Here is a 72,089-nt window from a genome sequence, read left to right as displayed (position 1 = left end):
TCCAGCCTCAGGGTATCACAAGCCCAGAACTCTGCACATGGTCTAAGTTTACCTATTCTCTTCACCTCAATTTCCAGAGGTGCTGTGATACACAAAAACTGGCTTCAGTGGAATTTCGGGTGGCCAATATAACAAGCACTGTTAAAATATGGATCTTCAGGAGCTGTATTAACTTTGAACATCCAGAACTCTCAGGGTTTAGAAGATTTGTTAACTGATGAACGTAGCACTCAACAGAAAACATAATTTTTTCTTGTCTTTCCCTTCATTCCTCTCCTTCCTCAACAGAGATACTAAATTAAGTTCACACACAAAGATACTGATTTTAACAGTTCTTTGGGAAAGGAGGAAGGGTTCCCCTTTGTTTTCATTAAAACTATAATATTATAATTTAGAAAAAAAAGCATGACAGCTTACACGATGGATGCATAAGGCAATGGCAATAACTTTTAGGAATTACTAATGACCAGATCCTCTCACCCTGCAAGAGCTGGGCATATATGAATTGCTTGTTTGTTTAAAATAGTACCATCTCAGCCATATTCTGTCCTATGATTGCCTCACCCAACAAGATGTTCCTGTCATCCTCAACATGAGACTAGCCAAACCTTAGCGCCATGGGTAGGAAGGAACCTGAACCAATTCGTTTACCAAGAAGTGGAAGGCCATCTTATTGCCCTTACCCCACTGGACGTGGAAACAGAGAGAAGGGAGCTGCCTGCCTGTAGTGGTAATTAAACACACACACACCCAAAATCCATTCTCAAATGCTGCTTTATGCTAACTCCCCAAAATACACAAAATTTCATCAGAACTTCAGATGGAAAATGCAGTTGCCAGTAAGCAACATAACTCACTGTTACTTCACTCTCTTCCTTTCCCTGAATCCCAAAGCCAGGTAAAACATGAGCTTTTGGCAGATTTCTACCCTTTCAGCTTTTTTCTTTTGTCACTGCCTTAACATTGCCTCCACATAACTACTGTATTTGGGGCTTTGTTTGCTTATAAAAGATGTTTGGCAAAGCCCAATATGGTTCACAATATACCAAAACCATAAATATTAAAAACAAAAAACTAAATTATATGCAATTTTCTATACTCTCAGCAAGCCTCTTTCTTCTTGCTATGTAGCCTTTTATTAAAATCTAATACTAACAACAGATTAATGTGACAGCCATGAGTATACAAACCAAGTTACAAAGGAAATAAGCTTTTATTACTTTTCCAAAGATACAGCTAGCTTAAAAGTGACAGAGAGATGACGAAAATCACTAAGGCGGGGGGGGGGGGGGGGGGCGGAATAAGTGTTTCTGGAAAGAAATATTGAAATTGTTAAACAGTTAACTGGATTGCAGGGCTTACAGTTAATACAGCTAATACAGCAATGCTCCTTACACAAAGTCTTTACTTCAGCTGCGTATTTCCCCACATACAAACCAAGTACTAGAGAACTTCAAGTTTTACTTTTCTTTAGCATTTGAGAAGTTTCAGTTCATATGATGGGAGTTATGCACTAGCACACAGTAACAACACAGACAATAACCAGGAACAAGAAGAAGTAGTAAACTGGATTAGTCAGGTGCCAAAGATATGCATAACAAACTGCCACAAAATAGGTTCTGGCCCATTGGAATTCTCCAGGGCATTAAGACTTCAAATGCAACAGTTGCAGAGCTCCAGCTGGAAAAGTCCTTCTCAAAAAGTCATTAGACATCAGAGAGTGAGTCATTCTTTAGTGAACATTAATGATAAAAAGTTTCAGTGCCATTAGTGAAGTCGAATGTTAAACTTCTTCTAAACCATTAAACAGATGTTCCAGCCTTTATGCTAGCATGACTTTTTTCCTAATTGCCTCAATTATGCCTGTTGAGTTCTGTGCAGAGTTGCAAGAACTTCAGCCAAAACTTCTCCCATCTCATTCCACCTTTGCAGTTCTTTTCTTGATTCCCTCATAGAGGGCAACGGCAACTAACACCTACGTTGCTAACGAAGCTGGGTCTCACAAAGAGATGAACAGAAAAGGCTACAGAAGTGATGGCAGCAGAGGAAGGAAGAACATGCTTTGCAGGTGGGTCTGAGCACCAGGAAAGCACAGTGGTGGACTGGGAGGAAGTGCACAGCAGAAAGGGGCCAGATACAACTCCAACTATCCTGTTTACATTTAGTCCCACAGTGAAAATTGCCCTGGGAAGAAACTACTTGTTGGCGTAGATTAATTGCCTGTTAATCACAGAATGAACTGTAGAATGAACTGTAATTAAGCCTTTTCTTTCCTTTACTCCCCCTTGCCCTTAAAGACCATTTACTGCACGCTTCTGCCCCTTAAGAGGCCCGTGAGGCTGGGAATGGAACCAATAGAGTTCTTTATTTTCAGAAGACATTGACTGCAAATAGCTTCCAGCTGAAATGTTAGAAATCTTTTCAAGTAAAACAACTTGATATGACTCATTTGCTAATGTTATAAGCCTGTGGCCCAAAACATCTTAAAAAAGATAGTTTTGTCTAACTGCTTATTAAATAGAGTCAATTTTTATATTACTGTGTTTTCATTTTCCTTCTACATCTCAAATAAAGCAATTTTGCAACAATTAGGCAGTTTGCTTTAATATACTCCTGCTGATTTAAACAGGAAACAATACAAGCAAAAGGGTATAATCTTTATTAGGTCAATGGTAGTTTCAGTGTGCTGCAGTAAATTAAAAATTTCATTATACACAATTAAGCAACTTTGTTAATATAATTGCCATTATCCTCACTTTTTTGGTTTAGTATATTTAGTATATGCAAATAATTATATTGAGATACACATGCATACATGCTCTTTCCGCTTACTATCCCCACATTACTTGGAGGTAGAAACCAGTAATGGGCATCTGAAAGCCAGTTAAGGAACTAGATCCAAAAGCCATCTTTCCACCAACAGAAGTTGTCCATCATGGGCAACAGTGTTAGAACTACTCTCGCAGCTGTGTGAGTTAAACGCATGGGAGCATTATATGTGCCATGCTGTCTCATTATTTATTCATTCTCTTAATAAAGCTGAGCTTATTTGTTTTCTAGTTACAAAGCCTGGGCAAGGGACATAACCTGGACTGAAATGCCACGCCATAGTACAACGCCGCTCCAACAGTTGACACAACATTCATGTTTGTAGAAACATGAAGTTTTACTTTGCAAAAGAGGGAGTTATGCTATGAAACTAGTAAAAAAAAAAAAGTCAAAAATGTTATGAGTGTCTACCTTGCAGAAGGGAAGCAATTTTAAGCCAAGTAATTGGTACATTTTTTAGTGCATTATGTTTCTCTAAACATGTTACTGTAGGTGGAGATTAGCATACCTTTTCTTCAAGAGGAAAATTACTTGTCTTCTATAGTGACTGGAGCTGTCATTCCAAGAGGTGACAAATGTTAACAATTTCTGGAGGTGTTCTTTACAAACATCTCAAAAATAAATAAGTATATTCAGATCAAGGATCCAATGACCAAAGAAAGGTTATAAGAAAAATGCCACAATTTGAATATTCATATGCATCATATATTCATCCATTCCAACATCAGAAAAACTATTTTAAAATAGCTTTATCACATTTACAACTAATACTGAACTTTGCCAGAAATATTATTTATTAACAAAACAAAGTTTGTTGTACCTTCCACTTTGCAGATTACATCAAAAAAACAAAACTAGACAACAGTTCCTTTCCAGCCATCAAATCTACTGTGCAGACAGATTAGCAAAACCCTTTCATCTGCATTTTGATAACTCTAAAGATCTTTCTTTACATTATATTTTTGTTGTTCTTCATCACATTCTTAGTACAGTTTCTTGAAAGCGCTTCCAATACTTGCAAGAGCACAACATGAAACTGAACTGCATTATCCCACATGATTACAGCAGGTCCACAAAGTCCAAACAAACCAATTTGGTTAAATTGATTTATTAAACCACAATAACTACTGTAATTTGTTTAAACTATGATGCCAACACCCCAAGATACTGTCTATATGAATAACACACTTAAACATTTAAGATTTCAACAATAAAACTCATCTTTGTTTACAAAAAAATTATAGCAATACACTAATACACAGAACATAAAAAGACATGCAAATACCTTTCATTTCTCTTTGCAAGAAATTGTCAATCACAAAACAGGGTGTCTTACTGGGATTTTGACCAAGAAACTGTCTTTTGCTTACCCTTTCCGTATTATACTTCAGAATAACAGCTATTAAAATCAGAACCAAGAAGTAAAGCTTCTTTTCCCAAGCTTAGACTTTAGGCAGGAGCCAACTACCAATGTGTCAGACAGCCTTAGCTAAAATTACAACTATGCATAGTGTAGGACCACCTTCAGAGAGCTATAATCTGAATTATAATCAAAATAATAGAAAAAATTAGCAGTCAATACAACTCACTAATGTAAAATCCAAGAAAAGGAGGAAAGGAGGAACAGGCTGGGAGACTTTCATTATACTTTCAAAACTTTTAATTTCTTGATCTCCCAATGTAAACCAAGGATATAATTTTAAAATTAGTACCCTATCAGATGAATAATAGAAATACAAATAAATCAACCTTCCAACCAGTTTAGCCCAGGACTATAGCTAGCTCATTCAAATGAACCAAGAAGCACACTGCAGAATTCTCAATGCATTTAAAATATCTCCTTCTTGGAAGAAATGGACCTTCTTTGTCCTGCTCAGGGTTAGAATTGAGGATTAACTTTCAGCACATGATCATGTGATGGACCCAACACATAACTCTCTATAAATCCACAGACTCTAAACAATGGGATTTAGTGATAGCTGGCTGAAAAAACAGGCCATCAGAAAGCGGGGATGGAAGACTTAAGATACAATGACTTGAACCTTACTACAAAGCTAGTATCCCAATGATAAAGGGGACCAAGTAATATGGATTGAGGGCATGCACACGGGCAATGTTTTCTAGGGTTGGACTATACCTGTTCTGTGTAGCTGAACAAGAAAATCACAGCTTCAAATCAAGAACTGCAAAATAACACACTGGATACAAAGCAGAAGTTCTTCTCTCCTTAGCCCTTCTTCACCTTCTCCATTAGGAGACCTGACTTCCCAACAGAGGCAGTGCCTCAGTTACTGTGGAGACAGATCCAGATTAGATCCCCTCATTCCATAGGTGAAAAGGACTCAAGACAACTCACTATGGATGAGCTACACCTGCCCCATCTAAGAAGCGTGTCTCATGTATCCTCCCACATTTAGCCAGTCATCTAAATCCTGCAAAGTTTAAGAAACAGAATTATTCAGCAGGATCACACTTCTACCAGAAAGGTAAATACATCAAATTTTTCTTCTGCTGATGAGATGAAAATGGGAGAACAGCATAGACCATTTAAGCCTCTGAAAGGCTTAAATGAAAGACAAATTATAATTTACTTCAGTTTGTTACATGAAAGTTCATAGAGTGAAGAAAGGAAAGAAGCTGTGATACCTTATTAATCAGTGAAAAGCCATTATCTTCAAAGTAATTCTTAAAAGGATGAAAATACATTGTAGAAAACAATTATGTTATTAATATTCAGTATTATATACAGAATACATTCTGACATTATACAGGTTAAGAACCTTAGAAATACTATTTCTCTTAAAGAGAGAATGTCATATCCATACAGTCAAAACTATTTGATTATTTTTGCTTTACTTTTTCTTCCTCTAAGCAGGACTGGGATTATTCATTAGCTGACTGAAGCCTGCACCACATTGCATGCACTGACTTTGTGCAATGCCTGTTATTAATGACTTTTTTTGATTATACAACTTCCTTGTTTGCAAATAGGAACAGCTTTTTGTCATTAGCCATGGTGAGATGCCAATTTAACTTATACTGCAACAAGGAAGATGTGAGAGTAAGCCAAAGTTAAAACTTTCTGCTATTAAACAGCAGGTTGCCTCATGTCTTCAGCACTAGCATTTAAGTTCACTGCAGCTCGACCCATTTTGTATCAGAGGAGATTTATATCAAGCAGTGGGAAGGCATGCCATCTTCTGGTTCTGTCTTACAGAATTAGCATCAAGAACACAGATTACAATAAGCAACAAATAAAAGCATAATTAGGGAAATATTTCAAGTGCTATCAAAACTCGTAAAGGTTACTCTGGTGCTAGAAGTATTTTCTGAACATCTCACTCTGAGGTACTTCTCAAAACGTTTTCTTTTCTAATTGAAGTATACAGTGTAGTGGAATTTTATATATGTGCAAGCTACTATCAAGCTACATAATTTGTTTTGTCTTATGCCATTCTGAAGTAAAATTTACTGTTCATTTGTCCTTTTGTTCTCACCTTAGGCTGAGACCCCAAAAGGTGTAAGACCATGCCAACCGCAAGCATTCACATGGGCGTTTTGATGATCTTCTGTTTAAGCTGAAGCTTGGTGTGTACTGTGTACTCATTTACATACATCTTAGAATGGTCTGGGTTGGAAGGGACCTTTAATGGTCATCTACTCTAATTCCCATACCATTAGCAGGGACATCTTTAGTATCATGAAGGCGGCACCATTTTTAATTCGCAATTCTTCCCCCTGAAAATAGGTTCTTCTGCTTTACAGAAATAAAAATTTCCATTTGAAAGACCAAGCTTGCTTCTTTCTTTTACAAGCAACACAACTATCCTACAACAAACTTTCCCCACTGCTGAATCGACTTCAGTTGGACCAGTAACAGTTCTGAGGACTTCCCACCAGAGGCTGTCAAATGCTAACTACAAGCAGTAAATTTAAGCTTAATTTTACAATAGGCAGTTCACGCCTTCACCCAAGAAACTTGTGCCTCATTTTAGATAACATTCTATTTCTACCTCACACACAGTCCTAGAAACTACAACTGCATTCCTACTCCCTATCAACGAATACAGCTTGGAATGAAGATGGCAGAAAACATGCTGCCATCTTCTTGATAACCTCTTATTGTATAACTTTTATGTGAGACAATCTGAGCACTAAGCACAGACACACAGTCATCTTGGACCAGACTTCCTTTTTAACTGCACATCACAAATAAAACCTTTTTTCTAAGGCATATAAAAAGTTTCTCAAAGATCTTAAGTATTTAAGTCACAGAAGCAGGAGATGAAAAACGACAACTCTCCAAACAACAAAATTTTTTTTTTCTTTTTTTTTTTTTTTTTTAAACAGCCAGATTTAAGAATGCCTACCTCATCAGCATGATAAAAATAAGGATTTCATCTTTAGAAAATGGCAAGTTCTTATATGGAATATCAATTTAAACAACAGTATATCAACACTGCAGCTCTGACAGCTTACATTAGTTTAGCAACACAGAAAATAATGAGGGTTTCTTCATTTAGCCAATTAAAAAAAAAAAAAAAAACAATGTAGGATCTAAAAGACCACAGGAGAGCGAGTTTGGAACAACTTACTTGTCGCATGTAAGACCTGCATAAACTTTCTTCAGGAACTACCACAGGTCCTAGTCTTGCTTTGCAATTTTTGCATTATGGTATTTACACATTCTCCCTTTTTTTCAAAAATTATTCCTGTTACGAGCATTTTCTGCTTTTGAAAATGACAGTATTAGACTATTCCAGTTGAGGAAAAAGCACCATGAGAGTGAAATCTGAGTAATTTAAATCCTGAAAAAGAAAATCACTGAGAAACAAGAACAACAAAATCCGTAAGTAAGTAAAGATACTTCCACTCAGAATATTACTTGATTAATAGCAACTCTTATGAAACACTGATTCACACACAAAAAATATTTTCAATAGCACTGAAATATTTAACTATGCAATATAGAAACATAAGGAAAAAAATCCCCAATTTTTCTCTCTTTCTTCAAAAATACAACATGAACATACTTTTTCAAACATAGCATGATTACTTAAAGGCAAGAAAATTCCATTGTGTTAAGATAGAACTTCTTTATTGGAAAATGTTTTACATCACCAAGTCAAAAAGAGCCGACATCCAAAAAATCCCTCTGTATTGTTCTACTGCATTCCATTCCTGTTACATCAACCCAATATTTGTGACAAATTAATTCTGCCCCGTAGGCCAGTGAATTTCTACTAACAACTTATTATGGAGCAAAGTAAAAACAGCACAGTCAAGAGCTCTACCCTTCAGACAAAGCAAGCTGTCATTCTGCTTAACTTCTACAACAAATGTACTCAGACCCACAGGAGAGAAAAGAAACACCATTTGGCATTCAAATTTGAGGTGCCAGGATGCATTAAAGCAGAAAACAAGCCTGGATTGATTACTCCAATTTTAAAAGGTCAAGAATTGCTAAGGTTTTTTTGTTTGTTTTAATGCATATTTAGTTGATTTACAAGGCTATTGTTTTAAATTGTAAATTATAACCCTGTATAATGGCTACAGCCTTAATTAGATTTTAACTATATGCTAATCTGAAAGTGAGTTTGTTTCATGCTTTCTCAAGGTCTGCTAATAAATACTGCATATCCCATAAAAATACTACATTTATAATTGAGTATATTCTTGCAATGTAAAATGCAGGGCCTTCTACAAACTATGACCATTTAGAAACATTTAAATTTCATTTGAAAATGCCATTTTTGCTTCCCTCATATGGCCAGTGATTTATACCAATCACTTTCCAAATGGACAGTGATGATTAAAAAAAAGATATAAAGCTTATCAGTATAATCAGTGGTAAAATAGCTGCAGTGCTATTTTCACTCATGATCATCTTATATTTGAAAACCAAACTTTTCCTAAAGCATTTGTCCTTAAAGAAAATAAACACTCTTCAGGAAACAATGTCAAAGTTAAGTCACTGGAAATAAAGAAGGAATAAGGCTAGCATGCCTGTTGAATATACAATCCATTAGACTCGAAGGTTAATAACATTCAAACCAGCCTCACCTTTACTTGTCTGGATTTGGGGTGGCAGATCCCAAAACCAGAGGAGCATTCACTCAGAAGGGAACAGAGGACAGTTGCACAGCTAACACAACATGTTGTTCTAGCACCCAGCCCCAGCGCAGGAATCCGCTGACGAGCAGCCACCACTGAAAAATTGCTTCAATTTGGTGGTTACCACCTGTCTCTCTAATGACTTGGTAACAGGATGAAAATATAAACATGTGTTTAAATATGCTGCTGACATCATATGAAAGTTAAAAGCTGATCTCGCTTCCTTCACATCAATTACTCCAATGGAAAATAGGGACAGAGGAGGTTCTGTGGAATCCGACCTTTGCAGCTGCATCGCTGTCTGCAACTGCTGACCAAAATTACTGCACACAGACTGTTCCTCCCCTTCCCATATCTCAGTTTTCCAGGTACAGCCATAAAATTTCATCTTTAGATTTTTGATTAACAGAAGTATTATCGCATAAAACAACCACAGACCAAAGATCTAAGGAGAAGCAGAAGTAATGCCCATACAGTTGTCCCCATTATGCATCGCTTCAGACATTCTCTTCTGGACCAAAGTGCATCTGAAGTTACTTGTAGAGGTTATATGCTTAGAAGTCCAGAAATGGATCCAGCAAAATGCTCAAATAACCACTATGTGTGCTAAAATCTGAGAAAAACTGCAGAGTAAGCCATACTCAGCAATGCAATGAGATATGGGAAGCAAATTAATCTTGATTTGCCAAAACTACCTACCTGGAGCTGTTAGTCACTTCTACATTTACACTGGCACTTCAAAGAGCACTGTAGTGAAAATACATGTTCCTCTTGAAGCTGCACACCTAACTTCCTTTCTAGCACAAAATTACCGAATTTTTGTCCTAAGCAGCATTCTAGACAGTATACTTACGACTTTTTATACTTACTGGCTTGGGTTTTGTTTTGTAGTTTGGGTTTTTTTTAACTTGAAGGAACTTTATTCCACTCTTACACAACCAAATTGCTCCTTTCCACGGTGCACTGTCAACAACAATCCTGCATAATAAAATGGTGCTAACATTTCACAATGAGGTTTTTCTATTGGTGCCCAGAAACACATCTGCAAGAAAGGGTTTATTCAGAACTAGGTTTGTACACTAAAATAATAATGTTTGCATCCCTTCTCCCTCACAGCTGCTGATGATTACAGGCTCGAGATAAAACATATGCAGAGAGGCTGGTTCTGAAAATACAGCCCTAAAACACTGACCTTTTTTTTGCTGTTTACCTTTTGATCTGACTCTTGACATCCACAGTTTATAATTGACAGACATTTTTAAAAGCTTGCACATTTTAACTATAGATACAGGCAGAAATAGTGCAACATGGGAGAAAAAGACCTTCAGACCCATCTTGGGGCTGGCTGTCTCCAAAACCCTGCCTGCCTATTTCACTCAGCAGACAGACAGAATGCTGTTGGAGGGGAATTTATAATGTCCTCAGGTGGTAATAACTAGAATTTCCCAAAGCTGAGGGAGTTAGACACACATCTGTACACAAAGTCGCCACATGCAATGCTGCCATGCTTTCTGCATGCTCTGGGTGCACATGTGAAGGGATTCATTCCAGCATGCTGGAGAGTCTGATTTCCCAAGCCCTTCCCTGGCAATAAAGCAAGCATACACTCAGCTTTTAAAAATGAATGGACCTCGGAGTTTACACACATCATCCAAATACATTTTGGAAGCAGGCATTTGTTTAATGTACATGATTGTCTTTAAACATAACTTTTGGATGCCAGTGTTAAAATTAGCAGTGACTACCATCAGTTCATTAACATGAGAGATAAACTGCTTATGCTTTGACAGGATAAAAGACTAAACATAACTGAAACAAACAATTACCAATTTCTTTCTGACTAATTTAACAAAATCATTGATGTTGGAGGACCCCCTGCTCAAAGCAGAGTCAACTACAGCAGGTTGCTCAGGGCTGTCAGGTCAGGTTTTTAACATCTCCAACAATGCAGATGCCACAAACTCTCTGGGCAGCTTAGTCCAGTGTTCAATCACGCTGAAAGAATATATTTTTATTGCATTCAAGCAGAATTTCCTGTATTTCAGTTAATATCCATTGCCTCTCATGCCCATTTCCTCCCATGCTGTCACTGGATACCACTGAGAAGAGCCTGGCTCTATCTTCTTTGCTCCCTCACCAGCAGGTGCCTACACACATGGGTAAGAACCTCTTGAGCTTCCCTTCCCTAGACTGAACACTCCCTCTCCTCATACATCAGATGCTCCAAGCCCTTTCATCATCTTCGTGGCCCTTTGGTGGCCTCACTCCAGTAAGTCCCTATCTTGTACCAGGAAACGTGACACTGGCCCACAGCACTTCAGCTGTGTTTCACCATGCCTGAGTAGAAGGGAGTAGAATGGGTAAGGGTATAATTCTAACTAGATTCAATTTTGAACACACCTTTCCCCCATGGCTGAGATGGAATAACCAATCTAAAAGCAAGAGTAATGCTTTCTCATACTTGTGAACGAGAGTTTGAATTTCTACTTCAAAATATTTTCATTTTACTAAGTTCACACTCCTGTGAAGGTAAAAACGCCTTTATCCTGATGTGTTAACAAAATCTTTGGGCTTGTTACCACATAATCCATAAACTACAATAGAGTCAAAATTGTCCTTCCACTCATCTGAGCCTATCATGCTAACACCAAAAGCAATATACCTGAACAGGTATACTTCTATGGTATCAGAGAATTTCAAAGGGAAATAAAATCAGAATTTATATAAAACTAGTATGACCTCCAGCCTTCAGAACTGCCAATACAATAACATTAGATTTACCCTTCAAGACTCATTTTAATAGCTAGCCTTGGCCATGTGAAATCTACAGGACCCATTTTTATATTTGTGTATGTATATAAATTACATATCCCCCCGCCACCAATCCTAAAAAAAAAGACACAGTTCATCTTAGATTGCAGATCTTGTAAAAACTTTTCAGCAAGCCCAGGAGTAAATATAGCTGAAGTTTAAAACTCTTCCTGCAATGATTCATTTGTTTTTGCCACATGTCCTGTGCAATGGGATCTATACATTAGGGCAATGAAACTGCCTTCCTCTGCGTGGGCAGTACCTAGCATGCTGTCAAGGCTACTGAAATATGAACAGATACAGTAAGACTAAAACCAGCTTTTGAACGCAAGGCAGTTAGGCGTACTTTAAAAAATAATCTCCTGCCTGTTTTGTGGAAGCTGAATTCCACCTCACTGGATCACACAGTTCACATCTTTGCACCAGAGTTTAAGACCCTGTACTACAAAACCAAGTGACATAAAGGGCATTTTCAAAGGAGCACTGGGGTAGTTATTAGAACAAACCACTTGCCCCTTAATGTGAATACTAGTTCAGGCTGACTTTTTCTTAAAAAAACAAAAAAACAACAAAAAAAAAAATCTGGTCTTCTAACTCCATATAACTTTTCATTACCTAATGCTTAATATTTGAGAACAGAAAGAATGCACAAAGGCATGAATGAATCCTATTTTTGTACTACAAGGAAAAATCCTCCTAAAGTAATGTGGTCCGATGATTCAAAATCTTTCCTAGGTCTCCTCTATAACTTCAGAACTGCCTGTAATACCATATGAATGGATATCTAGAATATACTTGACTTAGGAAATATTGGATTGTCATGCATTATCATTGCCAGTAGACAATCTGTAATCTAAATAAGCACCTGGTTAACTTCAAGTAGTTGCCCTTTTCAGCATTATAACTTTTTATTTGTCATCTGTCACTATATATATATGCATGTATATACATATACTTATCAGCAAAGGTTTACAACTACAGCAGTCGGTTAAGAGCAAGCTCACTCTGGCCATGCATTAGGAAGACATTTCTGAGTGGCTTACAATCAGATTGCACACAGCATTATGTACACCACAATCCCACAGCTTCTCCAGTTTATTTCTGGCTGCTATTGTGCATAGACTGTTTAGATACGTATTCTCACCTGTTTGATATTTTACTCACCTTTTTGCTTTCTTTAGGTTCTTCTACATCAAGTTATAAAATACTAGACAGCCAAAAATCCCTTTTTTTTTTTTTTTTTTTTGGCAGTTATTCATGAAGTTGGAATTTAAAGTACAAAAACCCCACACAAGCCTCTATGCTTTCAGGAGGTGGTAAAGAAGTCCCAGTGTTAAGTTCTTAGGATTCAGCATAAGGTTGTATCTATACCAGGAGAAATTATTTCAAGTTAAGGTGAAGATCTGCCAATGAAGTTCAGCCACGGCAGAAGACATTTTCAGGGCCAGTCCTACCAGCATTTTATCTTCCCTCCCCAGTTTCTGGTTCTCAGGTCAGTACCTGTACAGAACTGACAATTTAGTTCAGCGACAAACAGGAACCATTTTGAAAAGTGATTAATTCCTCCACAATTATTAGGTACTCCAAAGCATTCACTCGGTAGACTGTCACTAGCATAACTCTTCCTTTGTGTTATAGGATCTTTAGGTATGAATTTGAATTTGACTTCTCCCTGCTTTGCAGAAAGATGTAACGCAAATGATGTCAAATCTCTTTTTGTTCAGGTATAAAACTTGCTGCTAGAGACTAAACTAATTCATATGGTAAACACCAAAGTTAGAAGGCACAGCCTTATTAAATATTAATATTCTGCTAGATTTTTATATTCCATTTCAATATATTTGTGGCCAATAACCATCCATTTTCCCTGTTGCAGGAGCCGAGCAGGTGTGCAGGTAGCTGGTTACCAAGACAACATACTGGCAAGGGATTAGAGCAGACACTTGTATGTGTATAACTCTGAATAATGCAAACACTGTTAAGTGATACATTTTTCATTATCTGAACATCACATGATGTTTTATGCCATTTACTTTTTTTGCCTGTTGAACATGCTCCTGTTAAGAACCCAATTCAAACCTCACAAGCAGATGCAATTATAGTTTCATTATAACAATGAAAATACCACTTTACGCATTTCTTCTATGAGCTCAGTAAGTAGTTGGCCAAACACCTGTTCCATTTCCTACATCCTCACATTTAGAAGAATAAGCAGCAAGACACACACATTTATAAAAACAAAAGTAAGTTGAAGAAATGTATAACTTTATCAAATATATCCACAGCAATAAGGCTGGGTACTTTGAAGAAATACTTCTCTGCAGTAATTTTCACCTAGTTGCTCAAGAGACAGTTACCAGGCCTTTAGCAATATCTTAAATTTTGCTTTGTTACACTGTGGAAAGCACTGCAGAACATTTGACAGTGTTCTATCAATGAACTATGAATTAAAATGCTAAGCAATAACCTGTTAATTTAAAAAAAAAAAAAAAAAAATCAACACAGGTGAATAGAAGCCACAGATTAAAAGCTTTTCTGTTCTTAGTGACAATTTGGAATGTACCTATTCAAAACAAAATCTTTACATAGATTTGAATGTATACCACGCATGCTAACTTTAATGGTTCATTTTTATTTCACATATACTGCCAGAGGACAGAAAACCTATGGCTTTCTCCACACTTCTCATAGTACTAGCACACTTCAACTATACCAAATTACGTCATCTAGACAAGCATAAAATAATGAGAAATGGCTTTTTTTAGATTCACCACAAATCAGATCAACAAACTCATACAAGATCAAACAGCTATGTTCTCTAATTCAGCAAACCTCAATCTTCGCTCTTTGCAATCATCCATAATATGCAGAAGTTTCCTCATGTAGACGGCAAAAGTTAAATGTTACTGTCATTCTGTCTCCAGCAACATGAAGGAGAAAGAGGTACAAGGACATGGTCCTTGAAACAAGTATTTCTAATATTGAAACTAGGAGCAAAAGGTTTAAGTGCCACTACTTTAAATTCGTAGATTTCAAAATGAGGAAGATAAAACCTATGCTCTTCAAAGGCAAAGAAGAACTGAAAAGACTAAAAAGTTCATGTGCTTTTCATCCTTCTTCTATACCATAACTGCTTCCTGCTATGAGCAAACCACCTTCCCTTGCCCAGAACTGAAGCAGCACATCCTCTACCTCCACAAACATTTTCGGAGATGTTTCAAAGTCTCTATCAAAGTCAAATCTCCTCAAAATGCTAGAAGTTATGTGGGCTTAATCTCACTTCAAAATGTTCAGAGCTTAGAAGACACAGAGGCACCTGGTGGATATTAAATGCATTTTTAGTAATTGAAACTATCCTCCTTTCAAATACCTGGTGTCCTGGTGCCTCGGAAAGTCCCGCTAGAAACAAAAATACCTTTGAAAAACTTCCACATTCAGCAATTAAAGGTAGAACTTCAACAGCTGAGTATTTAAAAGCAGGCTTAGGCTACTGAAGTTAGCTGATGAAGCGTCTACATATTTCTCAGTACTGTGACATTAAGACTTTGACATACCTGAGCTTTGACATACCTGAGCTTGAAAAACCTTATGCTAGATCTTTACAGATTTAAGATGCAAACACTTCAAACACTTCAGACATGTGACTGACCACTGGAGGAATACTATTTAGTTCAATGAAGCAACCTGCATGGCCAAACTTACGCTTATAATTAACTATTTCCAGGATTAGGGTTTTAAATTTTGCTGCAGATTGCTCAGAAAAGATGAGAGACTCAACCTGTCAACTGCTTAATTAGAGAGAGTTGCAATTCTCTGACTAGCTTCCTCCAAAGAAACAGCCATCTGTTTCATGTTGCAAACATCCCTAAAGTTTCATCCTGCTTCACGCTTGAACTTAGGAGAAATATCTCTTAAAATCAAAGTCCAAATCATGCAAACAGATACTTGTGGAGCTAATGCCAGCCATAACCTCACTGAAGTCAGTGCAACTTTACAGCAGGAATTACTTTTTTTTTTAACTACTCTAAGTCTTTTGTCACAAACAGCCATGAAGTGTTAGGCTTTGTCAGGATCCCAAGAGCACCTCCAGCCCCACATGTCCCTGGCCAGTCCCCTGGAGCTCCTCCCAATCTGCCCAGGACTCAGAAACCCACTTCAGCTCCCAGGGCCATCAGTCCATGCCCCAGTGATTCTGCAGCAGTGTTGGTCTCCAGTTGCCCACAGCCCTGCCCTGCCTCGCCCTGCCACAGAACTGAATTCTCAACTACCCACAGTAATGAAGGAAGGTGAGAGATAATATAGATTAATCAAATTCTGGATAAAATAACATGTATTGAAATTAAAAATGGTACAAGACTATTTCATACTGTCATTTTTAAAGAACTCAATCAGATCTCTGCTGCTGTTGCCTTTCATAGAATAATTGTTCCTAACGTGCAACAAGTGCCATAATACACAGCTAAAACTTTTTGCCATAAGGCGGCAGACCACTATCTGCCTCTTCCTCCAGGACTTTATTCTTCTGGTGGGTTAACCCTGTCAAACAGCCAAATGCCCACACAGCCATTTGCTCACTCCTCCTCAGTGGGATGCAGGGAGAAAATACGAGAAAGATTGTGGATGGAGATACAGGCAGAAATATTGCTTACAATTACCTTCAGAGAAAGAAAGATTCAACATGGGGAAAATTTGTTCAACATAAACAAACATTAAAGCAACACCCTTCCTCCCAGACTCAACTTCATTCCTCCAGATACCTCCCTCCCTCCCTCCCTCCCCCAGCAGCGCAGGGGAAATAAGGGAACAGAGACATTACAGTCAGTACACAGCGGTTTCTCTCCACCACCCCTTCCCTATCTCTCTTTTCCCCTGCTCTGGTGGGGACTCCCCCAAAAGGCAGCTGTCATTCAGCAAAAATTTCATCTCCAGTATCTTCCTTCTCCTCCTTATTCTCCTCCTCTGGTCTCTATTTCCCTCTGCTATTTTGTCATGCTTTTTCCCTCCTCCTATCTCTGCCTGGCATTTTTTGCCCCCTTTTTAAATAGGTTTTTACAGAGGTGAACACCCATGGTTGATGGGCTCGGTTGTGAACTGTGGTGGGGCCACTGGAGCTGGCCATGGCCGCTTGTCACAGAGGCCACCACTGCGGCTCCCCACCATCAAAATCCTCCAGGGACACCGAACAACAGGAACGCCGAAGAACATCCAGGTGCACCACCATGAAGTTTCTGGAAAGAAACCGAGACCAAATAGTACATCCAGAGTCTCAAATCTCAAGAAGTTAAAAATCATGGCATCACCCATGAGGAATTACAGATTAGAGTGAGGCAAGAGGAAAACAACCCTTGTGACAGCAATGCAGAGCTCTGGGGATGTTGAAGAGCAGCAGAACAGAATCCGCTCTCTCAAACTAGGACCAGAAAGAGAACTACTTTGGTTTAGCTCTGAGAGATGGGGAGTAGTGTGGTTTACTAAACTTAAAACTGGTCACAAACCACATCAGAGCTTTTGGTTGCTGAGATTTTGTGATTCTTAACCTTTTTTTTTATTGTGCTCATGTTGTGATCAATTATATAGGTTTTAGGCTGGTGCATTTGCCTAAGAAATTGTCCTTTCAGTTTTCTCTGCTGTTGCCAAACTTTGGTCTCCAAACTTTCTTTGTTAAAAAAACGTGCTTTATCAATATACACTACATTTGCCTACAGCATCTGCCTTGCTGAAGGGGGCTCTCTTGAATGCTTTCAAAGAGGGGCTTTCAAACATGTAACATAAACATGCCCCTGTTCAATTTTAATTACAACAGAAAAATATTCCCTGTGGTCTCTGGCAATCCAAACGTTACAGAGCAGAGACTTCAACTAAGAGCTAATCAGGTTAAAAACAAATAACCAAACAAACAAAAACTTGTTTGCAAAACCAGTTTTACCTTAAAACATCCGTAAGATTCCAATGTGCTATAAAATACTGCAGTTTCTTGAGGTAATGTTTGTTATCTACTTAAGTGAGAATCTAATTCTACATTTTTACTAATAAAAGTAAAGCACTTAAACTAATAGCTTTAAGAGATTCAATATACATGTACCAGTGACAGCCATCCTATTAGTCATTATCACACACACATAGCTGCATGTACAAACTGTAATGGCCTCCGGTAAACAAAATTGCAAGAGAAATGAAAACATCATGCTAACATAAATACATCTCAGCAGCTTCTCATTCATAAATAATACTGTTTATGTATCAATTGTATTTTCAGACAAAGGAAATGATAAAATTATACAGTATCATCTTTCCATATGTTTTGGGTGGTTTTTTGTTTTGTTTTTTAAATCAACTGCATCCCACTGTTGATTGTTCTTTAATGCAAGAGGACAAACACTGCTGGTCATCCTCTCCAGCCTTTCAAATACCTTTTATGCAATCAAACTCATACTTCTATTGAATCCTGTAGAGTCAAACTGCACGATTTCTGACAAGGCTTTTATCAAATCCAGCGGCACTCCAGAAACTAAGCATTACTAGTGTTTACAAAACTGCTCCACCATTTCCTCCCACTAACAGGGGAAAAGGAAAAGGAATAGGAAAAGAAAAAGGAAAAAAGGAAAAGGAAAAAGGGGAAAAGGAAAAATAAATAAAAAAAAAAAAAGACCCACAGCTATACAGGTTATAAAATCTTGTAGTTGTCTTTCACACTTTAAGTCTGTAAAATTCACACAATTGCAGTTGCTTCACATGCCTCTCTTCACAGCAAGAGACAGTTACAGGCACCTGTAAAGGAAACATTTTCAGCTGAGAGCTCTTACAGGGAGAGTTCTTTCCTGTACATCCATTTGTGTCAATGCATACACAAAGATGATGTGTGCTGCAACACCCTCAGTGGCAATTTCTCATGGTTTCTCTAACACATCTGACCTAATAATCCAGAGGACAGCTAATTGCTTTTTATAGCTTTGGCTAAGCTGAATGGCTAAAATTAGTCTACATGAAGCTGAGACAATATGAACAGAACAGAAGAAAACAAATGTAAAAATTTAGCAAGGATTTCAACTCATGCTTAAAGGGGTATGCCTCCAGTGTGTATTACTTGCTGAGACTGTGTTTTGATATTCAAACAGAAAACAAGTAACTGCATTCTTTCTGCATCCACAATCATCTATTCTTCATGCTCACATTTACCACAGATGTAAAACTTCCCAACACCCTACAACAATCTCCAGTTGTAAAGCAGAACAATGGAATACACAAATAAGGTGTGAAACAGAAAAAAAAATCAGAGATTAAGGGGATTGTAAATGGGCATGGAGGACCTGCAATAGTAGGGAGCTAGTTAAATTTTTCTCAGATGATCCTGAATGTAGAAAATAAGTAGATTGCACCTATAGTGAAAAAAAGCAAAATCCTATTAGGTCCTGCTGGCTCTCAGTAAGCAAGCAGCAGAATGCTGGAAGCCTACCTAGCATCTGTGTAATATGATCATGGTACAGCATAATCACACATAATTGAAAATTTATTCCTTTCCTGAATACTAACTAAACAGATAGCTAAAAACATATACCTTAAAGCTCTTGCTATAGGTTCACCTCTACCTGTCAGAAGACTTATCCCATGAACATATTGAACGTCACCTAAAAAAACCTTACCATATATATGCACACACCAGTCTTGGTAAAACGAAACAACCACCTACTGCAGATGCAGCTCCAGCTAATCCAACTTGCCTTTGTTCTACAGTGTGTGCAGTTTTGTTCTGGGAACACTTTTCCCGGCCAGTTACTTTTGGAACTAATCTCTATCTTTAGAAGAAAAAAAAAAAAAAAAAAAAAAAAGGAGAAAAAGAGAGAGATTAGGGTACCTGAACCTGTATAGAAAGCAAGCTGTGGCTTTCTGAGCAAAACCACAATCCATGCAGAGTCAGCTCAGGGACTCGTCTCTTGCCCTGATTTAGTCCTAACAGTCCTGTACTGATGCCTGCAAAGACATTGTGGGTCTGCACTGAATCCTTCAGCACTCCAATTCTGGGAAGACTGGATAGCTCCACATTAGCATAGCATGAAAATCTGGACTCATTTCAGGCCCAGTGCTCCAACCTGACAAGCTCCCTAGAAACCCAAGCAGCATTTCGTGAACCTGACCTGGCCCTACCAGTGCTCACAAGGTCAGGCAATATCCAGGAATAGCAGTACTACTGAGATGACTTGGAAACAGCATGGTTCAGTCTAAATCTCACAGTAGTGGAGCTACCAAACCCTGGCAGAACCGAGCAAGTTCTTCAAAATGCCAGGTCTGCCATCATCTTTTGTAGCCTAAACACACACTGATAGCTGGAACCTGACTGTATCCCTGTGCTCGGACACAAGATGTGGACATCTTCATCCCACCGCTCAGCACTATCTCTTTATTCCTACTTTCTCAACCTCCTCTCACAATGAGCAGTAACTGCTGATCTCAACTTCTGTATCTTCCTCTGACCCTCTCCAGAGGTGGAGAAAGGACAACTGGTAGACACTGCATGATGCCAAAAACACCAAACCAGGCTGGAGAGCTGACTTATGATCATGCTAGTACTATAAAGCCCTCATCCTCTTCCTTAAACCACAAACTGCTTCAGCTTCCAGAGTGCTACAGTTTGTCAGGTGGGTGGTTCACATCTTGTACATGGCAGCAGACACGGATCTTTGAGTGAAGCTAGCAACTGCAACATCCCGCTTGCAATTGTTTCTGTGCCCTTTTAAGCAAGGTACCCTTTGTTAATTTCTATGTTTCCACAGAAACACCAGATGAAAACTGAAATCACCTCCCTGCTGCTTTGTGGGTTTAATTTGCTTGCAGAAGGTAACAAGTGTCCATGAACTGTCCACACAGAATTAGAGTGGTGCAGTTTAGGTTAATTCAGAACTCACTGTATAGCCAGGTCCTTGGCATGGAGCAATTAGAGCTGGCTGGAATTTCTGAAGAAGCATGCTGTTTCTGCACCCACTCCAAGATCAGACCATCCTCTGTGTATGAACTTTAGTCAGGAAGAAAAAGCTGACACTGAAAGTCTGCAAAGCCTCTAATTGCTAGACTTCTAAAAAAAAAAACACACCCAAACCACAGAAAGATAGGTCAATGCATTCAAATTCTTCCACAGAAATACTTCTAACATTGTGGGGTTATTTTGTGATCTGCTCCACCGGCAATGGAGCTGCTCTGGAGATTTCATAAGTATTGGGCCTCTTCCTCAGTAAATCACAAAAGGCCCAATGTTAAAAGAACTATCTAGCTTCAGATTAATGTAAAGATCTACCTGCAGTCCATACTACTTTTTACAGAGGTGCATGAACTTGTTCTCACTGTCTTCTTTTTTATTTGCAAGACAACCCACATCATCCTTCTGCTCCCCCACAATCATTTTCTTTACTGCCACAAAGTCGTTAAAATAGTGGAGACTCTCCTTGACATGTGCATAGTGAAGTTGAATTTCTTGAGGCAGCTACTAAATCAGTGTCTACCAAACGGAAGAAAGTCTTGTAAGAGAAGGGTCCAGCCCCAACTGGGTACTTACTTCAAATGAAGGAGAAACAGTAAAATACATCTTACACATGGAAGAGGGTAACTGCTGAATTCCTTCTGCTGTCCTAAAACTCACATGCACATCAGAGTTCATGAGATACAGAGATGATGGCAACATCGCTGAAAATTAACCAGACCGAATGTAAAGAGGACATAAGAGTACAAGACAGTCCTTCAGCCACAAAACCAAAAAACAGCCAGCACAAGAAAGAAAAACAAGTGTGAAGTTCTTACTAAAGTTCTTACCTGGAGTAGGGTAGACCTCATACAAAATATACACACAGATCCAAAATCAGATTACTATCTCCATTTTCAAAAAAAGCCCAAAACAAACCAATGCTGAACAGTGGACCAGACAAATGACAGCTAATAAGAATAAATTCTCAGAGACAGAAATTACTGAGATGGAAGCAAAATCCAAAAAGCTTACTGCTGTCAAGTCGCGGTGGCAGAACAATCTTAATCACAGAACATCGAAAGAACTGGTACATGAAATTGCAAGTCTGATAGCACGGATATTAAATAAATCCATCAAATGAGGGAGTAGCACATGACTGAAGAAAACCAAATATGGTGCCTATACTTGGGAGGAAAGAAAGAAGGGAAAAAAGTCATTTTGGTAGTACAGACACACCAGTCATCTACAGATAGCACATAAATCTTGAAGAAAGAATGGAAAACAAAAGGAGATCAAATGAATTACAGAAGACAGATCTTGTCATACTAGTCCAAAATCATTCTTTTTTATTTTATTCCCACAAAAAATGTTGTGAATATAACCTATCTGGATTTTAATACATCATTTGCCAAAGCACTACATAGGCGAAACTAGAAAAAGTGAAAAAAGTCAGCAAAAGTATAAGATGTATAAATCAGATAAACTACTTAAAGGATAAACAAGAGTTAAGTGGAAAGTACCAGGCAGAAAGCTCCTTTCCTAAGGAAGTTCCTTCAGATTAGTCTTCAAGGACACCGAGTTGAGCATCAGAAGGGAAGAAAAGCATGGCAGTGAACACAAGACAAGGTTTAACAGCGCAAGCAAGATGCAGCACCTGTAAGAATTGTGGGTCCAAGAGCAGGATGATTCCAAACTATCAGCATGATACCATTCATAAGACCAGGAAAAGTGCAGCCATGACAGCAGGCAAATGCGACAGATGATGCTTTCAGAATTGTTTTGGAGAAGGGCCGTGAGGTTGGTCAGAGGTTTGAGGTGGATCACATAATACTGAGCCTTTTACAGAAGACCACGTGTTTTCTGCAGCAATCTTAGGCCTTCAATCTCAAGAAAGCTAGGTTCTACTGGAAAAGAACTAAAATACTCAGATTGAGTATGGAAGACAACAGAAGAAAGAAGGTAAAGGTCTACACCCTGAGCTCCCCTTGCCCACTGAATCCCTTCAGGGCCAGGTCTCTGCTTCCTGACTTGATTATTCAGGAGCTTTGTGAATTGCAACAAACTCCACACAGACCTCTTGGAGGCCAATCTCTGTACTCCCCACTACAGCCTCTTTCTGCTTCAGTTTCAGAGACTCCCAGTTTACAGAGAAGCTCCTGTGGGCATGACCACAGTTTCCCACACAGAAGCAGTGCCTCCCTCTCTTCTGCAAGTTGGGATCTTCATCCAGGCTTCTTAAAGCCATTTAGGAAACAATGCAAGCAGACAAACAAAACCCACCATACATCACAGGTGTACAGTACATGACAAGATCCCATCAGCAATGTCGTCAGGGCATGTGGAGTGCTTTAATTATGGTCAACATCAATGATTCTGGTCAGCCCATCATGGAAAAATGAACTCCGCAAGTGCAAAGAACCCCTAGGAATCTCACACAAGCATGGGGGATATTTGAGAGGAAAAGCCTAGAGGAATATGGGTTCTTCAGCCTCCTCAAAATCCTGGGTGCAGCTGGCAGAACAGCTAGGCAAGCACAGCACAAACAGCAAAATCCACCCAAGAAATTTCTTGAGCCTGAACCTCGTTACCTGGCACTGACCTTTACACTGTGGTGACTGTGCTGCTAACCAGCAGTCAACTAGTGAGCCCAAAGGTATTTCAGGTGCATCTACAGAGGCATACTTGCAGCAACAACTCTGCTGTAAAGCATGCTCAGGGGGTAAAAAACTCGCTTTTTCATGTAAAAACACTGTGATTTGTCTAAGCCAAAGTGAGAAAGAACAGTTCTTCAAAACAGAGAATAAAAAGGAATACAAGGGCATTTGTTAATATGGGTATAAATAAACTTAAAGTAACAGGGGTTTGACTGCTAAAGAGTTTGGTTCTAGAGCAGCTTTTCAGTAAAAGGAACTAGGGGAAATTGTCTGACTGGTGCTGGGATGGATCTAAGCTGTTTCTGAGGAGAAGCTTCACCTGTAGAGGAATATATGGTGCACCTGACAGCATCAACAGAGACTGAACCTGGTGACGGAGGTGATGGTGCCCGCCAACTTCAACACCAACCCAAGCCACATCTGACCATGCCATCCTGTTCTCGCCTCCTCTTTTCCCTCTGCCTGTGTGTATCACTTACCTGCTGTGCCTGTCTCAGTTCAGACAGCAAACCCTCCAGGACAGTGATTGTATAAACTGTTAATCAAAAACCTTTGAAAACATACAAAAAAAAAAAAAAAAAAAGAAACCAAAAAAACAACCAACAAACCCTCAAGACAGTTCTTGTTTTTGTTAACTTTCATTGGATTTAAATGTGTCTCAGGTGCGTGTCTACTAATAACAACATGTTTTCCGAAAACAATGTAGGGATGGAGTAAATATATAAATAATCAGAGCTCAAATAAGGTACACATGAACATTTTACCAGACAAAAAGTATAAATACTCTCCATCTCAATGCCAACAGACACTTATCTTTGCGTGAGAGAACTCAAAGTGCTAATGCAGTGGCAGCGCTTGTGTTATGCAGACCGGCAGAAATCAACGTGCAAAACCTGGTACCCAACCCCTGCTCCAAAGATAGAATCTTCAGATTCACAGGGATCCCTTTCTCACATTTGTGTAGCTCCATACAGAAACCAGAGAGGGATGAGGGTTGAGAACCTAAAAAGAGGTTGAGAGATACATCTCTGAGCCACAGCTTCTTCCAGTAAAGCTCCTGTCTTTCAAGGCAACCTCCCTCCCTTTCCCACCAAGTAACCAGGGCCCAAGTCCCAATCCCTACTGCCTCATTCCTTCCCTCTTCCGACCTCCTGGCACAGCCTGGCTTGTATTTCTTCTGCATTTAAATAACCTGCTGGTCACTTGGAGCTCTGTAAACAGAAGCTCCCTTTTCTGTTTCAGGATGCAATTTAACATCAGCCTGCAGCAATAGGGAACCACTTAGGAAGATCTGTTTGAGCTCCCAATAGCCCTGGGATGCAACATTCTTGCTTGCTCAGCGAGGATGGCAAATCCAGTTTAATTGCACAGAGATGACAGGTAAGTTTTCAGAATTTTATTACTGACACATATTTTTCAGAGACTTCCAAACTTGGCAACAATTAAATAGAAGCAGCAGCAGAACCATTTTCCTCTAAAAATGCAGACTTCTGCCAAATCTACCTCGCAAAGCCCATGACACCATGATTGAAGGGGCTTTTGCAAGTGACAAAACAACACATTTTTCCCCCCACAAATTCTTTTTCAAAAGGAACCTTAAACATTCTGATGAGACAACAAATAAAAAAGGCAGCTGGCACAAAAACTTTCAATCCCAGTGCTTAAGAGGTCACTACAGCTTACTGGGAAGGAGCTTGCAGGCCTGACAAGAAAAGAGTATTCCCATCTTACCCATCTTGCAGTCCAATAAGCCAAATGTTTTTGATGCCTTGAGTCCCATATTAAACTCACTTCAAAAAATAGACTACATGTAAAGCAAAAGTTGTTTAAGCAGGAATATCAGAGACCAGTTAGAATTACGAAAACTTCACAGATAAGGCTTTCTTTTTATTGGAAAAAACTAGAAAAGCAAAAAAAAAAGACTAGATAAACTCAAAAAGTTTATCTTTTGGAAAAGACTAGATAAACTCAAGAAGGGTTATCTGATACAGATGAAATTGGGACAAAATTTTAGGCCAGAAAAAAAAAAATATGATCAGCACCAAGAACTACTTTCAACTTTATGGAAACCACAAACAGGAGGCTTACAGAACAGAAATACCAGCTCAATCAGCTCCAGTGGGAGCTGCAGTCAGCAGAATCGCTAACTCCATTGTATTAGAGGGGAAAAAAAGGCACATTGACTAAGATGTAAACATAAGGCTTAACATACAATTGTGTTCAGAAAACTGACTAACAGTAATATGCCAGCCTGGTACCAAGCATACTGTTTCTCTCTCTATTCTTCAAATCACGGTAGCATGCTGAACACACTGCCTTAACCCAACTGCAGCACTGCAAAGCCCCACACATTTTAGAAGGACCAAGGCAGGCAATTCCAGATTATACTGAAGTCCCATTTATGAAGGGACAAATTTCTCCCATTTGACCAAAATAAAACAGTAAAGGCAATGATAACTAACATGACTATCCTATGCATATGCTTCTGTTTTTGATGGCACAGCTAGAAGCGAAGCAGTACTTGAGGAAACAGCTTAAGAAGCACTAACAATGACAGCAACTCCTGCACCTTACAGAAGAGGGAGCCCAGACAAGTGTTTACTGCTGATGACGACTGCACAGTATGAAGAGCTTACCCAACTACTATCAAGTTAGCCAAAACTGGCCTTCCTCCTGGACTAAAATGGCTGAAAACATACCATGCAGCCTGACAGTGGTCCTGTAGCAAATTCTGAGCCTGGCAGAGTTTCAACCATCTACAGCACAAAGCTCAAAGCATACAAGGGGGAAGATCTGCAGTACTGCTCACTGATTTCAGGAATGTGTGGGGAGACTGCAAGTAGTGGTTGGGAACCAGAGGAAAATGAGCGGTACTGAAGTATAAGGGCAACTGGTGAGTGCAGGATAATGGATATCAACTTGGGTGAATAGGTGAAGAGAGAACACCACTACAGGAAACCAGACTTTGCTGTCTCAGACACTCACAAATTCTTGTTTGTTTGTTGTGGTTATGCCTCATCCAATCCAAACTCACCTCAGTGAGGGACACAAAAAGAGGTGTAACAACGCTCCTTCTGTATCCCATTTGGAAATTCTCTGTGTCCAGCCCCTGCTACTCACGCATACAGCCCTTCCCACTTCACTCTCCATGATGCTGTTTTATATGGGTGTGAGAAAAACAAGGCTGCTGGAGCACACAGGTGGGACTCTCATATCTAATAACTTCTCAAATATTACTGCAAATCCCTTGGCATTCTCTCCAGAGACATCTGACTCCGCTTATTATTTCATTTCCTGTTTGTTCCATTGAAAGTTTCCTTTTATTTCATGCAGCTTGGCAGAATGGCATCAAGCAATTAAAATGAGGCATATACAGCACTCGCAAAAATACTGCAGAAGTCTCCAATGTTCTCTACATCATTTGAATTAATTCACATTTCACAGATACATGCCTATAATGCCTCTTTTCACTCTGCACTTCATTCCCATTTGCAGATATTACAGTTAAATTATATAATTGAATCAATATTCATCAGTAAAACATGTAATTACCCGTTGGTTTTATACCTTCAATGGCTTTCACGTTAGACTTGGCCCAGAGATGACACAAGGGTTACAGCAGCAGGAATACAACCACTGATCTTGGCACACAACCACACAGTAGGGTTTTGCTCACTGTAGAAATTGCAATATAAGTTGCTGCTTGAGCATGGGACCTCACCAAAATGAAACCCTTCATTTGAAAGCAACACACATTCCCCATTCTCACAGTTGTGAAATCACTGACATGAACAAAATGAAATCCAGTGCGATGTCATCTTCCTTATTCTGAAGATTGAGCAAATCTTGAAAGTTAAGAACAGTTGTTCATCTAATCAAGTTGATTCAGAAACCTAAAGCGGGGTGGGGGGTGCGCAGGAGGGGAGGGAGGAAGGTCTTAATCAATTCTGTGCCTCTGATGAGCTTCTCAGGAACATCCAGTTCGCACTATCTAAATTCCAAACTGCTGAAGCACTCACTGTCTTTACTAAGCTGTAAAAAGTTCAAACTATTTCCAGCTCCAGTTCCAAAACTTAACAATGTAGTAAAGCAGCATCAATATAAAAGCATAGCATCTTGGCAACAGAAGATGCTGAAAAACTATGTGGGATGCAACTCAGTTTATGAGTTTCAGGCATTTGTTTATACGCTGTACTCCTCTTTCTAAGTATCCATCTTGCTTTACAATTAGAAGTTTCTAAATGGTTTCTAGTTTACTGCAAAATTATACCAGGATGTATTTTGTACCTTCTATAGCATCTTTGCAACCCTACCCTAGTGCTCCAAAAGCTTTAGCTCAGGAGCCTGCAAGGAAAACTTCACTGCAAGTCTAATTTGCCCAGCAATCTGTAACATACAACAATCTCTCTGAACTGTGTGTTTCAAAACATGATGAGTTTATTCATTTAGTCCTTACAGAAACACAGTTAAAACCTGCACAGGAGGTTTAACTCCTGAAGCCACTAACTAATACTATCATCTATAACTCCAAATCACAAGGGGGCACCACAGGCACCACACTATTTCAGTGCCAGTTAACACACTAAGAATCAGCTCTCAAAACAACCAGTGCATTCTATTATTAAAATAACAGTTTCACAATTGCTGTAATGAACACAGAACAGGAAACTGGAAGAACAAATCCTCCACTGGTATAGATCCATCTACTTCAGCTGAGCTCTGTTACAAATAATTTCAGCTTTATTACTTAGAAAGTATGCAATTTAAGTAGCAATCCATTTGAAATTAAAAATCTCTAGCACTTTGTGTAGACCACCACATGACTATTAAGATAACAAAATTAATCGCAGGTTTTCTATGTCACCCTGGGTGTTTTTCATGGTTTCACTGTTGAAGCAGTGAGACTATACTTCTCTCTGACACTGTCTAGAAGTTAATGCAGTTTCCTGAGCATTTTCATTATCACAGTCATTCCCAGACTTGGGAAATGAAACTTGCACTTTGTACCAGTTGGTTCTGTCCCTCCCCTATTTTCAGGATACCCAACTGTTCACCATAATGCAGTTTTATGATCTCAGAGAGCAAAACCTAGCCATGTGTCTTCAGCCAAGCAATCAAGAAAGAGAGTGAATATAATAATTTTCACTTTTAAAAGCTACTGTTCCTTAAAAAGGGATAATATTCTGACTTGTTTCAAATTTATTTACAAGTTGTTTATCTATCTCCTGCAGCTGGAGAAAATTAGAGGTTCATTATTCTGCCTTGTCTCAGCCACATTTTAGGTGCTCGATTTTCAATTGAAACCACAGGTTCCTCTCTGCTTGCTTTCATAATACATTTCAAACCAAATAACCGTCAACTTTCACATATAGTCTCAAGCACACATTTAACTTTGTTTTTGTTTTCCTCTGCTTCAACACCTCCTCAGATTACTCAGCTTAATTCTCTCATACCAAACAACCATTAGCATTCAGTCTTGTTTTATTTACTACCTCCTCCTGGGTTTCACCCACTTAAGATCTCCCTTATGGTTCTTCAAACCTGAAGCTGTATAGTGCCGAGCACATAGTGCCTGTTTCCCCTGTACTACAAACTCATGACACATGCATCAGTGTGACTCAACTCCAAATGAGCATTAGAACAGTACTTGCATTAATTGTTAGTGATTTCTGACAGCCCTGGAGAGTCTTCATAATAAGAAATGGTCTCTTGAAAGAGGTCTAAGCTTGCTCCTCCATTACATGGCAACGAAAGGCTAAAATGAGAGGAAAGAAATGAGGGCACACACTAGAAATATACATTAAGCTACAGAGAAGATAAAGAAGATGCCACTCCTCTCTGTTTTAACAGAAAATGCACACAATGAAACTACCATAAACTGATAAGATTTTTTTTGGGGGGGAGAGGGGGAGAATCACTTAACTCCAAACTGTTACAAAACACAATATTCCTATAGACCACTGTAAAATGTAAAAACAGAAAGTCATTTACGTTGAATGTGAAACATTCCCCATAATACTGTTTCTAAGTAGAAGTTAATTTTTATATATGTTTATATATATATTTATAAAGCAAATCTGTCCAACAGATCCGTGGAAAACCTTCCTTCTGGGATGGTTATTCAATAATCACTCACAACACCATGTCTCACACCTTCCCAAAGACCCAGACTCTAGCTAACATCAGAAAAAAAGAGTATTAATCCAAAAGACGGTGCTTAAGCCAGGACTTAACCCTAAAAATTCAGAAACACTGAGTAAAGCAGCAGTACCTCTTTCCCAAGCTGACAAACTTTGCTTTTACAAACATTTGTGACACTGCTCTTTATTGTTTTATTTCAGCCTATTACTCAGAAATATTCGACTTTTCTCCAAATAAACAGAATAGCACTCTACGAGATTTTCTAGAAATAAAAGCAGCAGCTCAACACCACTGCAGTGATAGATGAAGAATAAATGAAAGCCATCATAAAGTAGCTAGGATGAAGGAAAATGTTTTAAAAATAAACATTCACAATAGCTTATAAAGAAATATGCGCATACACTGCTTTAACCAACATTATTAAAATATATGAACCCTGAATCATTGCTTGTGCTTGATATCATATGAAATGTGATTGTTGTTTCTGTTCTAAATGCCAATGGCCATCACCATTAATAAACAAATGGAAGATAAAAACCATCCATAAACTGTAGGGGAGAATCAGAAAAGTGAAGAAAAAGTGTTTCAGTCATGGGAAAATTACTCCTTCATGCCTTCACAGGCACCTCGGCTCTTTCCTTGCTCTCATTCCTTTAAGCATACTATTAAACAGTAATGCTCAGGACAGGCAACGAACACAAAACAATGCAGGACATGAATTGAAACAGATAAAGGGGGGAATGTAGATGTACTACCCAACTCTGAGCCCTTGAATTATCTACTTGGAATTCCAGCCATACCCTCCATAGAGGGAAACATTTCCTCAGTGACTTATGCTCCCATTTCCCCCCGCAGAAGCGATGTCTATTCACTGGTTGGAGAGGGGGCCCAGCCAAGTTCAGCATCCATCTCCTTCTCCAAGTGTCAAGGACACTTCCTTAAGCCAGCCACACTAGGAAAGGAGCCAAATAAAGTCTCAAATGTTACATTCAGTTGTTAGTGTCCAAGGTCCCCCTCCAGCCACAGCACGTGAGAAAACATGCATCACCACCTCTCTGACCAGCGAGCCCTTCTGCACACAGTTAAAGGACATACACACCCTCTTCCATAGCATTTAGAAGCACCAACCATCCAACTTTTCCTTATGTCACACCTTTGATGCTACCATGGACACAACATCTCACCTACTCAGAGGTGCTGTTAGAGAACAGCAATCCAAAAGCTCATCAGTGAAGATCCTCTTGAACATGTCAACCAGGCATGCTGCTCTCTGCTCTTCACTGAACACAAAGCATAGTTCCAAGCATCCTCCCAATCAAAAAAAAACAAACCATAGGAACAAAGACCTCTGTGATACGTATACCACCTGCTGAGATTTTTTTCCACCCTAAGACCACAGCTCCCATCACAGCTGCATGCAATCAAAACTAAGAGACTACCCCAGGAGAAGCCAGCCCCCCTACAGCATCCACAAAGTCATGCAACTCACTCCTGAGAAGGGTGTGAATGACTACAGAATCCGGCATTTTCAGAAATTAACACAAATTTCCTCTCCCTTCCTGAGCCACAGCCACTTCACACATAAACACAGGCTCAGAAAAAAACTCTTGTCAAGTTGAAACAGCTACAGAACAAGAAAGAGGTGATTCAGCTCTGAGGACATGCTCTGCTGTGCTCTAATGAGCACTGAAGCCTAAAAGAGTGGAAACTAGCGAGACAGAGGCTTTAAAATCTCACTGTTTCCTTTACTTCTGTTTCCTCTCCTACTGACCAGAGGCTGATAGGAAATTTTGTTATTGCTAAAAGATACAAACAAGATAGAATTGCTCAGAATCCAGTCAATAAATTCTGGCCACAAATAACAATTCCAATCATAATTTCTCACCCTGTATAACTAGCTTTAAGATCATTTGGCCTTACTCTGGGTATCATCACCTCTGTAAGTACTTTTTTTCCTATCACACTGGTAAGTCCCTTAACTTAAAGTAAGCCTGACCTGAATTTCCAACAAGTGAAAACAAGTGTATGAATCTATGCTAAAACTCCATATCCTAAAGGTCCGAGACTATGAGGTACTTAAATACTCCTTTAAGTATCTAAATACAAAAGGTAAGCACTAAAGTCACCAACCAGCCTGCATAAGCACCTGGCAGACCCCACTCTCTGCTGCAAGGTACATGAAGAACTACTAAAATCCTGACAACACTAATGAACTTTATGCCATAGTTTCCATCCAGGCTCTGGTAGGTAGTAAATAGACTGCCCTATGATTGGACTCATTCACAGGACCAGAACCAACATTAGGCTTATATATATATATATATGCATGTCTGCCACACAACGGTGGCCACGGAAAGGTTATAGATTCTGTGACCAAGACTTCTTTTGGCATTGAAAGATGCTGTCTTCAAATCCCTTTGAAACCCACGTCTAGGGGAAAAAGAAGATGAGACTATGTTTGCACTCCTCTAAAATATTGGACTGTGATGCAGACCAGCCAAGCCGGAGTCATGTCTAGCACTTTCTCTTGATTATCTTGCACTGATGTGGCATTAGCAAGGATGGCTGTTCTCCAACAGCTGTAGGACCTCGTGTTAAGCAGGGAATAGTTCTTCCATCCTGTGACTATTTCAATACTTAAGACAACTTTCCTGGTGAGTGAGAGTGAATTCAACAATTACCAAAAGATTATGACAAAGAAGACATGTTCTTTGGATAATTCTCATGAATGAGAATTTTACTTCTAATCCCTGCTCTACCTGCACCGAAACAGAAATACTGACTGATCTTTCTGCTTGACCTGCTTGAGCTCCACTGTCTAACCATTCACCACAGCCAAGAGCTGAAGCAGCATACCCAGCAGTGTCAAAAATCACTGGGACCTTTGACTATATAGGGCCATGTGCAGCCTCACTCTATTAGAGCTGCATAAAAACAGCAATACTGGGTTAAAGAAGGTCTGGTTCTCTGAGAAGTTAAAAATACTCACTACAATAGTTTAACCACTTTTTCCCTTGCTCTAAGCTTTAGGAAGTTTACTGTTTTCACAGTGGAAGGCAGTGAGCCAAGGCAAAAGACATCATCTGGTAGCATCCTACTTCTTCTTTCACATCTTCCTTCCATCCCTAGAAAATAACATACGTCCTGGTGAATATATCATATATTAATTACCAAGAACAACTGTCAATAAAAAAATCCCTTAACGCTCTTTGAAATGCATTTAATACCATGATATCACTTCATGTAACTTTACAATGAAATCCAAATGCCTCTGCATCTCTCCAGCGCTAAGTGTTGGAATGAATATTTAAGAGGCTTCTTCGAGTAGGACTTAACCTGCTGCACAAAACCAGTGCCGTGACTTGCCTGTTTCAGAAAGAACGAACTAGCCGGTGGTTAATGCGGACGCCGGCGGCTACGGCTCACGCTAATTAATCACTTACCGACGGCAGCGGCGGCCCCCGCTCCCCCGGCCCCGCACACGCCCCAGCTCCGCACACCCGCTCGTAGCCCGCCGGGGGCCGGCGCTCGGCATACACCGGCAGGACGACGACGCGCGGAGGCACGGGCGCAGCCGTGGGGCGGACGCCGCCACCGCCGCGGAGGGAGCGCCCAGGCGCGGGGCGGCCCTGCCCTCTGCGGGGGCCCGGAGGTACTGCGGCCTGCCCGCGCTCCTGCCCCCAGACCGGGGTGCGACCAGCGGCAGGAGCTGCACGGGCGTTGGTACGAGCACCTCTGCACCAGGAGGCCGGGCGGTCGGACCGAGGTTTTACCCATACGAAAGCGTAGCCGTGCGCTCCGAGCCTGGCGCTAGACACCTGCGGGCTTCGTCTCTACGCGTACAACACCTCTATGGGGTGGTAACCGACACATAACGCACCTTCAGGGGTGGGAGCAGCAGAAGCGAAAGCAGCGTGGCTTCGCTTCTGTCTGGCCGGTGCGCGTGCCCCAGCCCTCCGCCCCGCGGCTGCCCCGGGCACGGCGAGGCGGGGAGCGGCTCTAAGAACCCACCCTGGGCCGCCTCTTCACCGCTGCCCCTCACGGGCGCTTCCGGGGCCGGCCCTCGCTCGCGGCAGAAGCGGCCTCCACCTGCCCCGCTGGGGGGTCGAGGCTCTGCCCGTGCGGGCGCGGGAGCAGCGTGGCGGGGGAGGGAGCCCCGCCCGCCTCGGCGTGGGGCTGCGGGCGCAGAACGCTCGGGAGGGAGGCCCGAGCCGAGTGCCGGCTCTGCCGCCTGCCCCATGGCCGCAGCCCGGCGGTCTCATGTTCCCCAGGCTGAGCAGCGGTCCCGCTCATTCCCCCGCCTGGCACGTTTAACTCCATCCTTCTCTCCACCTCTGCCATGTTAGTGTTCATCACACAACCCCATAGGTGCTAATTTGTTTTGTTTGATTTTTTTCTTTAATGCCCTCAGACAAGCCCTCTGAAGTTCGATCACTCGAGGCATCACACCTTCAGGGGCGTTAATTTGATCCCTGATGCTGAAATAGTACCAAGAGTAGCTGCCTGTACTGCTTTCTCCTCTGGAGCTTGCCACAGCATTATCGGGAAAAACCCAATAGGTGGCTGAGATAAGTGTATGGATAGAAAAGTTTGTTTACGCTTAGCCTTGGTGTGATGGAGTGGATGCTCATTGAAAGAAGCATTTCAAGGACCTGGAGGGCTCCTGTTATTGAATCCTCAGTGCTGTGACTCAGTGTGTGGCAAGGGCTGTAAATCCTCTGAGAGCTGTTTTCATTCCTGGATGCTCTTAACACATAGCAACAGTGGCGAGAAATGTCTCCATCTTTTCCTTTGCAGCTGGAGCTGGCTTCTATTAGCCAAGCCTTGCAGGTCCCTGGGTTAGGTTACTACCTAGCAATTTACTAGGAAGAGCAAAGACTAGAAAAGCAGCTTCAGTGCAGAGAAACATAAAATAGCTGATCTGCTTTGTAAGGGAGATATTAGAGGGATATTTTTTTTAAGCATATCAGTTGAGAGGAGCAGTTGCACTAGCGGTTAAGGGTTTCTCTTCAATTGCAGATCAGCTCCAAGGTCCCCATCTTCAAAGGAGATTAGCAGGTGAATCGAGTTAATTGCTCAGTCATCATTAGGTCTGTCTCTTCTTCTCCTTCCTTCCTAAGGATGCTATCTGTGATCATCAAGTGCAGTTAGGTTTCTCAAGGCCAGCCTCGATTCCTGGTAAAAGAGGGCATGATACGCACAATGCAGTGATCCAAAGGGTGGACTCTTCCCTGAGGTCACACTCTCTGTCCAGAAAGGAAGCTGCTAAACTGATTGACAGCATCGTAACCAGCACTGGATCTCTCAGAAGGACAAACCTTCATGGTTCTGTTCAGTACTTTTCCTGATAGCTCTGGTACTATACATGCAGAGACTAAACCGGTAAAAGGCAAAAGTGACAAGCAGAGCAAATCAATGTGGCATCTAAGGACTATATGTGAAATATTTTAGTTTCTTCATCTTGCATTGAGTGAGACCTCTTGACAAAGGTGATAGCTAGGTGATGAAGAGACTTTTGTCTTTTGCCTTAGTCATTGCTGGAAGTGAAATGCTGACAAGCTACCAATTCCTTCGCCCATGTATAACTATTCCCCTGAAGTTTGCCACACAAGTGCCACCTAAATAAGGCAGAAACACAAGTCAACTGCTTTAAGCAGTGAAATAAATGCATACACTGCCTGTCTTGACTTGGCATTAACCTGTGAAAGGTTAGTAATCAAGTAAGTACTTTCAATTATCTACATGAAGTACATTTCAACTCTAAAAATATAAAGGTTTTTTAAAAGGTACAGCAGTGCTTATCTTGTTTGGTCCCACTGTACTCCCATGTGGTTTTTAGACATAAATTCCTGTATTTCTAAAACGCGTGGTGTAGCTTTCAAACCATTCATATCCTTGACCCCTGTCTTGCACTTGAAAGTGGAGACACCTAACAGTCACACAGATGCCATCATTGGTTGCCTCATTGTGGAAAGTAAGCTTTAAAAAAAACCCCAAGAAATAAAAAGCAAAATCAACTATGGGATGGGCAATTAAAGAAGTTGTAGTATCATCATTAGTTGGGTGTTAGTTGACAAGAAGTTCAACATGACCCAGGAGTGTGCGCTCACAGCCCTGAAAGCCAACCGTATCCTGGGCTGCATCAAAGGGGGCATGGCCAGCAGGTCAAGGGAGGTGATTCTGCCCCTCTACTGTGCTCTCATGAGACCCCACTTGGAGTACTGCGTACAGTTCTGGTGTTCCCAGCACAGAGGGACATGGACTTGCTCGAATGAGTCTAGAGGAGAGCCATGAAGATGTTCAGAGGGCGGGAGCATGTAGTGACAGGACAAGGGGTAATGGCTTCAAACTGAAAAAGGGTAGACTCAGATTAGATATTAGGAAGAAGTTCTTCAATATGAGGATGGTGAGACACTGAACAGGTTGCCCAGAGAAGTTGTGGATGCCCCATCCCTGGCAGCGTTGGCCAGGTTGGACGGGGCCTTGAGCAACCTGGTCTAGTGGAAGGTGTCCCTGCCTGTGACAGGGAGGTTGGAACTAGATGATCTTTAAGGTCCCTGCCAACCCAAACCATTCTGAGTCTATGATTCTGTGATCATTGGAGAACATTTGTCCATCACAGTTGGGTTTCCTGCCACTTAAGAATGGCTCAGGGCAACTCAAACACGTCATTGACGTGCCATTACCTCCCTGCATCGTCTCCTTGTTGTTCCTGGCTTTTTTGTCTTTTCCATTCTGAAGCATCAAAGTTACTATGGAAACAAGAAATGGCGTTTATGTAGGTACTCATGAGCCCCACCCATACATGCCATGCAAAGTGAGTCTTGGTTCGTGGTGCATCCTCCGTCTGGTGGAGCACATCCATGCGGAAGGAAGCCCTGCAGCAGGGCCATGGGCAGAATGAGGCTTTGCTGTGAACCACCCCGGAGACGGTGTTTACGAACAGGGAAGGAGACTTGTAATTGCTTCTGCCATTGCTGAGAGGCAGGGACTAAGCAGCTTTCCCACAGCCAGAGGAGCTGGTGAGACATTGGACTCATGGGACAAGTATTTTGGGCACAGTGCAGTGATACTCCTTCCCCACACTGTGGGGAAGAGTGGGAATCAGAACTCCAGCACCACACTGATGTCTTTAAGGCCAATGAGGTATGGAAAGAATTTTGTGTATTTTGGCATGAGGACGCAGGGTCTATTTAATTTAAATTTGCCTTAATTTTTAAGACTTGCTGCCTGTTGTTGTCAAGAGGATAGACTTCAGTAATAACAGAACCTTAGGACAAATCTGCAGACACTTGTGCAACGTTGGAAAATTAAAACTTGAGTGGATGATAGTACATAGCAAACGAAGCATTAGATAGATCTTTGTTTATTCAAGTAGACAAAATGCATCAGCATTTTGCATTGGAAAGAGTGTGGCCAGCAGGTTGAGGGAAGCGATCCTCCCTCTCTACTCGACCCTGGTAAGGCCACATCTGGAGTACTGTGTCCAGTTCTGTGCTCCTCAGTACAAGAAAGACAAGGAGCTAGTGGAGAGGGTCCAGCATGATGATGGATGATCAGAGGTTCAGCTCTGAAGCCCCCAACACGAGAGGGATGTGGACCTGCTCGAGTGAGTCCAGAGGATGCTCCAGAGGTCTGCAGCATCTCTCGTAGGAGGAGAGACTGCAGGAGCTGTGCCTGTTTAGTCTAGAGAAGAGAAGACTGAGAGGGGATCTCATTAGTGCAAATCAATATCTCAAAGGCGGGTGCGAGGAGGATGGTGCCAGACTCTTTTCAGAGGTGCCCAGTGACAGGACGAGGAGCAATGGCCATAAACTAAAACACAAGAAGTTTCACCTCAACATGAAGAAGAACTTCTTTACGTTGAGGGTGGCAGAGCACTGGAACAGGCTGCCCAGGGGGGCTGTGGAGTTTTCCTTTCCAGAGACATTCAAAACCCGCCTGGACGTGTTCCTGCGTAACCTGCTCTGGGTGGCCCTGCCTTGGCCAACCCTAATGATCCTGTGATTCTGTGATTGATAAGGGAGTTCAGCAATGAGCACTGAAACAGCATAAACCCAGAACTGCTTGAGTTTGTAAGTTTAGAAGCTATGAAATTAGGGGGACAATCCCATCTACTTAGCCCAAAACTTTCAAGAAACGATTAAATGGGTTTATTTGCCCTAAATTTTGGTTGGCGAGTCTGAGACTTTATGAAAATATGAAGAACTTGCTCTTCAGAAAACAGCTCAGCCTCTGCAACATGGTAATCATAGAAAATATCTCCAGGTGGACACCTCTGGGTATTCAGCCATTCTGGTAAGCAGTGCTATAGTAATGCAACTGAGCACTAGTATTTATTTATAGCACTAATTTTTAAAAATAATTCTGAAACACTTCTGCTAATACGTGTTTTTGTAACCTGTAAAGGCACTTGTATGTAAATAACCTGCATAGGAAATTGTGTTCTTTTCTCAAGTGTCCTTTTCTTGGTGTAATTTCTTTCCTTTGCCATTACTCAGAGGACAAGTAGGGAGGAAAAGACTATATCAGAATTATTATTCTTTCAAAATAATAGGCTGGAAGAGCATTGTCTCTCAGAAATTTCCATACAGTGACACAACTTTGTAGCGTAAGAAATTGGATGGGAACCATAAGAACTTTCAATTGCATGAGCCTTGGCATTTTTAGCAAGAGTGAGCGGGCAAATGATGAATTCAAGAGAGATGCAGAGCCCAAAGCGTGACCATTTGGGCTGCGACTTGCTGTGACCTGTTAGAACTAAGGGAGAATATTCTGCTAAGAAGGACAGCAGAAGTTTCTACAGCTCAAACAGATTTCTCATGGTCCTCAGAGGTATAGTAATGGTTTTAAACTCCCACCAAAGGCAGTTGTGTCTACAGCTAGGCCAGTGGCTACAGGGGACAGCAGCCACACAAAGCTGGGAAGTTGTTTCTGAGAACTGCTAGTGCTAGTATATGATGGAGAGTGGGTGTGTTAGGACACCGATCAGCCCATTTTAGAGCCCCAAGCCAAACACAAGATTCTGACATGGTGGAGCCCCAAAACACCATGGGTGTTATTGTTTATGCTGCACCAGCTTTTGGAGACCACAACTGCTTCAAGATGGGCACAGTCCAGAAAAAGAAGGGGCAGTTGTCACTCCACCAAATATCTTCAGCCCTGATAGAGTTTGTCCAGATGAAAGAATGACACTTTCTACTTGAGTTTAGGTTGGAATGTTTTAAGTACCAGTGAGGCTAAAGAGTAAGTATCAGCAGTCTACACTTCTCTTCCCTTTGCTCTAGTCACCAGTTGTCTAAATCCAGGTGAAGAGAGAATAACCTGGAAGTTTCTGCAGATTTAGTGGAGGTTTCTAAACTTACTCTCAAATCTGAGGTGCCTTCTGGACCAAGAATAATTTTTCTTGTGTCATCACCCCTTCCTCCCCACCTCATGAAGATGCTCTTGAAAAGCCAGTTTATCATACTGTCCGGGGTTCAGCAATAGCAGTCATTTTTCTCCTTCTTAGTAGCTGGTGCAGTGCTGTGTTTTTGACTTTCAGTCTGGGAACAGTGCTGATAACACCGATGCTTTTAGTTGTTGCTAAGTAATGCTCACTCCAACCAAGGACTTTCTCAGTCTCATGCTCTGCCAGGCAGGAGGAGAAGCCGGGAGGAAGCAGAGACAGGACACCTGGCCCGAACTAGCCAAAGGGGTATTCCATACCACAGCACGTCATGCCCAGTATATAAACTGGGGGGAGCTACCTGGAAGGCCCAGATCGCTGCTCGAGTCGGGCTGGGTATCAGTCAGCGGGTGGTGAGCAATTGTATTCTCTCCCCTTGTTATTTCCCTTATCATTATTATTATTGGTGGTAGCAGTAGCGGTTTTGTATTATAGCTTAGTTACTGGACTGTTCTCATCTCAACCCACAGGAGTTACATTCTTTCGATTCTCCTCCCCATCCCTCTGGGAGCAGGGGAAGGAAGAAGGAGGGGAGTGAACGAGCAGCTAGGTGATTCTGAGTTACAGGCTAGGCTTAAACCACAACACATATGCACTGCCCCCAGAAGATATTTGAGTTTATTTTGAAAACATCGGGTATGTGTTCTAACCCCAGGCTAGCTTTCCACAGGATGAAAACATCTATGAACCTGTAACTAAAAGTGACTATTTAGCAGACACCAGACTAGATATGATGGATCATTGTCCACTCCTGCGTGATTGTTTCTCATGGCTCTTAGTCCCACAACTATACCACTGAGCTAAAAAGGATGGATTTACAATGACTTTTGAAATTTTCACTGAGTATGATTACACTGTTGTGTTTCCTTGTACTACAGCTGTGCCAGTAACAAGTATGAAAACAGGAACTGCCAGAAGACAGGTAGGGCCTGTACTTTCTTTTCTGCAGAGACATGCAGGCTCACAGCTGATTTCACAATTCATCTTGAAAACACTTTAGAATTTATTCTTGTCCCTCTGGCCTTGTATCTTATCTTTGCCAGTGCCTGGCACAGGATGCTCAAGGAAGAGCATGAGAGTCTTTTCACAGTTTGTTCTTAGAGAATTTGTTACTTTGCTTCCCTAGGACACTCTGCAAGAAGTAAAGCAAAAATGGCCATACTGAGCCCCATCACAAAGTGCAGCTCTTTCCACACACCAGGAGCAATCCCAGACACATGTAAACTGGTGGGCAAGCATATTACACATTATCTGTCAGTCATAAACATCCACCACTATTAGATCTGTTATTTCTACATCCCAATTCTCTGTGACTATTTTTCATCTTCAGGTTTAGTATCCAAGGTTATCCAGGAACTCTACAGTTTGGCAATGCAGTCTGTAAAGCACTTTGGTTTTGGATGTCCTGTTCCTTGTATAGAAGGGGCAGTGAGCAACTTTCAAATTCATCTTTGTTGTGGTGGTTATAAACAGCACAGGGTGTGTATGAGGCACTGGTGGGCTGTTGCGTGAGAGTAAGGATTTGCTGGAATTTTGCATTTTTTGTGAGAATAGATCAATTAGTCAGAATCAGTTTTCATACATACCTTGAAACTGCAACTAAAATTCCCATCAGACACAGTCTGATATATGCACGAGAGAAAAGGGAATTAAAAAAACCAGAAGCATTCATAAGTTAAGTATTTGGAAGATGCAGGATCTCTAATTCATGAAGAGCTTGGGAGAGAAGAAGAGCCCCCCCAAGATTATTTACTAAACATTATTTTTAGCTGTGAACACGATCTCGGACACAGCTGTAACAGTTGCCAACTTGGAAAGGGGAACTGTACATCTCTCTTTCCTACAAAAGCATGAAGTAATGTGAACATTCTGTGAAAATGATTTGATGGTCTACATGAACCCACAGAGGCAGAAGAGAGATGACTGAAGAATTTTAGGTAGATCTCTACCTATTCATGGATCAGGCTCTTGCCTGCTGAGGTAGAACAATGCCAATATAGATTATTCTCTTTAAGTAGGTCACCACAGCATTTTTTTTTTTCCTTAAAAAGGTTAAAACAAGCTTTATTTCAACGTACAAATCAGATTTGTGTACAAGGCAAAACACCCCTATAGTGGTAGGCATATTGGGTCTCCACATGGCATGTGTAGCCACCTGCACTACAGAAATCCTGAGATATGGAAAAAAGCCCTAAAAATCTTTTTAAAAAGACAGAAATATCTCATTTTAATCACTCTTGCTATATTCACCTCCATTTGGGAATTAAGGAAAACATTATGTAGTTCAGAGTCAAGAAAACAAATTATCTACAAGCCAAATACCCAAGATACATGTCTAATTCCCTGCTGTTACCTGGGTACACTCGCAAGAGCACTTGGGGAACAAATCAAGAGAAGCAAATATGTGAGGTTTACTTCATTAACTGCAAAGCATGTAGAAGAATGGTAAGATATTTCTGCTATCATCAACTACTATCGTTTTCATGAACTGTGTGGTCAATGTGTCAAGCTTACACATCCTAGGATCTTATAAAACAAAGTTCTCTACATTGTGTGTTAAGTTACTAAAAAAACTTTAACATATTTCACTTCCTTTCACTATGAAGTTAGATGTGATATAGAAATATTTTAAAAGCTTATAAAAGCAGTAGACCTGCAGACATTTCAAGTCCTGTCCCTAACATTAAAGGCTACTTGAACACTCTCATTTTGCTACAAGATTGTATTTGTCATTAACTGACATGAAAAAAGGAACAGTCTCTTTTTTAAAAGAAGTTAAAAATAGAGGAAAGGTATAGATAGGGTTTGGGGATTTTAAGTTTTACAACATATAAAAAAATAAGTTATACTATATATTATGGCTTTCTCATTTAGTAGAAGAGTGCCATTATGGACTTAAACACTAGATGTAACTAATTAACTCACCATGTTCTCAGACTTCCCTTGTTCTCAGTTTTGATTGTGTGAAAAGAAACAAAAAAATACTAGTGTGAAAATTCAGAAGCCTCCAGAACAATTTAAATAGGAAGAAGCACTTGTAGGAGTCTCTCAGAGAAAATATTAAAATTAATGTTTAATTTTTAAAATTAATTTAAAATCGAAGTTTTAATTTAGTTTAACTTCTTGGCACAAATAAAGGCCAAGGCAAACCTCCCATGAACTTCAGCAGAGTCAGGACTGCATACTGAGCTTCATTTCAGAACTGTTTACACACAAGTATGATACCATTACACTACTGAAGTAATGACTTCTCCTTAAGGTTTATGTTAATCATACAACTGAGATACTGGTTAGATTTGGCATGCAGCTATCTCAAAAAGGCTACAATTACGCTAAACTGACAAGAAGCAACTGCAACACAACTGCTCAATATTGTGTTGTCAACTATGAATAAATATGAAGCAAGAGAGGGCCCAAAAGATGCTCAAGTCAGAAACTGAAAGACTGCATCTACACAATGGTATATTATTAATGGCTGAGTATACTTACATTTGGAAGTCTAAAGCTGCAGTCAGATTGGACAAGCTATGACAAATACATGTAAATAAAAAGAATCCTAGTTTCATTGTTAAAGTTGTAACAAAAATCTCATTGTGTTATGAAAGCTGCATTTGCAACAATGAAGTTTACAGCAGACATACACAAATTTCAGTCATACAAATATAATAAGAAAGATCATAGGGCTGAATCTGGGAATATTTTCAAGCTCTAGTTTTACTCAGGATAGAAGAGCTGCCAGTTGCATAAAGTTAACCAAATACTGTACTTTCCAGCTCCTTACAAACAAGGCTCCATATAATGCAGAAGATGAGGTTTCTCTCCCCTTTTTCTCTAAGAAAAGTATCCAAAAGGCAAGCTACAGTGATTGTTTCTGACAGCAATAAAAGTAGGCAGCTAGAAAAGTAGGTATAGCCAAAAATTTTTACAGAAAAGGCATCCGTCCTGGTTTGATTTTGTTTATAAAAAGGCACTTCACATATTGCTAGAACTCTGATGCTGTACTTATCCTTTTAGTTTTTCCGTTAGAAGGCTGTATTTCAAGGTGGGTTAGCATGAGTATGCAAACATTCTTTTTACAGTGTTTATCAGTTAAAATTTTTATAATTACATGTAGTATCTTGCACCATTTATTTAGAAAAAAAAGACTCCTGTTCAAAATAATAGCAGGTCTTCATACAATACTTGAGTGATGATGGATGATCTGTCATAAGCAACACCACCTGTTGTGGGTTCATGCTAATAAAATTAGCAGTGTAAATCTTTCAGAAATGAGTCCTCAGTCTTCTGTTTTCCTCTCGTAGTCTCTCGATTTCAGCTACTAAGCTTTCATTTACAGAGTATCTTTCAAGTAAAGCGTGCATTTCATTCTAGAGAAAAGAAAAAAGTCCCAATCAGTAGCTATGAAGTTAATTATTCCAGTTTTATCGTACCCATTTTCATATCCCTTTTGAAAATTAAATAACATAGATAATACTGGTTTTTAAAAACTTCTGCTAAGAAAAGTAAGATTTTTTTTTTTAATATACTGACATACAGTATTTTGATCATTAATACATTAGTGAATATTTTATCAAAGGATATTTTGCACTTCTTCTGGATGAGAATCTACTAATACAGATTCCATTAAAATGTTCAGTACCCGGACAAGGTCTTTTTAATGCAGATCAAAAGAACAAAGATTCATAAAAAGGTGAAGCTAAAGAACATAGTTCAGTATGCAATGCGGTACCTATAAGAAAACTTTCAATTTGAATTCCATCTCTCCTCCTTACTCCAGCCCTTAGTCCTTTCAAAATGACAGCTGAATTTGTTTCCCCTTTGTCTTTTTATAACTCCTGAAATATTAAATTCATGGTACCTATCCAATGCATATGCTCCCTTTATTTACCAAGCATAAAACAGTTTAACAGATTCCAGTTCACAGTTTCTCCCTCCTTCACATCCAATCCTCCCTTTCTTGTTTGTAATAAGCAAAACTGATTTTCAGTTTTGAGAAGCTGGCATGCCTTGGCATTACTAAACTGAAAACTGAATGTATTTCCCATCATGCTGTTTATACATACCAACTGCACATGGAATTGCTTGATCATCTCCACTTGCAAATTCACAATATCTCGATGGCATGCTTCTCTGAGGGAAGAATTGCAAAAGGTCAATGCTTAGTTTTATTTAGGAAGCAGTAATTCTCTCCAATCCTCATCACCAGGACTCCACAACTCCTCACCTTCATGACATGGTGAAATAAGAGTCTAAAAACACTTACGCCATGAAACACATTCCATTTCTGAAAAACTTTTTTTATGACATTGACTTTCGTAAGTGCTATTTCTTCAGTGTAAAAGACGACTTAGGATCTTTTCTGTTTAGAAATATATGGGAATATCAAGATTGTGTTTTCACGTGCAAGCTGTAAACTTCTCTCATTGTTACTATTCAAAGCTGCTTTTCAATCCCTCGAGTACAACAGAGAACGATACTTATCTGTGACTAAAGATACAGCTTTTTGGTACATAACTTTCAGCACTCTTTTGCAAGACGGCCCAAAATGTCATCAGTGATAAATGATACATTACCCTCAAGCCCACAGAATTCTCCACGTCAATCTACATAAGTAGTGACAATGTTGTCCATAAATTGACAAATCATAGAATGGTTTGTTTTGGAAGGGATCATCTTAAAGATCACCTAGTTCCAACCCCCCTGCCATGTGCAGGGACACCTTCCACTAGACCAGGTTGCTCAAAGCCACATCCAACCTGGCCTTCAAGATTTCCAGGGATGAGGCAGCCACAACTTCCACATCAATCCACAGATAACTACTCCACACTACAAGAACCAAGCTTGGACATACCCTCTGAACACTACACTAATACAACAGTTCCAGACCTGAGGAACAAGGAGAACAGCTCACAGAAAAGCAGGCAAGCTCATGCGCGCTTCCTGAACACTGCATCACACCACATCACACCGCAGTCATCAGAGATCAGATATTGGGCTACAGGTACCACTGGCCTGAGAAAGTAAGGCATTTCTTAAGTAGACACACACTGATCTTATGTCATTCCCCTTTCCTAAAACATATAGCAAACCCAAAGGGTATGTATTTTTCACTCGCTATTTCCACAGGTTACTATGTTTCTGAACTCCTTGGAGGCACCTTCTTCAAGTGTATTGAAGACAGACACCATGTGGCAGCTTAGAAACCCAAAGATGTAGGTTATCTCCCAAAGACAGGAAGCTCAAGAAAAGAGCAGCTTTTTGGAACCCACAAAATATATAATTTTGGAAAATTATATATTCCTACTGGTCCTTTTCTAAGGTCCTTGGTTTTCCCCTATTACTTGAAGAGGAATGGGTTTCAGGCAAAAAGCTTGCAACAGCTCCCTTCCCTTTTACTAACCTCAGTACAGACAATCTTTTACATTCAGTTTGTGAAAGTATTCACAATTTACAACCAGGAAAAGGGCCAGCAGAGCCTTCCAGTCACTCCATGAAGTGCAGGTCAGAAGTGAAACACAATCTCTAAGGGTTCAGATCTCAGACACTGGAAGTTCAAGAGTGACAAGCCTACCTACCAAAACTGGGATGCCTGAAGACAGACTTAAAAGAAAAAACATCTGCAATCCATGGACTGAATTTTAAAGTCATGTGGAAATTAAGAGTTTTTAATCAGACGTGATTATTGCCAAAAAATCCCAGGGGATTTTTACTATACTATATTCTTATTTCAAGATATTTAAAAACATTCAATGTATTTCTCTGTTGACAGATACAGAACAGCCATAGCACACAGACCTACTAAGCTAGTTTTGCATTGCTTTTTGCCAACAGGACAGCAATACTTCCCCCGCCCAGCAATCCTTTTCCCCTTCATCATCTCAGTCAACCTACTTCACCTTAAAACATGGGTTAGTCAATGATCCCCTACATACAACTCTCAAGAGCTCCACCTCCTTCAAACTCCACTCTAAATCCATGCTAATTTGACTTACTTCTTTCATGACAAGTGGAACGTCAGTTAGGTATCTACAAACACCAAGTAATCTGACACCAACCATCACTTACAGCATAGACATTGTTTAATGTAAAGCTTCATCAGTAGAAATACACACAGTATTTTACTTTATAAATGCTAACGTAACAACAATCATAGCCGAAACAAGTCAACTGTCTAGATAAAACTCTCCACAGTGTCAAATATAAGATAAATTTCTCTTACTGGGACCAGGGATGAGTGGGGAAGGAAAGAAATCAGCACACGCTTTCACGAAAGCAGTAAGGACCTTATTACGCAGATAAATTTACCACCCAAAAATTATTCAGACACTCATTCTGAAAACATGTTAGCAAAACCATGCATTAACCGCCCTCAGAGACAGCAGTTTAATCAGTCAACAGAGCTATTAAAATAAAGTTTCATACCTAGATTTCAGAGATTAGGGCTATTAATGGTTTCATTTTCTAATGCAAGTAGAAATTTCTTAAAGCAGATGCTAAAGCATCTTTCAAAGAAAGCATGTCATTGAAAACAAAAGTGTTCCGCATGAATACCAGTACCTGAGGTCATCCATTGTTTCTTGTATCATATTCTGAATGAAGTTTATTTGGAATGACGTCAGAGGTGCGTTTGGTCTGCTACTTCCAATGTTTTCTACTATTTTTTCTGACAATGAACTTGCTACGCCAGCAGCGACAGGTGATGTTATCTTTGGACCTTCACAATTAAACATAAATTTAATAATAATTAAAAACAAACAAACAAACAAAATCAGTGTAATGCAGTACAAGATTTTTTTATTTGTCTTGAGTCTTGTCAATATTTTATTTCAAATATTACTTAGTAAAAAAAAAAAAAGGTTTAGACTGAGTCTTTTCAGAGGCAACTAGAGATGTTCTAGGAGGTCTAACTGGATTTACAGAAGCAGCAAGATTCGATGTTCTGTTTTAACACTAAGGCCATTTTATCAGGTTTCACATCAGTTTACAATCAACCACACCTAAAACCGGGCCAAAATGATCAACTTACTTGTTGAGGTAGTACCATTTACTGGTAGATCATACGCAGGATGGGCCTGAATGTTCTTCACTAGTCTCTCATTTGTATCAGCAGTCTTTACAGCAGTGAATGATGGCGGAGAACTTAAAGTTACAGATTCTGCACTTGATGAACTCGATTTTGAAAGCTGACCCTAAAAATAACAGCAACAATAAAAAAAACATGAACTCTATTTATTACAACTACCTAATTGCACTTGAAGACTATGTTTTCAGGAATGCACTTGCAAACATTTTTGTTCTTAAGAACTTACTCACAAATACATGCTTTTCATTTTCTAGCAAGACATCTTAAAAATGGATTGCTAAAATATTCAAAATTGCTTCAGGTACACACACACACAGAAAAGACCACAAAAGGCAGGGGCCTCTTAATTTTCATATCAAACATTCTATGGAGATATTATAAATGTCATTCCTAGCCAATTCAGACTTCTCGAAAGCGATACAAAAGAAGGTAGGGTCTGTGCAGAAGCATATCAAAGATATCTTAGATGTAGATAGTGAAAGAAGAGGGTGGAACTGACCTAATAAACAACAAACAATCATGCTGGTGCAACCAACTAATGATCATTCTTGACTTTAAGAATGGGGTCTACAAGAAATCTAGAGGGGGACTTTTTACAAGGGGGAATGGCTTTAAACTGTAAGAGAGTAGATTTAGATTAGATATAAGGAAAATATTCTTCACTGTGAGGGTGATGAGACACTGGAACAGGTTGCCCAGAGAAGTTGTGGATGCCCCATCCCTGGCAGTGTTCAAAGGCCAGGTTGGATGGAGCTTTGAGCAACCTGGTCTAGTGGAGGGTGTCCCTGCCTGTGGCAGGGGGTTGGAACTAGATGAGCTTTAAGGCCCCTGCCAACCCAAACCATTCTGTGATTCTATGATTTTCTAGAAAAATAAAATTATTCTTCAGGCTAGCCCAGTTTTGTTTCACATAAACTCTTGTAACCTGAGCTTATTTAAGAGAAACATACATTTATCTTTCACTGCTGAAGGCCAACACACTTAAACTGCACAACATTTTACAGATCTGTTACTAGTGTGAACAGAGTTACAAAACAAGATTAGGTGGGATGCTATTACGGATTTTTCCTTCAAGTTGTAGTATTCTGTGAAGTTTCTAAAAAGATCACTCGTAAGTATTAAGATAGGATACCTGCTTTAAGACTTCTTTAGTTTCTTGCTTTCCAAGACTTATTTTCTTTGTGTCTGTCTCTGGATGCTCTTCCTCTTCTTTAATTGTAGACCCCACAAGTGCATGCAATGGGCTGGACCGTATTCCCTGTGCACTACTGCCCACTGGGTTTCTTTTTACTGGAAAGGCAGTGGTGAGATGTGGGAGAAAATCCACACCCAAAATGTAGGACTGAAAATCCACACCTAAAAACGAAGAAGGAAGGGTGAAACACACAGGTCAAAAAACCAAACACACAGCTAAATCAATCCCACAATTAAAACACCTGCACACCCATAAAAAACAAGCAATAAAATCACCCAAAATGCACCCCACAGAAACTAAATCCTTAAATGCAACTTATGCTGTCACGATCTGTATGGAAGTAACAGACCAAGAGAAGCCTCTATATATCACTATAAATTGCATAAAGGAAAACCAGAATCACTTTAGGATTTAGTAATTAAGTATTTAGGATTTATTACATTAGGATGTACTCTTGATTTCCTGTTAACATGTGTCTTAGCACTTCAATGTGTTAGGCAATTTCCAGAAAAGTTCAATTGTTTCAGTCTCTGCTTTCATTGTTTGTTTATTTTCAATGGTAGAACAAAATTAGCATATAGGAACTAGCATAGGCCTCAAAGGCCTATCACTATCAAAGAAAAATGTGCTGAAGGTACATTTACCATCTCCTTTTCCTTGAGGATCTTCATTCACTTTGTTTGCAGTAATATCTACAAAATATCAGAACACAAACAAATTGTTTCTTAAATGAAGCCTACACCAATATTCACATCATTGCACTGAGTTCATAATCAAAGACAAATCAAAGTACCAAATAGGTACAGTGGTCAGTAACACACAACGTCAAAATGTCATGCTAAATGTAGATGAATGATGCTTTACAAATTTCAGTATTAACAACTTACCATCTCTGATTGGAGAAAACACATCTCCTAAACTACTTCGACTGACATTCATATTATCAGCACTTTTCCCATGATCTGTTTCTTTAGATGGAATAACATCCAAGCTGCAACTATGGGATAAACCTTAAAAGGACAATAACAGTCAGTTTGTAATTGATATTTTCCAAAAATAACATAAGTTATCCCTAAACAATCTCACAGCAAACATGATGCCTAGTAAGTCCAGCAAGCATGTTAGAACCTTCTACAGATTCCAGTAGATGGTCAACTTTAACTTCCTCATTTGGGCTGGCAACAAAGATGAACATAACTAAAAGCTACAATACTTATTAACAAAAATAAGATACAGTCACATTCCTCTTTAAGAGGGAGAGTTGTCAAACTGAATAATTTTTTAGGTAAATCTACATGACGGATGCAGCAAATTTATGGTGTATCATTTATGGTGAAATGAAAACTAGTGAATGCACCTTCTGCTAAGAAGGCAACCACAATCAAAGGACTAAAATTTAAATTTATTCTGCAAGAAGAGAAATCTGCTTCACTAATGAATGCTTAATGCTAAGCATTCTAAGGGGAATTCTATGAAACATGTATTGTAAAGTTTACCTGATGTTAGGATATTCTCTGCTTATATCTAATGCTAAGAAATTGGAGTGAGGTTATAGTCATAGACAAAAGAAACTTGTTCCTAGACCTTTCCCCATCTACCCTCAAGCCCCATTCCTGACTCCATCAGGAAAGGAATGAAAAATTAGCTTTTCTATGCATGGTAGAAGGGACAGTCATCTGAAGAACGGAAGCATATCTGAGGTCCAAAAATAAACTCAATAATTATACAAACTACAGTTATTACATGAGGATTGCATGGAGAACTGAACTGAACCGCTAAGATACTCATCTAAATAACTTTCACAATTTAGTATGTTTGAAAACCAGACTGGGACTGTAAAGCAAGCAGCTATCCTGCCGTCACTGAACTGCTAACTCAAAAAGTGCCTAGATTTTGCTCATATAAGATAAGAACCGGGCAAAGAGCATTAGTGCTATGCAATACATAAATAAATGTCCTATAAATAAATCACCTGTACATACGAAAGCTTTATTTTGTACCTACTTTAGTAAAAAAAAATTAACAAACCATTGCTCATAAAACCTATCTATATACATAGAGAAGTAGTATAGGTATATGTATACTTCTCCTCTATATTACTTGTTCAAGTGATCAAAATGTGACTTTGTGGATGACTACAATTAAGTATGTCCAACAATTCACATAAACTGGAACCTAAGTCAGGTCTAAGGTTTCAGTTTTAAATGCATTAATAGATCACATTTTCCACACCTTCAGATATGTCAGGTGTGACTCATACGTAGGATTACACTTGCTAGTTAAGTAAGTTAAACTAGAAGTGCAGTATCAACCTGTGCCAACATCTACAGAGGATCTACATGGAAAAAGCATAATATAAAATACGGCAAAATATCTTTTGTATATTTTTACCCAGTAAATCTAAATGTAGTAAGCACCTAAACCAGAGGATGGCTGTTAAATAGAAGTTTATGGGAAGCCAGCTCAAAAGTACATCCAAACTTCTCATCACATTCTGACTTGATTTATACCTTTGTACTTATAGTCTGAGGCTTTTTATCAGTTATTTTACAGCTGTCTGAACAGTTGGGTTTTTGTTTTAAATACGCTGTCCAATTGCTTTACCGAATGCCCCTTATTTCTCTGAAGTTAAAGTCCATAATCAGGGTCTAGAAGAGTTTCCACAGAACAAATATAGTTTGTGATCTTTCACCCATTACCATTTTTAAGTTTAAAGACTCCATCTTCTGAAGTACATAGAGGTCTTTACTTCTAGTGAACACTCAGTTCAATGAAAAAAAACTGCTTTACTTGGTGAGCCTTTATTTTCTTAAAACATTTATTTATTATGCATGGTCCTGTTTAAGGGGTAATAGCTACTACATTTTCAAAAAAAGATAATAAATTATATATTTTAACTGAAATCAAATTTTCCACACCATTCAGTAATGTTGATTAGCATCACTTCTCATATACATAGGAAGCATTCTACTTCACGTTGTACTTAACTGCATACCCAAGGGAAGTCATTAATACACGTCTCTATGGACTGCAGTGGCTTATTGCCTAATTACTATTGCTGAACGTATTTCTCCTTATTTAAAAAACAGAAGGAAAAAGTGCTGTTGCATTAAAATGGTTTGAGGATTTTTTTTTCCAAGAATCAAACTAACAGTGTAACTGATATGTCCAGAATTGATTTCAGAACTCCTGAATTCAATAAAATTTTAAGAGTACATTTCACACAGTGGCAGAAATTTAGAATAATGCTCAGAATTCTTACAAAGAACTTGTTAATTTCAGAAGCATAAATAGCAAGTACAGTTATACAACTAATCATACTTGCAACTATATTTAACATCTTTCCTACCATGTGATATTGAAGTCATACCTCACATAAAAATACAGTTCAGTTCTCACTCGGATTTTTAGACTAGGTTTCTTTTTCCCTATGCTTTGTTTGGTTGACTTTTTTAGATAAGGCCTGTTGCTCCTGTTTATTAATAGAATTACAGACCATTAGCTCTGCATTCCATGCAAAAAAGTGCATCAAAAAATACATCATGTACGTAAACAAAATCTACAGGAAGTCAGACTGCAAGAGAGCCCCACAATATCACCATAGCTTTCTCCTTTAAATACAGACTTTTACTTCAAGTCCAGAATTTTAGACTTCAGATGTCTAAAGCTTGCAGTAGCTCCCAATTCACTTCCCACAGTCTCATAGTATGCCTAACCCAGTAGAAGAGGGAAAAGAAGGTGCAGACATACATTCAGGTACGTGCAGTTCTTTCAATCAAATGCCCTTCCCCCAATGAAATCTTTATACTGTAATGGTCAAGGAACAAAATACTCCTTCCACCTTCTATATTATCCCTAATATTATTGTAAGAGTAGGAAGAGGACACTACCTGTTTTCTCCTGAAGAACCTCTCCTCCCTTATCCTCATTTGGCAATGCCAGAGGAGATAACACTGTTGCTGATGCTTGAGAGGCAACATTTTTTATGCCAGTATTTTGAACTCCTCCAAGATTACTACCAGCTTTGACTTCTACTTTTTTGGATACGGGTTTATTTGAAGAACCTGTAAGGTTAGACTGAAGGTAAAAAAAAAAAAAAGGAATAGAATAAAGAGAAGTTATTATTCCTTCAAGTAAAAGTAAAAATATGTCAGTATTATTTCTGCTTCAAAATACTAAAAAAAAAAAAAAAACCCAACAAAAAAACAAACCTAACCCTCAGTTCAAGTTGCAAAGGTTGCCTAGGAGATATGCCTTTACAAATATTTAAAAAAGTATCTTAATGTAATTTCAAAGAACATGGGAAACATCTGTATTACTATTTGAATACTGTGTGGACCTGCAAAAGAATAGCAACAGAACTTAAGGTAACAATGCAGTGACCTGGCATAAGCCAATTTTGATCCTAGGCTTAGGGATAAGAAAAAAAAAAAAAAAAAGGAAAAAAAGAGATAACATTATTAGGGACTTTAAATTGTAAAGGAATAGTGTCGTGGTTTAAGCCCAGCCTGTAACTCAGAACCACGCAGCCGCTCACTCACTCCCCTCCTTTTCCTCCCCTGCTCCAAGAGGGATGGGGAGGAGAATCAAAAGAATGTATCTCCCACGGATTGAGATAAGAACAGTCCAGTAACTAAGGTATAATATAAAACCACTACTGCTACCACCAATGTTAATAATGATAAGGGAAATAACAAGGGGAGAGAATATAAAACTAAGAGGGGAAAGGAAAAGAAAACAATAAACCCAAGTGATGTACAATACAATTGCTCACCACCCACTGACCGACACCCAGCCCGACCCGAGCAGTGATCTGGGCCTTCCGGTAACTCCCCCCAGTTTATATACCGGGCATGACATGCTGTGGTATGGAATACCCCTTTGGCTAGTTTGGGTCAGGTGTCCTGTCCCTGCTTCCACCCGGCTACTTGTGCCCCTCCTCACTGGCAGAGCATGAGACTAAAAAGTCCTTGATCAGGGTAAGCATTACTTAGCAACAACTAAAAACATCAGTGTGTTATCAGCATTGTTCTCAGACTAAAGTTGAAAACACAGCACTGCACCAGCTACTAGGAAGGAGAAAAACAACTGTTACAACTGAACCCAGGAAAAATAGCCAGCCACTAGCAGTATGTGTGCTAGAAGATGAGGAAAGTGTCAGAGAAGTAAAGAATCCCCTTCAAAGGTTCTCTCTGTCTCCAATGAATAGGCAGTGCGGTTTCTGGCTACACTAGAGCCTAATTGAGTCTTGGAAGAACCTCTTAAGCCTTCCCTATTATTTAGTTAACTTCACTATGTATTTGTGCCTGCAAAAGACCATATATAAGACCATGCAAAATACCTTCAGACAGGCAGCTGGGTGTCTTCCTCTTAAGTGGAAGGGCCACTATAGGCCTTTCTGCTACTGTCTACAAATGAGTCTAAGGTGCCACAAACCAATCTGCAATGGCAGCATATTCACACCAGGAAATTTAAGACTAAAGTTTCACTCATTTCTACACTGAGGTTAGGAGTGGGGTGGGGGGAATTCCACATTAAAAAACCTTAAAATGGCACTGAAGACCAAGCAGTTCATAATTTCTATGTTGGTGTGAACCACATTAATGCTTAGAAATGGAATGCTAACATTTTTTTTTAGAATTTAAATTTACACTTAACTTTCATTAATCTACATATTGAACAATAAAAAAGAAAGGCTTTTACCTTGGAAAAAGTGCTACTGAACTGAAGACGTATGCATTTCACACAGCCTTTGTGAGCAATAACTGTTTTCACTGGTGATGTCAGTTGCCTTAAGTCATACTGGCAGATTTTTCCCCGGGAACATCCTATAGCCAAAGTAGTACCATCAGGCATGAAGTCTACTGTTGTCAGAGGAAAATCAGCTACTATTGTTGTCAGTAACCTTCAAATAGGAGAAAGGACAGGACAGAGAAGCTTTTAGAGTTCAAAAGTTAGACTTTTCAAAACAGAGTACCTAAAAAAAAAACCAAAAGCTTTCATAATTCAGCTACAGGTCAGTAGTTCCTCTTCGCCAGTGCCAAGTAAATTCAGGGAAATACCTTATGGAACAGTGGATTAGGCTTAAACTACACATTCCTGCTTAACAAGTTAAAGACTGCTCATGCCCCCTGCAAAATTCCACCAGGACAGGATCGAACTGCCTTCATAACAGCAGTTCTGACACCAACATGATTTACTGTCATCATTTTAAGTAGCAATCATACTCTGCACATCCTTTAGCTTTCCAAGCCTATCTTCTCTAACCTTCCCACAACTCTAGGAACAACTTCAGGTCCTAGTTTGCCTCCTTCTATTACAGCCCTCCAAACCAGAGCCAGACTTCTGCTTTTATTCAGCTAGAGTGAAAGCACAACTAACACTAGAATCAAAGTCCCATGAAACCACTTGTTGTCCTACCCTTTTACTACACAGTCCCATCATCTATGCCCCATGCTTCCTTCTTTTCAAACCAATACTCTATTTATTATCTATAAATACCATATTTAAGGGAATAATTATTCACTGTGAGGGTGATGAGACACTGGAACAGGTTGCCCAGCAAAGTTGTGGCTGCCCCATCCCTGGCAGTGTTCAAGGACAGGCTGGACAGGGCTTTCAGCAACCTGCTCTAGTAGAAGGTGTCCCTGCCCATGGCAGTGGGTGGAGCTAGATGATCTTTATGGTCCCTTCCAAACCAAACCATTCTATGATTCTATGATATTTAAGGATTGCTACCTTAGCCACTCTGTGCACCACAGTTGTGTCTTCTATCTTGAAGTAGAAAAGCAGACAAGCTAAACTCAGGTGCATAACTAAACTCAAACTAAACTCAAGCTAAACTCACAAGCTGTACTGCCCCTCACAGAAGCTAATTGCTCTGTATCAACCAGAAAAGCCCACACACAAGCACTGCAGAGTGGTCACTTGCATGTAGCACCTCAACTAGTTCCCACATGCCTTGGGATTTTTTAATTGTTTATTTGGGGGGCTGTCTGTTTGGTTTTTAAATAAAATGCAAAATGGACTATGGGATAGGTTCTCCAGTAGCAGTATGCCAACTGCTTCAACCATTCTGAATATGGTCTGAATTAAATATTTCATTTCATAGTTAGGCATGCTTTTTCATTTCATAAAAACCAAATAAAGATCCTTCTAAAATCAAAAGATCTTTAATATACTCACTTTTTACTTGAAGTGTCATAGAGAATAATTCTTTTATCCAAACCTACAGTTACAAGCAGCAGCTTATTGACTGGAGAAAAGCAGATTTCTGAAGCTGGCGCTTTATGAGCATTTTCAAAATTATGATATGGGTTCTGGCTATTTACATCCCATAGAGTTACATTTCCACTGTCAGAAACACTGCCCAGCAAGGATTTCTTAAAGGATGAATATTTCAAGTGTCGAACAGGCTGTAAAACAGACATAAAAAATTAATTGTAATAACACTATTAACACCATATTAAGTTCTTTTCTAAATGCACAAACACATTGGAAATACAGCTGTTACATTAAGTTAAAGTAGGTTAGAATGACTGGTCATTCTGAAAAATAAAATGTTCTTTTAAAAAAACAATTTTTCATTACAATGCCACTTTTGCTGCTAGAGGGGCAGATATTTTTTTTTCCCCTTGTACCAGTATGGGGTACCCTATGAGCTGATCAGCAAAATGAATGACAAGGGGAAAAAAACTAAACCAAAAACTTCTAGAAAAGTTTCTTGATTTTCATCAAGTATCATGCCATCATACACACTACAAAATAACTCACACCACATCTAAAATTAGAGAAGTGAAAAGCTACATTATTTCACTGATTGGTCTCCTGCCAAGAATGTTAAACTTAATTCCCCTCCACTGATTTTAAGTACTTGATATAAGCCGATTTGATAAGACAGACTCCAGAGTTATGCATGCAGATCCTGCAGAAGAACAGACTTCACTGTGTGAGCTAGGACCACAGAAGAGGATATGTCTGTTTTATCACACGCAGCCTTGCTATCACAGAACCACGTCATACAGGACCTTAACTTGCCTTTCAGAAGCAAGCATTTTGTTTATACCATATTGCTTCAGAGGATGTTTCAGAACCTCACTGCTCTAATACTAAATTACAATACTTAATTTTCAGATTAATTTTATTTATGACCCATTTGCACCAATTCACTACTGTGCCAATAATGCCCTTACACTTAAATTGTTTCCAAACTCCCCAGTGCTGCTTTTCTGTTTTAACAAAGACATCTCACCTTCTTTCAGGCTTTATTCCACTATAAGCAATAAGCAAGACTCGGTCTCCAAAGACTCTTTTTCAGTACCATCACAGTCTCTTTGCAGCTCTCCCAGTTTGAATTGTTCTTGCATATGGACAACCAAAATCTTATACGATCCTTAAAACATTTTGCTACTGCCTTTGCAAAGGCAGTAACACTTTCTCCATTTTGTACTGTAAATACCCATCCTGACATACCCTAGATTGCATTTTCTTTTTTGTGATCCAGTCTGTTTTGGTTGCTTATTGCCATTTTATGATCAAGCAGCCCAAGCCCTTCTTTCTCTTGGGACTTTTCAAATCCTAGTCTAATAAGAAAAGCCTCAATTGTGATGCAAGTCTGGTACCTTGATTTTTATACTGCGATAGTTGTTCCCAAAAATTATTACAATCCTTTTTGGACACTGACACAATCCTCTCTTATGGACAATACCTTCCAACCGTGTCTCATCAGAGCTCTACTTCTACCACAACCATTGCTGAAAACATTAAACAAGATTAGCTACTGCTAACCTGAACAAATACTTTCTTTCAATATTACATACTGCCTTTTTTCCTACAGCCTATTTCTTACCCCTCCTCAATCCTTTTCTAACGTACATCCTCTCTTTCTCACAAGGCACTGAATCAAGTGCTCTACTCAAGTTCAGCCAGATGAGAGCCGTTTTCTCTGTCTGAAAATGCTCTCAAAAAGCTATTATATTATTCCAGTATAGGCCACACCACAATGCACTGTACTGGATTTTATCCTATTTCTCTCTTTAACTTCATTTTAATGGAGATATGTGTTGGTTCATATGCCTCCAACATAATTTCTATCACTTGTATTGCATGTCTCGCTGGACGCCTCTTTGCTCCACAAAGCGGCACCCTCAACTGCATATTCAAATAGGACAGATGATGACTATTTATAATTAATATGGTCCTCCACTGGACATGGAGACATTTTTATCAGCATTTTCAGTCTGTTTACATTAAAAAAGGAAATAGTGAGAGACTCAGGAATAACAGCTTCAATTATGTACATGACTGACACGGCAAACATGCCTGTCCCTCACAGTTCTCTCAATTCTTCACCTCCAAATACCTTCCTTACTGCCTCTGGCATTTAGTCATGTTCCATTTTCTCACTCTTCTGTCCTCCTGCCCACCAAGATTACTCTCTCCAGCTCTCCTCAAGCCTCCCTTACTATACCACCAAGTCTCCCATTTCCTTTTCTCATTTTCCCTTTTAATCTCACAGGCCAAAGGCAAGTTCTCCATTCTCTTCCATATACATACCTTCCCCGTATTACCTCTGTTCCCCACTTCTCATTTAAGTCATGGTGTTTCCTCAGAGAAGCTTAAAAGTTTAATTTCAGGTTGCCAATGAAGGAGATGTGAGGAAGCTCCTATTCACTCCTCACTTTCACTGAATCAGGTTAGCAACAAACTTCACTTGCAGCAATGCAATTGCTAGATCAGACTCATGGAACAGAGGTGCTTAAATTTGTGTACACTTTTATGAGACAATCAGATGCATTCCTGAATATGCTACATGTTGGAAGTTTCAAACTCCTGCCCAGACAGCTGAAAGGAGGCATGAAAGAACCTCATTTCTGAAAGGCTGCTTGACAAGACAAATCCAAAACATTTGATCTCCCAAAAGCAAGTCAATTAATTTGAAGTTTTATCTTTAAGCTTCACAGTAAAACAGCCAAACGAGGAACAGTGCACTTCGGAAAATAGTTGGCCCACTGCTGAGAAGAGCTAGTTGCTCTTAGGGTTTTTCACCACTGGGAAACAAATGAAAAGCCCAAAACTAAACCAAAAGTGGCCTAGCATCATTAATTACCTTATTTAAAGATAGTATAGTTTCTTAATCTCCTTCATACTTTACTGAGCCTTGTAAGCGAGAAAGCAGATGTAAAGACAGTTGATAGTCTTCAGCTTTTAAAGCTGTGTCACTGTATGGAGTGACCAGAACTCATCACACTTCTTGACAAATCAGCCAGCTGTTCAAACAAGTGAACTAAATCCTGTTGCTAGGAGAATACCATGAGGCAGTGAAGACTTGAGCAAACATTATGTTTCGAAACAAACCTTAATTCATCCTCATACCAGTAAGTAGATAAGAATCTGGTAGTCTAAATGAATACCAACAGCAAAGACAAATTATGGGATTTGCAAACAACTCTGTGCAAGAACTCAACTCTAATAAAGCACAAAGACGTTTCTAAATCAAAATCAGTTACTAGAATATAGGCCCATGCTCATATGAAAAGAAAATTGTTTAAAGTCACAGAAAGCACTGCAACCTTGGGCTGTTCTACTACTTTTAGAGTCTATCCAATATCAGAAATTAACTGGCAAGGAAACTACATTCCATCATGGTGAATCAAACACAGACAAGCTAAATTTTATGAGGTTAGTTTGACCTCACATTCCCCAATTGTAAAAAAAGTTACTAGGGAGAGATGACCCTTACTAAGCCAGACAGCTAGTGCCAGGATCAAATAGGACAATACACTGTGTATCTATTCAAGATTACTCTTAGAAAACTAGGCCCCTAAACTATAAATCAAGTAAAGGCTTTTTATATTTAACAGAATTACACAAGCCTTCAGATATTTGCTCCACTGCACAATTAACCCTGAAATTCTTTACAAGTACTAATTAAACCCCCAAACAAAAAATAAAGCTATTTTTGCACATAAGAAGAAAGATAATTTTTAGGATATAAAATAAGCTGACAAACTGAGGCATCCAAGTAGCCATCTCACTACATAATTGCAGCTCAATTCCATTTTAAATTAAGACTGCAATCAAAAAACTGTCCCCCTTTAGAAAATGTTATAGACCCTTTTGAAAGTGAACAGTAGCTCTGTGCTTGCAATTACTTTGATTTAAAACTTCAAATATCTTTATCCATCTTAAAGGTCACTCAGCTTTGCAGTAGGCCTCTTGACCTCATCTACCAAAATAGCTATTCATTGCATCACTTATTCCTAATCACTTTTTAGTGGAAAGAGTCAAGTATATCAAACAGGTTGATGTAAATCATCCTCATAAGAATTTCTTAATTTTCCAATTAACTAGCAGCATAGTCCCTGCTCTGGATGTTCACCTCAGCTGTGTAATCCCACCATGGATTTCCCCATCGCTCCTGCCTCCCCTCCACATTTTTCATAAGATCATAACAATCCAATCAGAAAAATGAACTGACTACAGAGATGGATTTTTAAGATCAAACCAAGTATGAAGTACAATTTTGCTTCAATATAAGTATGAGACTGGTGATGGATCAAAGACACTGTAGCACTTAAGAGCATAGAGAGTTTGAATTTAACAGAGATTTTTCAACAGAAAGTATACCACAATTCCCGTGATGCTATAAAGTTGTAAGAGGTTTTTCACTGAGTTATATTGTTCATGCTAGACAGGAGAAAAATTTAACTTCACACTCTATCTGTAATCGAGGACCGAAAAAGCTGTTGCAGTAACAGAAAATGAGTAAGTCAACTTCAGTATTCCCTGCGACATTAAAGGTCAGAATTAGGACCAAAGCAATGTTTCTGCATCCCCTAGGCAGCTCCTAACTCTGTAAAAATTACCTGGGACTAAAAAAAGTAAATAAATAAAAGAATGCCTAGAACACAAGCACTTAACTGTGCCTAAGACAACATTTAAACTAAGAACACACACTGGAACTTCTGATGGGACAACACAGCTCATTTACTACTGCAGGTGCTCTTGTATCAAGGGAATTCCCCTAATGACATCCACTAATTCTTCAGAATCTTCTGAGCCTGCAAAAAGAAATTGCAGTGTAAAACCCTACCAAAGCCCTTAAGTAGTACACATGCTTTGTGTTTATCTTTTGCAGAGTTTTCCTTCAAATTACTTATCAAGAATCTTTCCTAAACACCTAAGTAGGTAATATGAAATCTCATTGCTTTTCTCTTTGAGCATCTGTGCAATTTTAATCTCCAAATTAAATGAATTTATTATTTCCAAATGCAGGCTTATATTCATCCCTACTATACAGATGGCTCTGTTCAGTTGTAAATCTGATTACTTTAGGTAAGTCAGAACCCAAGCTATGTGGTCTCTGTTCTTTGTAACAATACACATTAAATTGTGCACCGAAATCCTGCTTTGGTATGTAAAGCCAACTGCTTTTCATTCAGTTCTAACATATGTAGAAGTTTGTTCTTGAGGAATCAGAGCCTACAAAGTAAAATTTGCTGTAACCTATATATAAATAAAGGTATTTGAGAAATTTGAATTTCAATGTCGCTTATAATTGAAGACTAGAGTACATACAATGGTCTGTTTTTTCCTTTCTGTAAGTGCACTCTTAAAAATTAAAAGGAAACAGATTAACAAAACTCAAAAGCTCTTGATATGTACTTTCAATTTCTAAACACTGTGAATTAAGGCTTCACACCTGAAAAGAACTTAATACAGACAGCCTACCTGACGGCTTCCATAACCAAAGGGAGTACTTGATAAATTGGTGGTAACACTGTGTAGGATAATTTCACCACTCAAAGATCCAGAGGCAATGTAGCCATCATTCCAATTATATGTAACACACGTGACTTCATCTTTATGATCCTGTGGGGGAGCAAGGTTAGAGGGAGATGGTTAAAGACATTCAAGATAACCATATTTCTTCCTAATCTGTGCTTTTTCAGAAAAACTTCAGCTTGATGGTTTGTTTTCTGATAATCTGTAACATTTAGAAAGATTAAGAGTTATTACGGAATATCCCAGGAAACAGTAGCAGAACATACTGAACATCAACCACTCCATTACATTTTAACTGTCTGATTGTTTTCAGAGGATTGTTTTAATAAATTAGTAAAGATGATGCTGTAATTATATAAAATACTTTTATAGGACAACCACAGAGATATCGATGACACGTTATTAATGTTATTATAAAAGTAAACTCTTCCAGAAACCAGTGATATCTGAATAGGTTTTCTGTTAATCTGGTGTACTACTACCAACTTCCCCTTCCATCACTTTTTAATGTTAACACGTATTTATCAAATAGCCTTTCAATATAGTCATTTGCAATGATGATACTGTGTTTACTGAATATATAGGGGAAGACAATCAAGTACTTCTAGCCCAAAAAGGAGAAAAAAATATTTAAATATTGTATTAGCTACTTAGTATTGTCTCAAACTGTAACCTTAAAAGTTCAAGAAAAAAAAAATTTAAAAAATAAAAAGAAAGCTAAAGTATTATAGCCTCTTTAACAAGGATCCTAAATGAGAGCAAATCATCTACTGAAGGCATCATGGAAATATACCAGACCATCCTAAGTTTTGTTCATCATAAAAAAGTTTTAAAGAATTCATACTGGATCAGTTAGAAGATGACAACCATGTTCCAGTTCTGTATTACATAGTTCTGCTTCTGTATTCTACCAATACAAAAGTGTTGTCTGGTTCAACATATCAGAAACAGCAGTTATCTGAAATGCTGCCCTTGGAAAACGTGCCCATCAGGGAATATCAATACAAAACTCCAAAGATAAAAAGCCTATTCTTAAAATTTAAATGCACATTATTATAGTATTGTACTCTGTAGACATCAAGTTAAGTACACTTGTTAAATTAAATTTAGTTTTTACAGCACATAAAGAACTTAAACAGGAGACATGTAGGTTAGATATAAGGAAGAAGTTTTTACTGTGAGAGTGGTGAGGCACTGGCACAGGTTGCCCAGAGCAGCCCTGGATATCCCTTCCACACCAGTGCTCAAGGCCAGGTTGGACAGGGCTTTGAGCAACCTGCTCCAATGGAACATGTCCCTGCCCTTGGCAGGGGGGTTGGAACTACATGATCTTTAATGTCCCTTCCAACCCAAACCATTCTATAAAAACAGAAAATTGAACAAGACACTTAGGTGTGCTTGCTCCCATCTGTGAACTTGATCCTCCAGATACACGACTTAGAGAAAGCACATTTTTTTACAGCTGGCAGCAAAACTTGGAAGTCATGAAAGCTACAGCGCTTCCTCAGCTAAACTTACCTTAAGGCTACGATAAACCTTTCTGGATTTCAGATCCCAGATACCAACTGTGTTATCAAGGCCTCCACTTACAATATATGAAGAACTAGAATTTAAGCTCACACATGTCTGGTTTGCCTGATGGAGAAGAGAAAAAAAAAGTATGTTAAAGATAATTAAGGAGTTTATTCAAGCCTACTTAAAAGCACTGTAATTTGTGTTTTCATCTTCATTAACACACATAGTTCCACTGACCAACAGTGCTATCGGTACACTACAGCCATTTCCCATTTAAAATGCAATTCAGTTTGGACACAAGTTTAATATACTTCAAGATCTAAATAAATTGATTAATCAACTCTTATTTTCCTATTTCAATTTTTTATCAGCTTTTCCTTCAATACGCATTTTCCCTTTAAATTACAGCCCACTAAAGTGCAATCATAAGACTTCTATTCCAATACAGAGTCTTAAAAAGAAAATGCTAAGTTCAAAAAAAGAAAAAACCCACAAAAAACCCCACCTCCTTAAAAGAAAATCAAAAAGTTGTCTAAGTCATGTACTTCACATTCCCTAAACATTACAAAGAATATTATAGCAGCAAACCTCATAATTCGATAAAGTGATTCTTTTTAAAACAGCTGAAGTACCAGCTCTTGGAGAAAACGTCAATCTTAATGATAGACCTACATAGAGGGCAAATTATTATGCAGTTCTACCATGTTGAAAATTCACTTTTAAGTTCCTGAGATTTGAATGAAGAAAATACAAGTCCATCTAATTACTGACATGGAAAAATTGGAAATGATTGCATTAGTAACAAATCAGATTTAGCGAAATCTCCAGGACAAACACACCACCTTTGAAAGCCTATGCTTCAGCAACCTTAAGGCCCTGTTTGAACACCTTTTCAGAAAGTTTCCAGTCCAAATTAGCATTAGAATAGCTATCCAAAGAGAATAATTAGAATGATTTAGAACACTAACAAGTCAATCAAGTAACCAGCCAAGATACTCTCCTAAAACTAAGTCCAGCTTTCTGATGAGTTTTTAGCTAACACTTCCATTTAACAGGGGAAAAAAACCCCACCATAACAGAATTTCATGTATTTTCAAAAGCTGGCACATGCATGCCCTTAGAATAACCTTTACACAGCCTCATGTTTTACAATCTGCAATTCACAGCCATGCGTAATATTGACAACTCAAGTTGGAAAATGCAGTTCAAACTTGAGCTCTCTGCAGTCACCTACACATCAGATCAAGTTTGAACCACTGACTGCCTTGTGCTATCATGTTGGGGCTCTACAGGCCAATTCCCCTAGCATAAAGCTATACAAGCATCACATGCTCTTTTAGAAGCATTATCCCCCGGCCCCCTTCCCCATGTATTTAACTATACACAAGGAAATGTTTTTACATGTGTCATAACTCTAACAATACTAAAATTAAATTGACCCCAATATGCTGAACAGATGCAATACAAACAGAACACAAGGTGGAGTGGGGAAAAAAACAGGGAATAGCATAACTTGTACTTACTCCTTCAGCTATTTCAAAGAGTGGAACGAGTTTGCTTTTACAGCTTGAAACAACTATTTTATCACCAGCAGCAGAAGCAGTGGCCAGGTATCTATCTTAGTCACAAGTTAAGGACCATAATTGTGTTACACTGGTGATTAATAAAAGCAACAGCAAGTTTCCCTTACTGAAGACAGATTGGTTAAACAGTGTAAAGTACTGTACCTTGAAGGGACCTAGAAATAGAAACATAAGGCTATTTTCCAAGCTTTCATTAAGAAGCTCTTGCATTAACTACAGTGCTTACTTCCAAGTAAAAGGCAGAACATTTCTTTCAGAGAGAAGTATTTGACAGATATTATTTAAGAGTTCTTTACCACTGAGACAGCTTATCCGGCCTACCTTTTTGTTTCCCCACCACCCCCAAGTAAGAGCCCCACTTACCACTAGAGTTCAAAGGAATGTCTAGCAGAGTATGGATTTAAAGAACAGTCCTGTTTATAGTCTAGAAACTATATGGTTTGCCACGACTGTTTGCTAATTTGTCTACCTCTGTACTGAGGGAAGAAAAACAAAAACCCAAAAAGAACCTTTTATAACACCAAGTACTTCAAAGTAGTAAGAAAAGCCGTTGATATAGAACTACAGAGCAGGGAATCTGCCCCTGCACCCCCACTAAACAAATCATGTAATCATTTAGGTTGGTGTCCCATATGTCTTCAGGCCAATGCCCATAGTGATTTTTATTTGCTTATTTAAGAATATACAGGTTAATTGGCTGGATTTAACACCAAAGAACGGGTAGGCAGATTAGTGCTTCCTATTGCTTTCATTATTTTAAGGCAGAAGCTTACAGAATTACACAGAACCAAACCCAGTGCTTTACCCCTAACAAATTTACAAACAAACATTCAAAAGCATACGGAGTAAGCTAAAGTTTATTAAACAACACATATAAGTGTATATATATATAAGAATTGTATCTGTACTTCAATTTCTCTGCAAGCTGCTCCATATCCAAAACATTCATTTGAGCTCTGATTGTTTTAACTTCTTTTCTCAGGCATCCACTTACTTGCAGACTTAGAGGACAGATATTCAGAACCTGCAGGACTTAACTGTTACGTGCCAGCATCCTGTCCTTTTACATCAAGATCAGACATTGCCACCTTTTCCCATGACAGCCATACAAGCTGTTCACCTGACAATTTTTGCATTACTGACAAATTTTTGCATTACTGACAAATTTTGCATTTCACCTGACACCATTTGCATTACTCATATATTCACGTGGCACTCCATACCATCATCCTACAGTAGGCCTCCTAGACTGAGGTGAAAGGTCTGAATGGACCAGATCCATTCTCACACATGAATTACCACCATCCTATGAATGTTTTCCTGCACATCCAACACATTTATGCTTTCTCTGTAAATGCTACTAACAGCACAAAGAAAACCAGTGCCTACAGAGTAAATGGTAAGTATATGCTATCAAAGCCTATCAGAATCAATGAGAAGCTGTTCAAGAAAAAACAAACAAACAAAATCTTTCATTACAATTTTCCTTTCTACACTATGAATAGAATTTTACTACACTAGCAATTGCTTTGTTCAACCTTGTCAGTAAATTAAGCACTGTGTTGAAAGTGAATATTGCAATCAACTATTGAAGAAACAAATGAGTAAGCTTTACAGTTAGTAGGCAATTCAAGCATATCATAATCATTAAAAAAGTGTTAGCCTCGTAAAGGAAGAGAAACTTCTTCAGAAGCATTTACCAGCATGAGTTGATTTTGTAAATCACTTCAACAGAGAACCACAAAATTTTCTTGACAATATACACAAATCTTTTCATACGAGACTTCAAAACCACATCAGGCCTGTAATTTACAGACACTTTAACAAATGTAATAAATAAATTACTGAAATTTTGCAGAACACCCACAAAACTATGGCTCAAACTGTAAAGGATACTATTGCTGGCCCAACATAGTGAGCTGACTGGATGTGTGGGGGTGTGTGGGTTGAACTGCTCCACCACAGTTAGAGATGTGGAATCCCAAATTTTAATGTCATCTCCTGATGAAGCAAAACGTATGCTTTCTTGCATGGCTGCACCTGTTTTTCAAAAATAAATTAAAAAATTAAAATTCATATGTATACAAAGTAAAAATATTCAACAACCAACTTCAGAAGTCAAAAATATTTTCATCTATACCATTCAATACTATTTTCTTGATAACACGAACATTTACTTGGAGTTACACAATTAGTACCATTCAGCTGAATATACTACTGAAAGCAGCAGACACTCCACAGTCTTGTTACTTGGATTCTTGCAAAAAAAAGTATGCCTTCCTTTTCACAAAGGAAAAGCCATCCACTCAGGGGCATCATCAAGAGACTAGAATGACACTCCTATCTCCACAGTTAACAGCTGCCAGGCACGAAGCCGTGAGTAGTTCAAAGCCTCCTTTCCCACCAGTAGATGGAGATATACAAGCTAGAATCAAACCGGCTGTTGCGGGGGAAGGCTGGAAGTTTGGACCTAAAGGACTCACTTCAGCGTTCACCTCACCGCCCTGAAGGAGACACCCGAGAATCCTTTAAACTAAACTTTTAAGAGTAGAATACGAACGACAACAATCACATTCCAACGCAGCGTACACAAAGTTATAAAACAAGAAGACCAACGACAACGTGCTACTACTTGTTTAGATTGACGCTATTTTAAGAGTTAAGAAGCAGACTCCAGATCTGTAAAGTTTATACTCAGCTTCTCACTCTGAGTAATTTTAAACTAGCAACAAACAAGAACTCAAAGGTAAGCCTCTCCTTCACTTGAGAGCATTACCACCCTTTAGACAAAAGTTTCCGGGACCTTTCTACACAGCTTTAGGCCACTAATTCTCACTGCCGAGAATGGTACACAACACTGACAACGTTAGCGAGGAAACTCAAGCGCCCACAACCGCCCGCGCTCGGCCGTTGCCCAAGGCATCAGCCCGCGGAGCTGCGCACCGCTCTCTCGCTGCTGCTCCCGCCTCGCATGGGGCTTCTCTCCCCGCTCAGCACCTTCAGCCCCGGAGGCCGCGGGACGAGACGTTCGGCATCGACACCACCCGGCCCTGGCCTCGGCCCCGCTCCCGCCAAGGCCGGGCCCCGCGGCGGGCCGCCCTCCCGTTCCGCGCTCTCCCCGCCACCGCTGCGCACCTGGCAGGGCAGGCACTGAGCGGAGCCTGCGCCCCTTCCCTTCCCAGCCCGGCCCGGCGCCTCCTCGGGGATCGGGATCGGGCCCAGCACCAGGCGCCGGCCGCCCCGATTGGCTCAGGCCCTCCTGCTCCCAGTTCCCTCCGGGGTCCGGCGCACTCTCGGCCAATGAGCGCCCTCCCTCACGGGCCGACTTTCCGCGCCGGATCCAACTTCACAGCCCGTCCCAACAGCCCCCGCGCGCCGCCTCGTCCTCCAGCGGCTACGGTGGCCCGGAAGGGGCGAGGCGGCGGCCGGGAGTGCGTCTTTCCCGCCGCTGGGGACGTACCCTGAGGCCAAGAGGCGTCGCTCGGCGCTGAGGCGCGGCACCTGGGGCGCGCCCGGGCAGGGACCCGGCGGGCGTCTGGCCTTGCCGAGCGGGCTTGCCGGAGGCACGGGCCGAGCCTGGGTGCCCGGTTGGGCTTCTGGGGAGGGGGCCCGCGGTGCCGGGTGCCCGGTTGGGCTTCTGGGGAGACAGGCACCGGCACTGAGCTCCCTGCCGGAAATTCGCTGAGGGAAGGTGGCGCCGGGCACGTGTTGAGCAACGAATCCATTCTGGTCTCCGCTATAGGATCGGTTTGAGTGGCACCGAGTGCGGCACCGGCCACATCTTAAATGGTCACCTCGGAGGCAGGGCTGTATTTTCAGTATCGAGTAAAAAGCATCCAGCACAGCGCGCCAGGTCCTTATTCTTTACTGGGACATCTTGGAGACACATCATATTAATTTATTAATTAAAATAGCATTATTAAATATCAGTTATACATTATTAGTAACCCCTATTGTAATTAATAGATTCCAAACAGAAGTTTCTGATCTAAACCTGTCAAGTCCATTTTTAAGTACAACATGTTACCAACGTACCTCTATATCACATACCCCACTACAGCCTTTGTGTTTACTTGCAATAGCAGCAGCAAGTAACTGAAAATTGTTACATCTGAATCTTGACTTGGAATACAGCTGTTACTCTGGTCATGCTGAAGGTTATGGAAGGAGGGTTTGGTTTTATTATTTTCATCTGGTAAAATAAAAGCGCTTCCTCAAAGGTAATACATATTTTCACTGCTTCTGCTTTCTAAAGCTAAGTAGAAAATTACTTAGTAGAAGATTGTCTTCAAAGTTAGACATGAAAACTGTAGCAAAACTTTGCATTTCTATAGAGAGCTGGTTTCAAGTGAGTCTTTATCTTGTGTACCCTCAGAATTGGTAGATCCGAAACACCCCTTTCACTTTCCTTTGCCAATGGAGTTTTGATTTTCCAAGTTCATTTAATTTCTAGTCTGTATAAGTGAACTCAGAATCAGGAAAAAAACCCCTCATGTCATTGTTATACAAAATGCCATTAGTATTTCCCTACAGCAAGGAGGAGCACATTCTTATTGCATCTATTAATCCTCATTAACCAATCATTAGTCATTTTTAGATCATCTATCATCTGACTTCTCGGATATCTGAGTCTTAAGGGATCTACAGCATTCTTAAAAGTCTTCTACCCCCGCTCCATTTTACTGTCCTGATTTGATTTTAAACCAAACATGTTTTACTTCTAAGGCCAATACTCATTATTCTGTTCTATATTCAATACATAGAATCTAAAGCTTTTTCTTTCCTGTAACAATATCCTCTGTCTTTTTTTTCTTTATCTCCTCACTGTGGAGCATAACTGTGTTTACAGGCAGGTGAGTGAGTACCTGCCTTCCAAGCCCTGAAGCCTTGAAGTTGAACAATTAGAGATTTTCAGGTTTTTAAGTAAACATGACCAGCATTTTTTGCTTCATTCTATTACACCCCCTCAGTTAAATCTATTTTTCCTGCTGCTAGGACTTTTGTTGGCATTTTTTTTATGCCAGTGAATGTGCGGTGTTTCTTGTTGGTATTTATAAGAAATCACTGGGACATCTTGGTGTATCACCTTTGGGGAAGGGACCACAGCAAGAAGCCCAGTTCCTAAAGCAGAGTGGTACTATCATGGCAAAGAGTGAAGGCTGCCTATGCAAGGCAGGTCATACCAAGCAATTGTGCAAGGCTGTAGTTGGCTCCCCAAGAAAGTTCCCTGTGCTGACCTCCCCAGGCCTTGGCAAGGAGGCACATGACTGCCAGGAAGCAAGGAGCTTTCCCTAGGACACCACTGGGTTTTGGTGGCTGCTGAAATGTTCTTTTCAATTCTGGATGTCAGGCCAGGAGCTAAACCAGCCCTGAGCATGCACGACTCTTCACAAAGCTTCACCCTCCTCACAGCTGTCCTGAGCACAACTCGGAGAGACTACCGAGCCAGGCCCATCACCTTGCGATGACTTCTTATGTAGCATACTCTGGTTTTCCACTGTGTGACACTGAGATTTTTGTGCTTTTTTTCTTTGAACATTAAGTAGAATCCTAAATCATGCTGACATGGGAGACAAATGAGAATAATTCTAATTATCTCCGGGGTTTCAAAGTGGAAAATCAAATTGCAGTGGTAAATATTTGACTTCGGCACTTGCCTCTGGACCCTTTCACCCACTCTGTTTTAAAGATTAACCTATGCTTCGTATTTTGACTTCTCTCATTTGATGATGTACTCGGTATCTTTAACTCAAAGAAAATCTTTGGCAAACATAATTGGATCTCTTTGCTGGCTTAATTAGTTCAGCATATTAGCCTGTAATTCCAGCAACTAATTCTAGTTCTATCATTATCTTTTTTAAAGATCTTTCTTCTTGGATTTCAGTGAAAATGGATTTGGAAACAAATGACTATCCCTTTTACATTCTGTCTCAATTGAATAACAACTTTAATAACAATTCCTTGCATCTTTCATTCAAGGATCTGAAAATATTTTCTAAATATTGATGCAGAAAACTTCAAATACCTCACTGATGAGGGGATTACTGCTATCTTCAGATAAAGAAACTGAGGCACAGTGAGGCTAATTAGGAGGATTATTTTGCTAGATTGATGTAATCCAAAAACTGGTAAACATTTAGGCCAAAAACAAATGAGCGTGAATTGGAGCTGTAGTGGAATTTAAAACACAGTCACATACAAATGAATAAATCTCTGTGAAATTACCAATTTCCACATCATAAAATTAATTTAACCAGAAATAATTTCAGTTTGCTACATATTTGTAGGCATGAGACAAATCCCATGAGTGTCTTGAATATACAACTCTCTTATCAAGGCAGCGATATAACTTAAAAGTATATTGAAATAGTATTTGAAAAATGAAGTATACTAAACCCCATTCAGACCTGTCAATGTTAAACTCCCGGTTCAATTTCAGTTTGAGCCCTAGCACATTCTCGATGATGCAGTTATTAATTACAGGACCAGAAGCCTGTTTTGTTCTCAGGATGCTTACTTCCTTCAGTTCATGGAACAGACAATGCCAAAGGAATTTAAAAAAACCTAAAGCTAACCACCTCTTTTTACTGTTCTTTAGTTCCCTGTAGGATCCTTCTCATCCCTCACCCAGTGGATGCACTGAGGATAAAATGTCATTCATTTCAGAATTCTTTCAATTTGTCCCCACGGTGCGCTCTCTGTTTCTCTCTTTCCTTGCCCCATCCCACGGTTTATCAGATAGGGAAACACTACCCATTCCTTTCACAGATGTGGAATGGAGAAATATTTCAGTTAAAATTTGAAAAGAATTGGTAAACATGCCAGTGGTTCAAAGCTGTCGAGGCGGGAAGTAGCCCTTCGGTGGTATTGTACAGGGCAAATCACAGAGCAGACCTTCGTATGCATTTCAGACTGAAATCCACGAAGGTGCCTGTCCCCTCTTCGTTTTTAATTTTGGATACAGTGACACAGACAAGTCTTCTATATAAATATAATTGAGCATGGTGCTGACACAAATTTATTCTAGTCTCACATATTGAAAGCTTTAGTCTGCTTTGGTTGGAAAGGAAAAACCCACCCAAACTACTATAATACATAAAACAAGAAGCAATTTACTTTGCAATTAGGTGTATTATTTTTTTCTGTGCAATTACTGGAGATATTTAGATATGAGCTTCCTTCCTTACAAACAGATTTTAACTAAAGGGTTTAATTATATGTGAAAAGAAAAATGCTTTCTTCTGAAACCTGCATTGAATACTTAATCCTGTGTTTATGTTTTAGAGTAAAATCTGCTGCTATGGATACAGTGAGGTCAACATTTCAACGTTATTATTTTACTGTGCTGTGTTAAGGGAGATGGGAGGATACTATTTTTGTTTCAACAAAAATATCTTAGAAAGTGGAACATATTTTAACTGCATATGTAAAGCACTTTATTTAATATTTCTCTTTCAAGTAAAGGAATTATAACAAGGTCCAGACTGGCAGCATTGAAGAAACACTTGGTCTGTAATAGAACTTTACTTTCATTTTCACCTGGTGCTATAGAGTGTTTTACAAATACTAATTAAGCTGCACAAAAGTCCTATGGTAATCCTCAAGGTGACCCCAAAAAGAAAAAGAAAGGTTTATACTTTTTACAAAGCACAAGGAAAGATTGCATAGCTCTTCAAAAAAAACCAACCAAACAAAAAAAAAACAAACAACAAAAAAAAAAAAAACCCTGCAATTTTCTACTTGTTCCTTGTAAAAGAAAAATGACTAATGTCAAATTTTTTCTTTCCTGCTTTTTGAAGAACTGCAGAAGAATAAATTGTTTTAATTGAAAGAATAATACTAAGGAATATCTTCTCCAAACTGGCTGTGAGGCAGTTGAGATAAATAACCATTCTAACTCAGTTTTAAAATTGTCTGGCAAAAATAGCTTCCTTATCAGTTACTCAGGTTTTACTTTCTTTTTGTTGTTGTATCATTATC

The 72,089-nt window shown here is 39.5% G+C and overlaps 1 protein-coding gene across 1 annotated transcript; it reads right to left on the bottom strand.

The window, feature by feature from the left end:
- Nucleotides 1–40,994: 40,994 nt before the first annotated feature.
- On the bottom strand, nt 40,995–67,403 carry NEDD1 (NEDD1 gamma-tubulin ring complex targeting factor). The gene is made up of 15 exons (XM_030480042.1): nt 67,245–67,403; nt 66,006–66,149; nt 64,050–64,144; nt 62,530–62,646; nt 60,958–61,098; nt 55,411–55,640; nt 53,929–54,130; nt 52,116–52,302; nt 49,113–49,235; nt 48,870–48,917; nt 48,163–48,386; nt 46,974–47,136; nt 46,505–46,661; nt 44,011–44,077; nt 40,995–43,314 (listed from the first exon to the last, which is right to left on the bottom strand). Exons 2-15 carry the CDS (start codon nt 66,139–66,141, stop codon nt 43,210–43,212), a joined length of 1,995 nt encoding a protein of 664 aa, XP_030335902.1. The 5' UTR covers nt 66,142–66,149; nt 67,245–67,403; the 3' UTR covers nt 40,995–43,209.
- Between the last annotated feature and the right edge of the window lie 4,686 nt (nt 67,404–72,089).

Source organism: Strigops habroptila, chromosome 3 (assembly GCF_004027225.2).
Source record: "Strigops habroptila isolate Jane chromosome 3, bStrHab1.2.pri, whole genome shotgun sequence".
Lineage (NCBI taxonomy): Eukaryota > Metazoa > Chordata > Aves > Psittaciformes > Psittacidae > Strigops > Strigops habroptila.
The sequence above is the reverse complement of the archived record's forward strand: the minus strand, read 5'-3'. Positions and strand labels throughout refer to the sequence as shown.

Excerpts from the sequence above, each read along its gene's own strand:
- NEDD1 (XM_030480042.1), bottom strand. The coding sequence starts at position 66,141 with ATGCAAGAAAGCATACGTTTTGCTTCATCAGGAGATGACATTAAAATT. Across the intron at positions 62,647-64,049 it reads TCTTTGAAATAGCTGAAGGA|GCAAACCAGACATGTGTGAG; the intron begins GTAAGTACAAGT and ends CTTCTCCATCAG. Across the intron at positions 43,315-44,010 it reads AGCAATTCCATGTGCAGTTG|AATGAAATGCACGCTTTACT; the intron begins GTATGTATAAAC and ends TCTTTTCTCTAG.